This window comes from Cyprinodon tularosa, unplaced genomic scaffold (assembly GCF_016077235.1).
Source record: "Cyprinodon tularosa strain WSP-4 unplaced genomic scaffold, ASM1607723v1 ctg343, whole genome shotgun sequence".
NCBI lineage: Eukaryota > Metazoa > Chordata > Actinopteri > Cyprinodontiformes > Cyprinodontidae > Cyprinodon > Cyprinodon tularosa.
This window is the reverse complement of record NW_024039056.1, coordinates 326,378-398,466: the sequence shown is the minus strand read 5'-3', so window position 1 is coordinate 398,466 and position 72,089 is coordinate 326,378. Positions and strand designations below refer to the sequence as shown.

At 37.5% G+C, this 72,089-nt stretch overlaps 2 protein-coding genes across 3 annotated transcripts; both read right to left on the bottom strand.

Annotated features, from left to right (window-relative positions):
* Window positions 1–16,881: 16,881 nt before the first annotated feature.
* Window positions 16,882–24,072, bottom strand: npas4l (neuronal PAS domain protein 4 like). Its single transcript, XM_038294745.1, has 9 exons — window positions 23,845–24,072; window positions 22,120–22,283; window positions 21,789–21,934; window positions 21,604–21,703; window positions 20,614–20,869; window positions 20,400–20,509; window positions 20,166–20,301; window positions 18,866–20,082; window positions 16,882–17,826 (listed from the first exon to the last, which is right to left on the bottom strand). The coding sequence occupies exons 1-9, from the start codon at window positions 23,943–23,945 to the stop codon at window positions 17,798–17,800; spliced, it is 2,259 nt and encodes a 752-aa protein (XP_038150673.1). The 5' UTR covers window positions 23,946–24,072; the 3' UTR covers window positions 16,882–17,797.
* Window positions 24,073–33,776: 9,704 nt separating this feature from the next.
* klhdc3 (kelch domain containing 3) lies at window positions 33,777–71,867 on the bottom strand. Of its 2 annotated transcripts, none has more exons than XM_038294682.1 (11): window positions 71,714–71,867; window positions 70,012–70,254; window positions 68,079–68,255; window positions 67,748–67,863; window positions 67,592–67,663; window positions 64,778–64,991; window positions 62,970–63,056; window positions 60,453–60,561; window positions 40,476–40,549; window positions 39,673–39,751; window positions 33,777–36,999 (listed from the first exon to the last, which is right to left on the bottom strand). In XM_038294682.1, exons 2-11 carry the CDS (start codon window positions 70,163–70,165, stop codon window positions 36,933–36,935), a joined length of 1,149 nt encoding a protein of 382 aa, XP_038150610.1. In that variant the 5' UTR covers window positions 70,166–70,254; window positions 71,714–71,867; the 3' UTR covers window positions 33,777–36,932. The 2 variants fall into 2 exon arrangements, with proteins under 2 accessions (XP_038150610.1, XP_038150609.1); XM_038294681.1 differs by having other exon boundaries at window positions 70,012–70,288; window positions 71,714–71,866.
* Between the last annotated feature and the right edge of the window lie 222 nt (window positions 71,868–72,089).

The window sequence follows — 72,089 nt, the reverse complement described above, 5'->3', positions numbered from 1 at the left end:
ATGCAGAGATACATTACCCTAATGCCGTTGGCGCTTGCTCACTCTAGTGTGTCATTGAGGTAATTCTCGCAACAGAGCTACAATTACTAACATTAACACCAACAACTGCTTGTCTCTAATCACAGAGAGTGGCTTTTTCAATCAACATCTCCAGCAGCCTTTAGTGCTAGTTTGACAACAGAGTGCACTAAAGGTAGCTCTTATCTTATTGACCAAGAATAAAAAAGACTGAGAGTTTTTGTGTGTTGTGGTCCCAACAGGCAGACGCTGGTTTTGCTCTTTGGTAAGATTAAATATAATTTCACTCTTTTATTAGTTTTTTGCACGAAGGGATTTAATAAATTAAACTCTGTTAATAGTTTGACAGAAGTGTCTCTATGCACCTGATGCTATTTAAAACTCAAACCTGTCAGAAATAATAAGAAAAACAATGCTATTTAAATCGGCTCATCATATCTGGTGCAGAAATTCTCTTTAGGCTCAAAAAGGATTATCAACCACTATCGGGATGATTATTTGATGTATAAAACTTTATTACATCACAATGGTTTTTGGTCTTTTTTGTATTGGTACATAGCATGAATGTAATGGCATATATTATAACCCTGCCCCCTTAAAACAAACCCAAGACTCACTCTACAACTTAATGTAAGACTGACTTTTAGGGGCACAAAGGCTGCTCCACCCATTGCATGAGTGAACACATCATTATTATCCCTTAAGCTGCTGAGCATTGCTCTCATTGTCAACCCTCTCACCTCGTTTGAATTCCACGAGCAGGATTTTCCTATTAGGGAATGTTAATAACTTGCTAATACTCTGAAATTTCAACCTCAGCAAAAAGTGGGGCTGCTCAGCACTTTAAATGCACCCTGGGTGCACTCACCCATTTTTTTCTCTCTACATTCCACCATAATCTGCAAAGTTTGATTAACTGTAATTAATACGTGACTCTTGGTGCCAAGTAAAGGAGATGGTGTAATTCATTCAGCTTTAGATTAGGGTGTGAGTAAAAATGAAGCCTACTATGCTTTACCTAGGAATTCATACTCCTTGAACTATTCCAGATTTGCCTGATAACAAAAACAAACTGTGTAATTTGTGGGATTTGATAAAAACAAGGTAGTTTTTAGGATAGAGTAAAGAGTATTCAGGGGCTTTTTATGCAACATCTGAACATTTCTTTGTGTATTTCTACTCAATCTTGTTTGAAATAAGACTTCCAAATAGACTCTGCTTGTGTATATCTGTGTGTAAGATGAGAGAATATTAATGAACAAACAGTTCATTTTTCAGTTCATCAGTTTTGATGACTTTAGAATAAGATCACATTAAAAATGCAAACCAAAGGTTTGAACATCTTACAAAGCTCTCTTCAAATCTTCCTCTTAAGCAGCTCCAAACCACAATATCAGACCCATTGCTACTCTGGAGGACCTGCAGGGATCTACAGCTCAAATAAGAGATGCTGTTAACAACATGGTTATTCCCCCACAAAATATTTAAAAAAAGCTTCTTTTTTATTTTTCTTGTATGCTCATATTTTTCACATTTGTAGTATAATTACTGATAATAGAAAGACACAATCTCATGAATTAAGTTAGTTTGGTTAATCGTTTCATTTCCACTTTAAATCTCTATTTGGGTTGAGGCTAAGACATTATCCCAGGTTGATCAAACACTTCTTTCATAACTGCTCCCAGAAAAACCAGTCGAATCGATCCTGCCAACAACCTTATTTAACAAGAAATTCGTATTCAGTGTTTCTCGTTCAAGCCAGCATTTATTAAATACAATGCAAGGGAGGACAGATACAGTGTTGCTACTATTTGTATTTGTGCAGGTGCTGGTCACACGGGTTTTCCCAAACTACTTAAGAAGAACAGGGACAGACTCTAACAGACAAAATAGACAACTTCTCACAAACCAAAGGCTTTGTTTAAAATAACTTTGAGTCTAGGAGAGTCTAGGCTGTTACAAAAGCAGCTAAAACTGGAAAAAAAGCTTCTGAGCAGAGGTGTCAAGTAACGAAGTACAAATACTTTGTTACTGTGCTTAATTACACGTTTTAGGTTTCTATACTTTACTCCATTACTCATTTTTCTTCCTACTTCTGACTTCTACTCATTACATTTCCACATAAGTATCTGTACTTTCTATTCCTTATAATTTTAAAACAAACGTTGTTACTCTTGGCTTCGGTTTTATGCTATATAAATGTTATATAAATGTTTATTTCACGTCATGTGCGCCAACCAATGCAGATCATTGTCGCCATCCGCATAATGGGATGAGTCATACAACGCAAACACTCATTGGTTAGCTATTCGTCAAATTTGTGCTGACGCCAAAGGACATCATCATCAGCAAGCAGGTGTTCTTCAAACTGCAAAGGTGAATTGTCTATGCCATGCTACAATGTCGGATTCAGAAAAAGATGTTGAAAAGTCTGAAAGGTCGGACACAGGCGAGAGCGTATCGGGAGATGAAGACGGAGACCAACAAGACCTTCCTCACTCTTGGCCCTATCTCAAAGAATTTTTTTAAATAGTCGAAAAATTGAGCTTTAAATTCATATAGTGGAATCTGGCTGTTTTTTTTAAGGTTACTTCATACTTTTATATTTTAAGTACGGTAGTTTTTGGAGAACATACTTTTTCACTTTTACTTGAGTAAAGAGGTCAAGTTGATACTTCAACTTTTACCAGAGTGTTTTTAAACTGCAGTATCTATACTTCTACTTAAGAAACAAATTTGTGTACTTTAGACACCACTACTTCTGAGGCAGCAGTAAGATAAGACCTGTATATAGCCTTGTGTAGCAGGTGCTCTGCTTGAGTGAAATTAAATCACTGTAATATACATAAAGATCAGCAATCATAATTAACAAGAGAAGGGATGTGATAGTAAACTGATTTTTCACTGTTATGAATTATTTTTGGATTCCCTGCATTTTCTTTTGAAGGGGCTCCTTTTAAAAGGTAGTGAGGTTGTGTGAGACAATTCACATTCCTTTCTCACAGGCCCCAAAGTGGCGTATAAAGTACGGCAGTTGAACATCCAGCTTGTTGTGACCAGGCTTTTATGCATGTAGCTTGCTACTTCTCACTGCGCACAGGGACACTGGAAACGTGAAAAGAGCCTGTGACCTTTCCTGTGGACAGACATGGTCTAACCGCCTCTGATCAATAGTAGAGAAGAAAACCCAAAAGGGCTGTTGGCTGCGTCGCTGTTCGCTCAGGGTAACTCACACACATATTTACCACCCACTAAAACTGTCAGTCAGATCAACACTCTTCCAGTAATGGTGCTGAGACTGAAAGGCCACACGCCACAGGAGAGGTAGGCCAGTTTAGATTCATGATGTGAAGTCTAAATTAAGGTTGCAGCACCCTATATGAAATGATATCCAGGTAAAAGAATGCATGTGAACGTTTATTTTTTGGGTGGGAGGGGGGGATCATCAGTAAATAAAACTCAGATTGCATAATGTTTAAATAAAGTTGTATTATATTGTTTGAAGTAAATCTAATTATAGAGCTATTTCCTGCCATCAGTGGCATCGGTGTGAGGAATGATACTAAAGAGAAAGTCAGACTGTCACCTTTTTCCCCGTCATTTTGTCTTATACAGGTTTCTGTTTGATCTTAGTCAAAAGGTTTACTGTTGCCAAAATCTGACAGGTAGAAAGGAAAGAATGGAGGGGAGATTACAAGCTGTCGTGACCAAACTCAAAACAGCCTACTTTGTAGATACCTGCTTCCACAGATGAGTGTTTTTAGCATGAGTTGTCATTTTAATGCAGCATGTCCTGCATTAAAAGTATTACTCATATATTGCATAGAGAGATTAAGAAAAAAGCAGTCATTACATCTAATAAAAAGCAGGAAATTCCCACCAGATTTTCTGGAAAGAAATGCTCCAATTGAAGGACTAATTGAATGGGCGTAATACAAGAGGAAATTGAGAAGCAAAAATTTTGGATTCTATTGTGTTTGATGTTGAGTAGTTTGTCTATATTCAATTTAATTAATTTTATTCATCCATCCATTGTATATATATGTTTAACCTTGTAGGGTTAAACAGAGGCTGGTACCTATATTTAGCAGTCATTGGGTCAGAGGAAACACCATAGACAGGTCAGCATTGCAATAGAAGGAAACATAAAATACACAGCAGTGCATGCACAAATTCCGTACTAAGGGCAGTTTATAATAAAACATATTACTGCAGGAATCATGTTTTTAAACTTAGAAAGAACACAAAGAACCTATGCCTATGTATGTTAATTCATTGCAGAAATACCCTAGTTTTAAACTCAAAACAATATCGCCAACAGCAGCAACACACAGTTATTTATAGAGGGTCAATTCAAGAAAAATGTCAGCTAAAGGCGCTTTACTGGACAATATGGTGAAAATCAGGATTTTGAAAAGAGTACACAAAGAAGGAGCCCCTTTTGTAGCTTTGGATAATAAAGTAAGGTAAGGTAACTGAAAGGAAGGTAATTGCTTTGCCCCTGCTTCATAGAGGCGCTAAAAGAATTAGTTTCAATGGAAGTGAGATATTTTGGCGAGTTATCCAATCAGGGCTCTACTTTCTCGCTTCAGACCGAGACTCAAACCTCAACAGGGATTTCTAATTGAGGCTGACACGCAGCATCCTGCAGCTCCAGAGCAAAGGGCAAATCACGACAGAGAACAGGCTCAATAGCTGAATAATGCGCAACATACTCATAAAATATTTAATGCAGTTTAATGGCAACATTTATGAAGTTTTAAATGCATATTTTACCAATAATATGCTGAAATGTACAAGGGAGGTTTACCCTCCTTTTGAGATGCCGTAAAAATTCAAAAAATATCCACTGGACTTGGTTTTCAAGATTTGAAGACGTTTCGCCACCTCTCCAGGAAGCTTTCTCAATTCAAATGTCTGGATCCGCAGTGAGTTTGAGTCTTATATAGACAACGCCTTGTATCGCTTGGAAACATGCAATGGTAACCGATGAATGGGTCGTTTAGTTCCATCGTTAGCGATTCCTATAATCTGCAAGTTTCCTAAGCAATTTCTCGTACTCACGCGTTATTCCGAGGGTGTCTTTCCCAAAATGGAGTGCAATATGCTGATGAAGGTTCTCAGTCATCCAGGTCAAAGTCATTCCGTAAAAATTCAAAAAATATCCACTGGACTTGGTTTTCAAGATTTGAGATGTTCATACAACTTTTAACAAACTACTTCTAAAATACAGCTTATTATTTATGATTACCTAGCAAAATAGCTTTAGTGCTGCTGCTACTGTCAAACAAAATTTTTTTTAACACAACCAATTCTACAGTACGCAGCGATACCAGTGCCCAGATAATAGCAAACAAACAGTTTGCTTGTTCAGTATTTGAGTTTGCTGTGCCTCTGAGCCATTTGTGCTGAATTGACCATTTTACAAACCATTATGTTGGTAAGAGACCTAATCATGACCCTGAGTTTTATTTCTGAAGCTCTTGAAATCTGAAAGAGCTTGTGACACCATACTCTCTAACAAGACTCCCTTGAACTTTAGAAACGAAACAAGCCGACGGCACCAAAGATCCTCTACTTTGCTTCAAATGGGGGTTATGGTGCTTTTTCCATGTGTTCATACTTTGTTTACTCTAGATCCACTTGTTTGTGGCAGAGAAAAGTGTTTCTATAATCTAATCACATAATTTAGTTTCCCTTATTTACATATTAAATAACAGGAGAATATTATTGTGGATATATATTCAGTAAGCAACCTGTTGATTTGGTTAAAAAAAAAACATTTTTCTCTTTTACCTTTTTAACTTTTTAACCAAATCACTTTTTTGTTGTTATTCTTCTGCAATGAAAATTTTTAAAAGCTTCTATGAATGCCAAAACATGTGTGAGGCACTCTACTGTGTGTGAAAGACTTGCAAATGTGTTATTGGGTAAAAGTAAGCCCCAAATGTCTGAAGTATGAAAATTAGCATAGAAATAATGACAACATCATTTGACAGGGTCAGTACACTAATCTGCATGATAATTGTGGAAGCATTGCAACACAATAAAAATGATGCAGACCATCATTTACCGCAGTTGAAGTGGATTTTTCACTCTGATTGCTGCCTAATACTTCTAATTTGTGCTGAACTGTAAGGATACGACCGAATATTACGGCACCTTTGATTGAGGCTTAAAAATATGAGGTGAGGGGTGTTGCCACGTTTGGATTACTTGTTCGAGTAGGCTGAGTGACGGACCAATCACATCTCCTTCTCCATAATTAAGATTCTGTTGAGAAGCGGTATACATGATTGTGACGAAGGACAAAACAATAGTGTGACTGTATTCAGAGCTCTCTCCTGTTCTCTGAGTGCCTCATTAGCGGTGAGAGTCACCCCCGGAGGGGAAATCAAGTGAATGCAAATTAAATGTGCTGGAAGGCATCTCCCCAGAGAATACACACAGATTCCACATCCACTCATGACTATACTAGATATCACACCTGTGTCAAAGCAGGAATGCTTTATATTATGTTCAGGCTTTGACACAAGCTTGAACACTCCCACAAGGCAGAGCAGAGCATCCCAAATCCTACACCACAGATCACACGTGGAAAAAAGCAGGGAGGCACAATCACCTGCTCATGTGGAGCACACCGGGACCTTTGACTCTGATTTTCTGGTTATGGCTGTTTGAGGATTTCAAGTAAGCCTCTAGGAACTCATATTTGGTGAATAGAATTGAGCTTGCGGAGAACTTGGCAAAGCAGTTGCTTTTACACAGAAAATGGTTTGTTCAGTTTAAATCACCTGCTTTCTTGTCCAAAGATATCCTGTTTGATTAGCTCTGGGAAATCATTATCGATTTTTATTTGTGAGAGCAGAAAGTCATTTGGAGTGTTTATAAGAGTGTTTGGGTTAGAGAGGCTGAGAGTACTGTACATTTGGATGTGTGTACTATGGGTTTGGACAATAAAATACGAGCATTGTAGCAAATCTGTTCTCTTTTACTTTCTATGACATTTATTTTCTATTTGGCTACTAGCCCAGGTATTATCAGTCGAATTAATCTTTCTTTTTCTCCATAAAGCGGAGCTTTTCCAGCAGCTATGGGATGTAGGAAGGGGTGTACATAACCCAAGCCTGTTGGCATGGCAACCTTAAGACCACAGGTCATCAGGATCTGAGCCAGCACATTAATCTGAGTGAAGAATGGACATTGTAGATTAAATCAGTGAGCAGTTGTCACCAAATGCTGTGCTGTGTTCAAACCATCAGATGTGAGGGATGAACAGAACTGAACTTTACATTACACTTAATTTCACATTAATCAGTTTACATAAAATCTCATAAAAACTAAAACATATGTATATTAAAAACAAGAGCTAAGTCCCTTAGTTTGAATATATTGTGACTGCTGTTTATATAGAGTTAAGACCAATTAGACCAATTATGCATTAATGAAAGTAAAGAAAGTTGCTGTTTTGGAGCAGAAACAAACAAACCGTTTCCCCTAATTTCTGTGCAGATTTCTGCATCTTGTTAAGCAGGATATAATTCATACTCTCAGAAGCATTTCACTTTTCCACTTTAGTTAATTTAATAAAACTTTATCCTCCTCCTCAGAACACCTTGTGTAATCTATGATAATATTAACTTGGGTGCTTTCTTTTTTTACCTTTAGCTTTGACAAAATGAGTGCTGCACTGTTTCCATGGCAATTTTCTTCAAAGTTCTCAAAAGCAGGGACACTTCTGAGGCTGAAATCCTCTATCTTCAATGGATCTAATTTCAAAACAGAATGCTTTGCATATATTCACCAGAAAATATTTAACTTGCTATGTTCAAATATAAGTACAGCTCAGCCATCCACTCTAAAACCCTTAAAAAAAAAAAGCGAGAATGTTGAAGTCAGCAGTGGCTGAGAGGAGTTTTTCATGTTGAGTCTTTGTTTTACTTCTTCTCAGCAGTGTCTTACTTCACCCACACAGTGACCCCCACCGAGTAGAGTTCATTGTGCATTGCTGCGAGGCCACGACAGCTTTGTTTTGACGTCAGTGTTAACCAAAACTTCCCTCATGTTTGATCCAAAGTGTCTGGAAGAGCGAGCAGACACTGAGGTAAAAAGAGTTCATCTTCTGCTTCTTTAATTATCAGCCCAACTTTTTCATGTCACTCAGAGATGTTAATATTAGAAAAGCAGGAGCAGTAATCAGAACATTTCTTACCTTGCAAGAATTGCTTTCTTTACCCAACTGTCACTTTGTGAGATAAATCAAGCCCCAAAGATACGACTTTATCAAAGTGTTGAATATTTGATGATCACAGTTTTATTTATGAATCAAAGGTTCTTATAAAATTCCAAGCATTCAGAAAAAAGATAATTAAAACCAACACCTTTTTGGATGAAATGACTGACATGCACCATCAGCCTTACTGAGGAGCTCTGTAACTGCTAATTTGTTAAAAGAAAGTATCCAGTTCACATACAGATGACAAAACACTTTCATGCCTCTGCCAGTTGGTCAGATTGCATCCTAGTGAAACTTGTAGTATGCAAAGTTGGAGACGCAGGAGACACCAGAAGTTAAAAGTTCCATCACTCTGGAACTGTTATGCCTAGAGGTCTGAACTTTTCTGCAGTTGTGGTTGACATGATGCAGAATAAATGCAATGCAATGACACATGCCTATTGTCAAACATGTCTAGACTTATTATTTTCAAGAAGAAAAAACCCCAACTATAAATCATGTTTTAACTGCTGCAGGTTTGACTATGTTTTTATCATTTATATTTTTAAGAGACTAGAGGATATTAACCAAATGATGTATCACACATGTAATTTGGGCTTACAGTTCCTTAGTTATTTGCTTTTGTATTTGGGTATGCAAAAAGGTGAGGGTTCATTAAAATTAGATGGATGTTAAGATTAAGGACCTATTTATAGTTTGGATAATATAAATGGGATTTTAACAAATCTTTAAAATGTGTAATCTAAGTATAGGTTGCACATTGAACATATTTTATTCCAGGTTCTTATGTATATTTTCAAGTATGTGCAACTTTTATTCAAATCGCTGCGATATTACAGGTGTGTTTTGCACTTCAGGTTCAGTATTCAAATATTGTTCTGGGTCTTTGATTCCATCTGAACATCAGATTTAAACCTGAAGTTTAAAAAAAGATCTGTCAGATGTGTTGTTGTTTTAAAACTTTTTTCACAACACTTATTAATGCTAATTTTGATTTATGTCTTGCTTCCCTGTCCTTTTAAAACTGTTTTTCATCTTATCCCAATAATGGATGAATTATTTTCCTGTTTTAAATTCCTAATTATATTTCACATAATTAATCAACTTTCTGAATACATTTTCAATCCCCTGAGCGCTGCATTAGAAACTCTCCTTCTTGTTTATTTGTGTTGACCCTAGGGGTTTTGCAGAATCGGAGCGATAAACATGTTAATGATGCATGCCCTATATACGTGCCTCGTATGTATACACAGTGCATATGTCAAGAATAACTAACAGCTACTTTACTTTTTTAGGATTTTCTTCAGTTACTAACATCAGTGAGAACCTTGGAAATATAACTGGAACTTTCTGAGAGCAACATACAATCTACAGCATGAACATTATTTGAATACTGGAGAAGGGAAGTCTGGGAAGGAAATAGACGGTATACTGAGATGTTTTCTTGCTAAAACCCAGCACTGTTGGTTCTGCACAACAAAGAGGTTAAATGTAAACCCAGGAAAACCTGCTTGGGATTGTTGAAAAACACAATACAACATCTTGGCATGTATTCTTGACTCAGTAGCTACACAATCATTTCTTCTAACAAAGGATAACGTGTTATTGAAGTCTTTCCCACCGTGGGGATGCTTACATCCCCAGGGAGGACAGGTGCTTTGCTGTAAGTGGTTCCTTCGAGAAAAGGCATGAAAATAAATCAAACATTCATTTGCGAGAAGACTGCACAGTTAGGCTGCCATTTGTGTTCTCCTCCCTGGGTATCTGGCCTTTCTCTCGTGAATATCATCTGGATATGTTAAGCCTCGTGCCTTGGATCCAGTGCTGAATCAGAACTGTGTTTTCAGGCAGAGCAACTGGAGGAACAGGCTGCAGTCTATTTTGGGGGCTTTTTGTTTAACCCAATTAGAGTGTCACAGTATAATGACTGAACCAACACCAGTAAGGTGATGTGTTTCCTTTGAAAACTGGGGCAACAGCTATGCTATACAAATGGAAATGTGATATAAGCAGAAAGATGGCAGGCTGTTGTTACACTAAGATCGAGAGAAAAAACACACACAATGTGGAGGATTTTCTCATGAGATATGAGGAATCAAAAGCAAGGTTGGGGTTAATATGTAAGCACCGGCTGGGCTACCCTTTCTGTGACCTTGGCTGCTATCAGACTGTGATGCAGCATCCATCTGCCAAACAATCCCCGAGCACAAGAGATACATCTCATCCTTGGCTGGAAAGGTTTTATCCACTTCCTCATCTATCTGAAAATGAATGCACACCCATGGATAAGCTTTCAGAGGATGTCTCATTGCTGGCTGCAGCAACAGTGAAAGTGAGAAGCTGCTAAATAAACGAAGACGCGGCGAGGCCACCTGAGGCCCTCTTCTATGAAATCAAGCAGTTTCAATTTAGAAGGAGTCTTTTTTTTTTCTCTGTGAGTAAATTAGGTAATCATTTGTAAGGAGGTCACTGGTGAGGGTGAGATATTAAAAGCCGGCTGCTTCTGAAAGACCAAAAAGGAGAAATCAGGATTCCTTCAGGGTCCTAAACTACCTTACATTTAATCATCCTAGTTTCAGATCCTAGCCCCTTATTGTCTGGATTTATTTACAATTATACAACATGACAAAATAGTGTCTGTTTTTAAAGCTGAATCTGCCTTGAATTAGAGTTTTAATATATACAAAGAAAATCCAGAACAGCCATATATCATTAATAAGAATAATATTTAACAGAATTCAGTTTACTGATTCATTTTTAATGCATTTATTTTTTTATTTCTTTGATTTTCACTTATAACTAATAAGCTCAGACCATTTAAAATGCAATACAGATGCGTGGGTTTAATGCAATTATTAAGCTTTTTAATTTACTGTGAAAATGTATGTTTAAAAATGTTTCTTTTTTAAAAAGGTAGTTTTAATCTGACACATGGGCCTCTTCAAACCACATTCTAATCAACAGAAGGTTGCTGTTGATGTTTTAGGCATGAACATTGGCAAAATAAGGCATATTTGTGCAGCAGCTAAAGGTTGCCTCCATTATGATTCCTTGTATGTGTTGAAAATGCATCATCAGGTATTGGAGGTATGCAAAAGTTATCTTGTTGTGGGAAATATTTATGATAATGTCTATGAGGTTAAAACAATTTCTGCACATCTTAAATTATAATTAGGTATGTTCATTTATTGTGTTCATTTATTACTACTTTAGTTCTATATTTTTACACAATAAGATTATTTTCCTCATGTTGTTTGGTTTTAGGCACAGTTCTGTTTTTATCATGCAGATGATTATTGAAAGGTGATATTTTTGCAAAGTCAAATTAAAAGGTGATACTATTCAAATATAAAGATTAATGAGACATTGTGGTGCATTGTTTCTGTTGATTTCTGAGAGTTATAGCTTACATATAAAGATAAATTAAACTCCTGTACTAAAAATTATAATATTACATTAATATTTTTGCACATAAATTTAACTTCATTAAAGATTGCTGAATTGACAGTAGCATGTCTCACAACCACTGACCCCCCCTGCATAAGGAGGGTTGGCCTCAAAATATAATTAATAAAGAACCCGGCTGTTCACTGAAACGAATACAAGCACATAATGGAAAGTTTAACGGAAGGGAAACTTATTTTAAAAAAGAGCTGAACAAGCAACAGAAACCTTGAGGAAATTGTAAAGCAAAACTAATTCAAGACTTTAGGTGTGAGTCAGCGCTTCATTACTCTTCCCATACAGTTGTATTCAAGACATATACTAAAACTATTTTGCCCCTTCTGAATCAGAGAAATCCTTTGAGGTATGTGAACAATGGAATGAATGGAAGGATGAGAGGCTGATTTCACTTACTGACAGGACATGACTTCTTCCCAAATTGCCAAGACAACCATTACCATTACCATTGTTTAATGACGGTGGAATCACTGTGCTTGATTGATAAAGTGTTGTCAAAAAGAAGATGTAACGACACAAGGTTCCTATTATAGATACCTTGGTTCTTTCATTACCTAACACTCCCACAGCCTAGTCACCTCCAGTTTCAAAAAGCAATCTGCATTATAGTAGCATTCTATGTTGAGGGAAAAGGGTCCCAACTAAGTATAGAATCCATGTATTGCACCATACATGGACCTACTTTTGAGTATAAAGGTCTGTGATTAGCTGTAAAGTGTAATAAACGAAATTCAAAGACACAAAGACTTAAAATAAACCACTATCTATAACAGTAAACTTTCAAATGCTTAAGTTTCACTTTTTGAACTGATTTAATTACTTAAATTATTCTGGATGAATTTATAAGGTGTGCAATTGACTTTTAATTCATTTGTTTGTAAACCTTGCAGAAACCCCGGAAATAAATATTTGATGTCGTTTCAGGTGCGCCGATGCACCTTTTCCTCATCATCCGCCTTCCAGCCATCCACCTCAGGAAGCATCATAGGAGCTATTGAAGTAGGGTAGGTAAGAGCTTTTCCTCTGTTTCTGTTTTGTCAATCCTTCAACCACTTTGGGATCCCAGATATGAATCACAGCAGTTACTAAACGCTTTTCATCTTCTCGTATGTCGCCTCTCTTGTGAGCTGTTGGGTTGTTACCACAATCTAACATCACCCTCCTATTGTAAAAATGAGATAAGAAGGGTCCCGATTGACTAAGTGGTTCATCGAACCATGTCTGTTTGCAGCTTCTGATATACAGTGTAATTATACTCATGATAAGACTCCCAAACTCTCTGTTCAGGAAGTCTGAAGGTTTTCGTAAAGGTCAGAGAAATAGAAAGGTGATCTTTTTTCTGTCCCCTTGGTGTGGACACAACCTCAGTGTCACTGGGCTTGTGGGAAATCATTATTGTTGCAGGTATCGCTGAGTGAAGCAGGAAGACTGTAACACAGCAGATGTGGGGAATTGTTAGGAACTTTATATGCCATTGTACCCTTCAAGACACATCACTCCTAATTAGGTCTCCATGGATAACTACAGGCATCTGGACTCCTTTCTATGAATGGAGACCAACCCCTCCAACACACACACACACACACACACACACAGTTGTGTCACAATATCCTTGTGGGGACCTTCCATTGACTTCCATTCATTTCCCACTAATTTATATGGCCTAACCATGACCCTTGCCCTAACCCTAACCATTACCGACACATACCTATCCCTAAACCTAACCTAAACTCAATTCACACCTTAGTCCTAAACCTAACCCCCACCCCAAGAAGAGAAACTTTCCTTATGGGGACCAGTTGTTGGTCCCCACAAGTACCTATGAGTCCCCAAAATTTAGCATATTCCTAGGAAATTGTCCCCACCAGGTATTAAAGACATGGCCACATTACACACACACACACACACACACACACACACACACGTTGTGCCACACCATCCTTGTGCAGACTTTGCATTGAATTCCATTCATCTTTATGGTCGAACCCAGACTCTTACCTTTATCCAATCATTACCAACACATACATAACACTAAACTTAACCTAAGCTCAATTCACATTCTTAGACCTAAACCTAACCACGTTCCAATGAAGAGAATTTCTCATGGAGTTTTGCAAAATGTGGCATAATTCTGGAAAATTGTTCCCACAAGCTGATAAAAACATGATCATTCACACAAACACACAATCCACCTCATTCCAACCTTGTTTGAATATCATTGTCATGTGTTGTCTGACTGAAGCAGTTGAAGCTATTGCTCCATCTAGTGGTTGTTTTGACCAGCAGTAAGCGTCCCCTGCATGTTTTTTTCACTCTGCTTTCATGCATATAAACCGGGTGTGCTTGTGTTACGTCCTATTGCAGCCTATATGGATCTATCACTCACGTTGGCATTCAGTTGGGACACTTATCTAAATATTCATTCATGGATGCATTGATTTTTTTGCAGATTTGGTCAGCCATGGATTGATCTTCTGTGTATAGTTTATGTGACCTGCCAGAGGATGTAAAAATCAATCTGAGACGGAAGAGATATACAAACCCTCTTTTGATTATCTAAAGATATTCAGGGTTTCCACAAAGTCTGAAAAAGTCTGGAATTTAATTTAAGACTTATCCAGGGCTGGATGAGAATGGAATACGTTTTCTCTAACTTTATCCTCAACATCTAAATGTCATTTTCCTTAATTTTTCACTCTTCCTGCTTTTTTTCCTCACTTTGAGGAAAAATTAAAGCTTTTTAGGGGAACTTTCTAAACCAAAGTACATGCTATTGTTACAAATGGTGGCAGAAACATCATGCCATCGGCTCATTTTGCTGCTGTGGGTGCTGTATGATTACATCATGTGGAAAAGTAAAATGAAGAAGTCTTTAAAAATCACAGCAAGGACAACAATCCCAAACATAAAGGAAAATAGTTTTGGAATCAGTAAGTCACTCAGGTTGAGTTTCACTCTGACCTTTAATATTATGTTTTAAAACTATGCTTAGGAAACCAGCTACAATTAATGAATGTTGAAAGCTGCTAACTCTGGCAAGATGGGAAGACAAATATCAAGCTTGAATTATATTAGAAGTTTATGGGTGGCCTAAAGATTAATGTGTAGTTGAGCTGCTGCTTCAAATAATATCCACATTTTAAGAATGTTGCACCATGTTTTTTTTTTCTCTTACTATGTTTACATTTGATCACTGCTGCACTTTAAGAAAATGGAAATGTCACACAAAATGACAATACATGTATTCTAAGTCTAAGTGATGTAAATAAAATTATCTATCTCTTATTTATGTTTTTGAAAATTATCAAAGTTTTATGATGTATTATTATTGAATCCTGTAACGCTGTCAAAAAAAAAAAAAAAAAAAAGCCTGAATCTAATGTGACCTTCATGCTGATGATGATTGTTATAGAGCTCAGTCTAATCATGTAAATCCAAGGATTTTACTCCAGGGTATGAACCCACAGGGAATAATTTTTTCCTCAGCTTTTGCTTTGCAGCTTCATTCTCATTTCTCACCCGACAAACCCATCAGCTACAAATTGCACATAAGACAGAATCTAGCAGGTGATCCCAGCTTTTAGTAGATGAAGACGTGCAATGATCGACTCTGACAGTAAACTAGCAATGACCAAAATATGAATTCCAATCCAATTTTATTTGCACTTATAACACAACTACAGTGGAACAAAGTGCTGTACAGAAAAATAAATAAAACATAAAACAGCACAGATGAAAGACTAAACAGTTAAAACATGGATAAAAGTAACATTCATATAATCAAAGCAATACAATTTGGCAAAGGATAAAAGGAATAAAAGTATAAAATAAAGCCCACTGTCTTGCTAAGTGTCAAAAGTCAAAGTGAAGAGGTGGGTTTTGACAAGATATTTAAAAACAGTCAGAGAAGAGGCCTGTCCGATGTGCTGAAGCAGGTCATTCCAGAGTGTTGGAGCTGCAGTGGGGAAAGTGTGGTCCTCTCTAAGCTTAGTTTTAAGCTCTCTCAGGAGCAGCTGATTAGCTGCCCTTAGAGAGCGAGTAGGTGTATAAGGATGAAGAAGCTCAGAGAGGTACGGTGGGGCAAGACTCTTCAGGAATTCAAAAGCCAATAAAATCATTTTAAAATGAATTCTAAAATAAATGGGCAGCCAGTGGAGTGTGCCGGTTAAAAAGGGGTACTGTATTTTGAACCATCTGGAGATGGAGGAGGCACTGACCTTCACATACAGATCATTGCAATAATCCAGCCAAGTGGCAACAAAGGCGTGGATTACCATTTTAAACTGTTGCCTTGAAAGAACTGGCTTTATTTCTGCCAGCTTTGAATGATAAAAACTTGATTTAACAACTGCCCTGATCCGGCTGTCAAACTTAATCCACTTTTACTCCTAGGTCAGTGACGATTGGTGTGATATGCTGGGCCACAAAGCCCAGATCTGTCCAGTGGTGTCACCAAAAACCATCACTTAAGGCTTTTTTTAAATTTAAAATAAAAATAAAAAAAAGTTTAGAAAGTCTTTTTTTTTTCCATTAAAATTAAAAAAAGTTTAGAGACATCCAGGCCTTTATGTCATCAGAACTAGAGCTGCAATTAACGATTATTTTGCAAATTGAATAATCTGTTGCTAATTTTTGCGATTAATCAATTAACAATCGGATAGCAAAGGGCTCAATAGGGGAAACTAAAACTTTTCCACTTGAGGAGTTCTGGATAGAGCATATTGACAGATGAAGATACAAAACTTTCTTCTTTTTTTTTTTTTACAAATTTCAAATAATTACTGCTCTAAGTTGGTCACTCTGTAAGCCACAGGTATGTTTTAATCTCTCTGCATTTAATAAACGATCAATTACTAAATGAGTTATTTCAACGATCGATTAATCACAATTAATCGGATTAACAGTTTCTGCCCTAATCAGGACACTTTATTAAGGCAGTGATAAAAAGAGCATTTTCTTTAACTGGAGACATAATTAAGAGAAATAATAAACCAACATCTTCATTTTTCCATCTCAGTATGCATTGCTTTGACAGTTAACTGTTTAACTGTTAAGTTAAACCATTTTTTTTTTTATGAAAAAAGGGGCAAAATCAAAGTTTTTTCTTTTAGAATACCCCCTAGCTTTGTGCTGTGAGTTAAATTTTAATGGTCTAGTTTGAAATATTTTAAACAATTTATCAAAAAAGTCTCAGAAAAAGTCTACTAATGTCTTCTCCATTTGATTTATTTACATTTTAAAAAATAAAAATGCATAAATGACACATCGTGGAAAATAACAGAAACCTACAGGGTTGCAGTACCATGGGAAAAATACAATAAAACACAGGAAAAAAACAGTACAACTGTAGATAAATAAAACAGAGGAAAGTGTGAAACAGTCAGTGTTCAAAACAGAATAAATACAATAAATGACAAGATCTGACTTGGAATGTGTTGAGCTGTTGAGGTAGAAGCTGAATTTACAATCATTTCTGTCCTGCTGCTGGTTACCTCCATCCCTGACAGTATAAAGCATTAATGTCACTTCCAGAAGTAAATCAATAAATCATCAATTTACCAAACTACATCTTTAATAACAGTTTTAAGGCACCTGAAAAGTACATATAGCTGGTTTGTTTATAATAAGGAATGATTAATGTGTTAAAGCTTATCCTGGTTAAATCAAGGTACCGGTTCCTGTCTTCTCTTTTATGAAATTCTTGCGTCGGTGACTTTGATAAAGTGCTTAATGTAAACTGTGGTCACTTAGTATTAAATGAAAAATATACCTCCATTTCAGTGTGTAGCTCATGTCACAGATATTATTACAAAGTACCTTTTATTTCTTAGGATAAAAGACATCAGCAAATCATAAAACACACCAGAGAGCAGTGCTTTGAGGAGCTACAACAGAGCTGCAGCGTACAGACATACAGAATAAAACTATTTATCTCTGTTTAATTTGGGTACAGTAATCAGCATTTAACTGCAGACGTCCCTCATCAATCTCCCACTTTGAAATCCTCTTTGAATGCATCCTAGGAGGGCTGCCCTGACAATATGTCATACAGGTGGTAGCACGGTAAGTCACAGACTTATTTCAGTACAAGGTTTCCTCAGCAAGTCCATCTGCAAGGAGACAAACAGTACCATGAGTGGAAGGTAGTTATATAGTAAATCAACAGATCTGAAGAAGTATTTGCCCTCTTACAGATTTGTTTGTTTTGTTTATGAAATTAATTCCAATTTCAGACATAGATAACAGAATAAAATATAATTTCTTCATAGAATTTCATTTTTTAAAAGATGCTATCCAAACTAAACATGCTTTTGTGTCAAAGCAATTGCCCCCTTGTTAAATCAGTTTTACAATCCAAACTCTGCCTGACTACTGCAAAACCTTAACAATCAAAAATCATTTTGAAATGGCTTAAAAAAGTAGTTTTAAAGACATAAAAACTAAGAAAAGATCCATTAAAGTAAATAAATTGAAGAACAAATCAGAGTCAGTGAAATCTATCAGTCTAGAATAGGTTTAAAGAAATGTTTGGGACTCTAGTGAACAACATCAAGCCGACAGTCAGAGGTGGTGTGATCATCTGTAGCTGCATTGCTGCTTTGGGGCATCAATAACCACCTTTGATTAACACCATGAATTCTGCTGTTAGGAGGAATGTTGCTCATCACTTAGCGGCCTTAAGCTAAACCAAACTTTGGGTTATGCAGCAGGGCAGTGACCCAAAGCAAAACAAGCAGCTCCACCTCTGAAGGGTTAATCAAACCAAACTAAATTAAACATTTAAAGCGACCCTAATCATAGTTAGAATGAATAGGCATGCTGCGGCGTGACTTTAAGCATACCATTCATGCAGAAAAAAAACCTTCATTTTAGCTTAATCAAAACAATTATCAAGGAAGAATGGTCCAAAATTTCCTCCACGAGGTGAAAGTCACTTCAACCACTTGATGGCAGAGGGTGCAACTAGTTTTTTGGTTTAGGGGACAATAATATATTTTGAATATGGTGAGATTGTTTGGATAGCTTTCTTTTATCTAGAAAAGGTTATTTAAAAATATTTTTCAGGAACAGGAATCTGTAAGGGGATAAACACTTTTTCTCAATATAATATTTATGCATAAAAATATTTAGGCTGTTGAAAATATTTACCTTGCTGGAAGCTACTCTGCATGTAGTGATTGAGTTGATGCAACCCAACGTTTTGGTCATGGCTTCCCAGCTGCACACCGAAGGGATCTAAGGCAATGCTACTTTTGCTGAGCTGCTCTGCAGGCAATGAGTTCCCTGAAGCGGGGCCCTGCTGGTAGCTGTAGGACATGTCAGGGCTAGGTGCACTACTTTTTCTTGAGACCATATTCAGGTCCTTGAGGATGCTGTCCAGCGTGCAGTCATCATAAACTGGTTCGTGCTTAGGGTGCAGAGTTAAAGGAAGAGGAGAGGCCTGAAGCAAATCACAGTCTGCATTTGCCGCTGGGGCCACATTTTGGAGGGGATTCTGGCCGTGGTGCATGTCGAAGCTGCTGAAAAGGGAGGAAATCTGCTGGGCTAGTATACTGATCTCCTCCTGCTCCCTCTCATCATACAGATACAGCTCTGGTGCTACAGGGGACTGGATGGGAGTCAGAATACTGGAGTGCATGAGAAGTTCTTGATGGGGCATTTGAAGAGGAGGAACAAGACTGCCCCATGTTGGGTCATCAAGAAGGTTAAAATCATCTGGATGCAGGGATGCACACTCCACTTGGCTTTCGCACATTTCCGACATGGAGAAACTGTCTGGAACTAATCGAGAGTTGGCTGAACAAGCCTGGAAATCATAGTTCTGGGACAATGTTACTGGGGAGGTTGAGGAGGAAGAAGAGGAGAACATGTCAAAGTCTCTGCGCTCAAAATCTTGTTCATTCATCTGTAAAGAGTCGGCAGGTGATTGGTGACAGGAGAGTCCTACGTTTTGGTAGGAGTAGTACGAAGGAGAGGCCTCAGGGGAGGACTGCAGTGGATCTTTGCATCCATATGCATCCATCAGGAGGTCAGGGTTGAGCTCCTCCTGCTGCAGAGGGGAGCTGGATGAGGCCGGGCTGTAGGGAGGTGTAAATAGTGCAGGGTTCTCCTCCAGGGGAACAGGAGAGCTGCTACCTTGTGAAGAGGGACACAACGCACAGAAAACATCTTGCTCCGACTCCCTTCTTGTTTTGGCTTCAAGCTCCTCGCTTTGGCTGCTACACATCCTTCGCCTCTTAAAACATTTAGCGCTGATGCTTTGACTCTGAGGCACCTCTTGAGCAGAACAGAGGAAATTTGGCACAGACAACGGCTTGAATGCAGAGACACTGATTTTCTTCTGCAGAAATATGGCCTCAGTTTCACTGTGAGATTAAAAGAGATGTGTTAAGAGAGTTTTGAAACAGAAACGTTGTCAGATCAGGGTTGCATGAGAGGTTCATCATACCTGATGATGTAGTTAGTGCAGCTGATGCTCTGGCACTCTGGGTCCTTGTTAGCTCGAATATAAATCCAGGTCCATGACAGATCTCTGCACTGGAGCCTCAGGATCATCTCTACCTGGAAGCCCTCTTCTGCCTGCACTGAAGAAAGACAACTATGCTTATTATAGAGGATAAAAACAAGTGATTTACCGCTAGAAAACATGGCAATAATATTTAAAAGTATAAAGAAAACTTACTTAAACTTTTATGAGAAGCTGCAGCTAATGACAGATCTCCAGGATGCAAGAGGTTGTACCATGATCGATTGATCATTTCTTCCGCTGAATACCCCACATAGTATAAAACACTGAAAGATAAAAAAAAATTTATGTTAAAAAAAAAAAAAAAAGGAGTAACAGAAAAATATAACTCAGGCTTGTCTTTCTCTGAGTTGTGGAGTTTTTAGTTTACCTTTCTGAGACCTGGGTGAAACTCATGTCCAGTCTGTGTGTGCTGCTGAAGCTGGGACAGAAGTGAGAGTCAGCGCCTGTCAGTCGATTTACTGTGGGGGTGCAGAGGGCAACAAACAAGGGCTCGGCGTTGGGGGAGGCTGTAGAAGAGGGCTGAGGGAGGAACTGGAAGCTTCCTCTGACCAACATGGAGCAGCAGCTTCCATGCTGCAGCTTAAAGGCCTTCGTGGTCTGCATGCAACATACGAAGCTCCTCTCTGACAAAAAAGTACATAAGAATTTTAGTCTTAATGGATAATAAACTACAAACTTTGCAATCAAGACATCAAATTCCATGTTAAGACGTTGCATTACATGTGATATTACAATGCAAGCCACAACTGATGCCATCTGTTGGTGTCTACTGGAAAACTGACTCTAAAAATATGGCCAAACACATATTCCAGTTTTAACTTGCTTTATTCTGATACTTTGATTTCTTTGCTATTTTTAAACTCCTGGATTTCTAAGCAAGAAAAATTTCTCCAGTTTGATTTGCATGTTTAAAACCAATTAAACTGCTCATTGCTATAGTTAGTAACTAAGCGGTATAAAGGGCGGTTTGTCTTTTTCTCCTTAATTATCTCTTTTAGTACATCTGAAATATCATCATTATATCCTTGCACTTATTTAATCTGGATCACTTCAAACTGACAAATCCTTTAAAACATCTAAAAATGTAATCTGTTTGCAGAACATAAAGTTGCAAACTGATTAATCCATGACTAAAAAACAAGAAGCCCAAAAAAATAAATCCAAAAGCAATCATTAAAATATCATCTTAAGTTAAAATGTAGATCTTTTTATTTCGTTTACTCCATATATAGTTGATTTTTTTTCCAATAATCTAGACGTGAAAAATAATTTTTTTTCAAACTGTGCAGAAATCCTGCAAAACATAAGAATAAACCCACACAGGAAAGATTAATTAAATAAAAAAAGCTGTTATTACCTGAAAACAAGTTGCTTCCCATGTTCAGGTTTGACTTAACAATGTCCACATCTGAATGTTCTACTAAGTCATAAAACGAGTCTCCTTGTAGAACATCTACCTGGAAAAATATAACATGCGGGGATATTAACAAACCAACGCATATTTTGAAGAAAAACAGCTAAAAGTGATGCTTAAGGACTCACCATAGACAGACCAATGTATTTAGCCACATTTTCTGACACATAAACCAGCCTGCCTTGAGCTGTGGTGACGAGGATGAAGCCGTGCAGGGCTTCCAGAAAGGCCTCATACTGCAGTGAGCACAGGGATCGTTCCCCAGCCGGCAGCCCTTCAGGATGAAAAGAAGAGTTCAGCCTTTGTTTCATCGGTTGGATCTCTGCAGATTGTCACATCTGGTATTTTTTGATGTTGTTCCTAAAGCTCTTTTAAACTGAACCTCATAGTGCTCTCCGCCATGTAGCATGAATGTAAATTAGGTGTTCAAAGACATAAGAGAGGTTTAAAGAAACTTACCCTGAAAGAGTACAGACTTTCGGATGTAGGTGCAAATGGCGGCCATGGAGTGAAGGTAAGAAAGGCGTTCCTGGTCCTCCTGGGTGATGGGAAGAAGAGAGCGCATATTCCTGATTTCACGGTTGATATGGTCTCTCCGAGCTTTGGAGGCTCCTTTGGTGGACCTGTGGGAGACCATGTTGGCTGGCATGAGAGGTGGAGGTGTAGAAATCTGCAGCTTTTGAAAAAGTTGAGCTGGTATCATAATATTTGAAAACAAAATAAAAGATTTGGCCTGAGCTGATCCAGCCTTCCTCTCCCTACGAGTTAAGGCCCACTTTAAATATCAAGGGGTTCCTATGGAAACGGCTTACATGAGAGGCTGAGTGGAGAGATGAGGGCTCTCGACACACTTAGTCTGCATGATCAGTGTCTGTCTGGGTCCATCCTCAAAGAGCCTTGGGTTTTTATAGCTGCGTGGGCTCGCACACAGAAAAGGAGGGGCGGCTGGGCTTCTCATGCTCCCTTCATTGCCTTATAAAGTGGGCGTCCTTGGAGCAGGAGTGCCCCACGTCACACCACACAGAGTGCCACAAAAGGACATTGGGATCATTCTGTATCCAACCATAACTAAAGCCAAAATCATCATTAAATAGAATTTTTCTGCATAATTTAATCTAAGTTAAAAATGCATTTACGAATAGAGCTTAATATTTAAACAGCAATAAATCATTTAATTAATTTGACCAGTTTTCACTTCTTTTATTATGCTTTTCATTTTTCTGTCAGAGTTTTGCTAAAAAGTAGCCCTAGACTTTCCAGAATCAAATTCCAATGTTTTGAAGGTAACAGAATCAACTTTGTTTAAAAAAGAAAAGCACCATTGGGTCTATAGTTTGTAAATGAGAAGGAGGACTCAGAGTTCCACTTTAGGTTTTGCAAACCATGAAGTGCAAAATGTCAGGTTTAATTAAGTCAGAATCTCCAAGTTTTGATTAACTCACTACGGTGAAGAACCTTAATTTACCTTCGAGCATTTTTATGATCAGCCTACAAAAACTAGTGAGTAAAACTTAAGCAGAAAACAATATAATTTGCAGTTTACAATTTTCTTTTGCAAAGATGAAGCTGGGAAGTGTGGCGTGCATTTATTTTTCAAGTTAGAGGCAATGCTAGGTGGAAAGATAAGATTCAAACCAGTTCAGTCCATCATTTTAATGTGAAAAAGACTAATACTTGGGCATCCATCAACTCACTAAGACAAGCAGGTAAGACGCCTGTGATTGCTCTGGAGGAGCAACAAAGATCCAAAGCTCAGGTGGGAGATTCTTTGTGGCAACTATTAATGATCTGCTCCACAAATGTAACGTTTATGAATATGAAGAAAGAAAAAGTAACCATTCACCAAGAAACAAATAGAGAACAAACTGCTGAAAGAAGGTCAGAGGAGATTAAATATTCTAGAGCTGGGAAACATTCGCAGACCCCCATAAATGTGGTGGCAGCATCATACTGAGAAGATGGTGAAGCTGGTATATCATGTAAAATACCTTTAAAATCTATCATCTATTCATACAGTGAAATAATTTTCCTCAGAGAATGTTAAATCAGTAATCCAGATTTAACAAACCTACTAAAAATGAAAAACATATCTGGCTGAAAGAATCAGTTCAATAAGTTTGAAGAAAAGTCTTTGAGCCGCACGCAGCGTGCAGCTGGAGGGCGCGGATGAGAGGAAGGACTGACCTGGACCTACTGTTGGCTGCGCGCCGCGCGTCTCCGGACAGATGGTGAGATGTGCACGGAGAGCTGACGACACATTTGCAGGCGTTGCACCAAAGAGCCATTGTGGGGAAGATCTCTACAAGTTGTTTCCTTGGTGAGAAAAAGCTCTTAACTTTTGATGAACCGCTTAATGAACGTAAAGAGCGTCAAAACCGCAACCTCTGCATCTCCTTCCTCCGCAGCCTGCGGTTCATGCGCCTCAGCCACTTGTTCTCGCCCCTCCTTTTATAGCCCCCCAGCGCAAACCCGACACCTCTCATCCCGCCGAGAGAAAACTCCGCGATAATCTTAAATGTGACGCGATGACAGCCAACCATAGAGAGTTATATTTAGTTTAACAAGTCCTAATAATAACCGGACTGACTGGACGCACGGAGCGTCATAATAACTCAGAGCTATTCCTGACTTTTTGAATTAAAAATGCTTCTTTCAACTTGGAAACAAATTACCGTGGATTTTATTTTAAGTTTCTTTTCATAAAAAGAAACAGAAACAAGCTATGGAAGTTCTTATGATCTGGAAATATTTAGTGGACGCTAATTATTATTTTTTTATATAGGGATAAAAAAAAACTCTTGATCTTGATCAGATCAGAAGGATATGAAGAAGTTCTTTTTTCTGAACCAACATATTATTTTCTATTTTATATATATCATTATTTTCCAGGCAGAACCAGAATTAATGTTTCTCTTTTAATTAAGGAAAGTCAAATGTTGAACTAGGAGGACATTTAGATACTTTATGTGTCTAAAGTCGTGCTTTTATTGCCTTAATTAGGTTTTTATTACTTTTAGCAAGCCTTCAAATTGCGCCATAGGGTCACAAAACGATTGGAGGTGAAAGCTAAATGTTTGAATGCCTAGTAATTATGGGTTACTATTAAAATAATTATCAAATACTTGATATATCTGGAGAGATATAACAGAGAAAATGCACTGTAAAAAAAAATAGGCTAAATATGAAAAACAGTTAAGTTTAGAGAAACACAATTGTATCTACTGTTGCTGCAGTAAGATCTATTGGAAAAAAATAACCTAAAACATAGATAATCTGGAAATTTTTAAATTTCTGATTTTGCAGTTAAATAATAAAAGCATTATTCAAATAAAATTCAAAATATATAATTAGGGCAACACAAAATTCAATATTAATAAGCAATAAAGTAGTGGTAGATTATGTTGTGGACAACCCCAATCACCAAATATGAAGAAATATAAGGGAAGCCAGATTAGAGCTTGAAAAATAAATATAAGTCCATTGCTACTAACAAATTTTCTGTTGCTTATTTTGCATGTCAGAAAAAGAATAAAGAGGGTTGTGCACATAAAAAAAAACTGTCTGAATTTCACCTTGTAGATGGCGGATGGCTAATGAATCATACTTTCAGGCTCATCTTCTATCTCCTATATGTTTGGCCATGTTCAACCTATTACACTGGATTATTAGAAATCCATAATATTAGTCAATAAGATAACATAATTATGACATTACAAACATTTACGACACAGTAAAATGTTTACTACTGTGTAGAATGGCTGGAGGAGGAGGAGGAGGAAGAACTGTTGCCCAGGACCTCATTCTGGCACAAATCACTGCTGTGAAGTGCAACTCTTTACAAGCAAAAGGATTTATTAATGCCTCTTATAATATATATGCAACAATATCAGCTTAAGGTTTTCTTGCGGCTGAAAAACAACACTGCCTTTATCTGAGAGCAAAGCCGTGCTTGAGGGAGATGTTTTCCTGCCAGATTTATGCTGAAATTCTCTTGGTTGAAAAAAACAAAATCAGAAAAACGATGAGAATTAAAAAAGAATGAAAAAAAAAAGACAACAGTTTAAGGACTATACTTTTAAAACATCACAACAAAAGCACCAAGTTGATTACCTCAGGTTTAACAAAGATACATGCAGGTAAACATGCTTTATTGGGATGTATGAACCAGTCAAATCACTTTGTCTGCAGACTAATGGCTCTAAAAAAAAAAGTTAGTAGAATGTTGATCACGATAAAAACTAGAAGTCATCTGTAAAAGCAGGAAGCCATCAGCGGCAATAATGGAACAAGTAGCATTGGGCAGACATCAGTCAGCTGAGTTAAAAGGTCCATGAAGTTCCAAACTGATCTGATCCATCCCCCTCATCTCAGCAAGGCTGTCACTTCTGTCATAATAGCAACAGACTAAATAAAAAGTCTGCTTGAATTATTACAACTGAATATTTCTATTGATTGATTGGCTGCTGTCAAAACTGTATGTTACGCACTTAAAAAATATAAACATGCAAACTCCTGTTCAAATCAACATCTGTCATCTGGTAACTAGACTTAAACCATCGTGTTTCTGCAACAATTTGCTTTGTAACAGGAGCTGAGTGCATGTGTGTTAACAGCTTAGTCATTAGTATTTTCTTCCTCACCTAGTTTGTACATTTAATCTAATTATTTTAATTCACAGATCTTACCGAATTAGTTTTTTCTTTGGCCTTTTTTTTTCTTCAACAGCAGTTGTTTAAAATGTACCCATCACTTACCTGTAATTATTCTAAACACCGGTGTCTGCAATAATCACATTAGCAAACAATTGCATTATCAGGCCTCTTTTCCAGTTGATATGGATCATTTCATTATCATGGTCACTTCCAGATCATACGATTGGGAAAGGGGCTGATGCTTATCATTATTTGATAATGCTGGGTGACAAACTGGTTTCCAGTAACCCTGAATTAAAAGTGTTTTAATTAGTGTTGAATAGTTTGGTACTCTTACAACAGGATCTACAAGAAAAAGTCTCACTGAGATCAATTTAGTCTGAAAATGTCAAATATTGAGCATCACAACCTTGAATTATTGGATGGATGAGGACTGAAGGCCAATCATATGGCTATGTTTCAGGTGAAACGGTTTGTTTTTCATCTAATCTTTCAAATAATTAACACTGAAACTAAGCTAATATTGTGTTAGTTGTTTTTTTATGAACTAATATATCATGTAATGATTAAACTGATTTAAAGAACAGCAGGCCTATGTATAGCACTGTTCTTATTGGAACAGATCACCTATTTAACATCTGCTGGAGCCGAGGTTGGTCTATTCAAAATTTGTTAAACTCTCTGACTGACTTAATTGGATTTAGGGTCTAGTCGGTCCTGGGGCATTAGAATAGCCCAGGAACAGAGGATGAATCCCCCTCTAAAACTGTCTCGTATTAAGCTCTAGTTTTCTTTTATCCTTTAATTCCATCCCTTATACAGAAAATGATCCCCACAGCATGTTGCTGCCACTACTATGTTTCCCTGTGGGCATGGAGGGCGTCTTTTTCAATTGGATGTGTGAATCTCTGGTTGGAACAATAAAGTAGTGGAACATCCAAAGAATCATTGCGCCATGGTTATAATTATATATGTTTAACTGGCTGGCTTAGCAATGATCTAACTAGGTTTTACTGTAAAAAATAAATCTATATATATACAGGTGCTGGTCATAAAATTAGAATATCATGAAAAAGTAGATTGATTTCAGTAATTCCATTTAAAAAGTGAAACTTGTATATTATATTCATACATTACATACAAACTCATATATTTCAGATGTTTATTTTGTTTAATTTTGATGATTACAAATGACAACAAATGAAAATCTCAAATTCATCATATCAGAAAATTAGAATATTGTGAAAAGGTTCAAAATTGATGGCCCCTGGTGCCACACTCTAATCAGCTAATTAACTCAAACCACCTGCAAAAGCCTTTAAATGGTCTTTCAGTCTAGTTCTATAGGCTACACAATCATGGGGAAGACTGCTGACTTGACAGTTGTCCAAAAGACGACCATCGACACCTTGCACAAGGAGGGCAAGACACAAAAGGTCATCGCTAAAGAGGCTGGCTGTTCACAGAGCTCAGTGTCCAAGCACATTAATAGAGAGGCGAAGGGAAGGAAAAGATGTGGTCGAAAGAAGTGTACAAGCAAGAGAGATAACCGCACCCTGTAGAGGATTGTGAAACAAAACCCATTCAAAAATGTGGGGGAGATTCACAAAGAGTGGACTGCAGCTGGAGTGAGTGCTTCAAGAACCACCACACACAGACGTATGAAAGACATGGGTTTCTGCTGTCGCATTCCTTGTGTCAAGCCACTCTTGAACCACAGACAGCGTCAGAAGCGTCTTGCCTGGGCTAAAGAGAAACAGGACTGGACTGCTGGTGAGTGGTCCAAAGTCATGTTCTCTGATGAAAGTAAATTTTGCATTTCCTTTGGAAATCAAGGTCCCAGAGTCTGGAGGAAAAGAAGAGAGGCACTTCATCCACGTTGCTTGAAGTCCAGTGTAAAGTTTCCACAGTCAGTGATGGTTTGGGGTGCCATGTCATCTGCTGGTGTTGGTCCATTGTGTTTTCTGAGGTCCAGGGTCAACGCAGCCACATACCAGGAAGTTTTAGAGCACTTCATGCTTCCTGCAGCTGACCAACTTTTTGGAGATGCAGATTTCATTTTCCAACAGGACTTGGCACCTGCACACAGTGCCAAAGCTACCAGTACCTGGTTGAAGGACCATGGTATCCCTGTTCTTAATTGGCCAGCAAACTCTCCTGACCTTAACCCCATAGAAAATCTATGGGGTATTGTGAAGAAGAAGATGCAATACACCAGACCCAACAATTCAGAAGAGCTAAAAGCCACTATTAGAGCAACCTGGGCTATCATAACACCTGAGCAGTGCCACAGACTGATCGACTCCATGCCACACCGCATTGCTGCAGTAATACAGGCCAAAGGAGGCCCAACTAAATACTGAGTGCTGTACATGCTCATACTTTTCATGTTCATACTTTTCAGTTGGCCAACATTTCTATAAATCCTTTGTTTTTATTGGTCTTCAGTAATATTCTAATTTTCTGATATGATGAATTTGAGATTTTCATTTGTTGTCATTTGTAATCATCAAAATTAAACAAAATAAACATCTGAAATATATGAGTTTGTATGTAATGTATGAATATAATATACAAGTTTCACTTTTTAAATGGAATTACTGAAATCAATCTACTTTTTCATGATATTCTAATTTTATGACCAGCACCTGTATATGTATTTATTTTTTTAAACAAGTTGAACTAAAATATACATATATTTTTTATATTTCAATCTTTAATGGACTAGAACTACAGTAATTTAAAGTCTAATCCTGCAAAACATTCAGTGTTGTAAATGTTTCCCCCTCACATCTTAATCAGTTTTGCTTTTTTTTGTCACATTTAAATGTTTTAGATCCTTCAACAAGTTTTCAATTAATGTACCGAACACATCAGGGAAAACAAACGATCCAAACTAGAATTGGTCTATGTGAAAAATTATGTAGCTCTTTTTTTAAACCATGAATTAAATGAATTGAATTTGTCTGACAAAACAAGGCAGGTCAGGAGATTTAAAAAGGAACAGAACCTGTACTGATCCAAATAAATTCAAGAGCAATCTCTGTAACCTATTTCAGACTGGTAGATGTCAAAGCCGTGTTTAAGGCTTTAGGGCTCCAGGAAAGTCAAGTGAGAACCATTATTCACAAAGGAGAAAACGCGGAACAGCGCTTAACCTTAAATAAGGAGCCATCAATTTTACTCTCTTGTGACCTTAAGCTCAGGTTAATCGATCAGAACAATGATCTGAAACACCAGCAAAATCCATCTGAAGGGCTGAAGCAACAAAAGTAAAGGTTTGGGAGAGGCCTGATCAAAGCCAGGATTTACATATGACTGAGATGGTAGGAGGGTTGATTTTAAATGGCTTGTTTAAATAACCCTCTAATGTCACCGAATTCTCAAAACTTTTCAAAGTAAAAAAAAAGATAGGAAACCTATTCCTCTGTGCATATGCACTGAATAAAAGTCCCAGTTGTTGCGACTGACGGTTGCAAAACCCTTTTATAAAGAAAACCATTGCTTTTCAAAATTTTCTGCAATCAAAAATCAGTTTCATTTAAAAAAATTATTTTTCTTTCCTATTTAAATTGCTTATTTTTTATGTCAAAGTTGCATTTAAATAACAAAAAAATCTGCAGGAGGAAAATCCTTTTCACAGCACTGTATTGTTTGTATTGTGGTTATATGAAATAAAACATCCATTCAGTAAGTAACCAAGTGAAATATAGCAACAAAAAAAAGAATGTTAGTTTTTTTTTTTAAGGTATTAAGAAAAGAAAGAAAAGCCCTCCTCTGTCTCCATACTTAAACTTTGGAGTCAACATCACTCAGATCTTCCAGAAAATAACTATTTGCTGCATCGCTGCTTAGTTTATCAAGGAGCTTTTTGAGGCAGTGAGCTTTGGGAGTTTGTTTTCCAAAAACTTCAGCTGTGCTCGCATTAGTCACCCAATTAAACCCCTGCTGGAGGAGAATTAAGCTACAGGTCTGTAATCATGACGCATTGAGGCTGAGCAACACTGTCGCTTGCACTAAATTTGATCCTTTCGCAGATGAATAGATTATGGGTTTCATACAATATGAAAACAAAGTTGGCATTTTATAAAAAAAATCTGTCACTCATCCAAAAAGAGTTATATTTGTGAATATGACATCTAAAGGGAAGGCAGCTTTTCCCCAGTTTTGCTTACTAAAAATAGCTTCTAACAGCTTTCTTTCCCTTGTTATCTTGAGTTTAATGTAAATTGCTGGTAATTATACATTCTCCTTCACTACCTCTGTTGTGAAATTCCCAATTTGGTGACCCACACAGTGCTGGGAGCAGAGAACTAGAACTTGAGTGAAGGAACTGGACAGTGATATGGGTGGACAAGACAAAACAAATCACTCAGGACAAATCCTTAGCCGTACTCTCAAGTGCCGGTGGGATCATTTGAGTCCTGGGGGGAAATTAGAGAGTAATTTGCCCGAGTGTCTCCCCACATTAGCGCCTGTGTTTTTGGGCTGAGCAAGGCTCCGAGGCCAGACGAGGGGGACCCGGCGCAGCGGGACCAGGCGGGACAGGGTGTCTCGGCTGCCTCACTTTAAGCTGACCCTCCGTCTGTGGCTTGCACTTAACGCAGCAGATAACGCTGGCTTTATAGCACACGGCTGGTGACAGACAGGATCAAACTGCCAGGCCACCGCTGAATGCTGGGGTTCAGGGTTAGACATGATGAGGCCTCTATCTAAGCAGCCGCTCGCACATCATTAATGACCAGTTAGGGGGTGGGTGACACCATGACCACATGAAGTACCCACAGAAGTAGACGGTTGGGGCTATCAGACAGACTGGCTGCTGGAGTAGATGTTGCTGCTTCTCAGCAGGGAGGAGAATTTCTGCTTGAAAAGGGTTTAAAGGTGCTTTTGTTCTGAAACAGAAAGATGCAGTCTATCTAACAGCAGATTTAACTAAGTTAAGAAGAAACAGAACAGGATTTATCAAGTTTGTATTTGCAGTTAAATTTCTCTAAGAACTTAGAGGAGGGGTTTCTGTGTTTAATATTTCTAAAAATGGCTGTATAATTTATGTTTTATCCTTTCCTTAAGATATTTTTGCCTCATTTCTAAAGATCTATGGGAAGAGATCTAATTGCACTTGAACTGTGGGTGTGAAAATAAGACATTTGTTGTTGTAAAGGTAATATAACTTAAAAAATAAAACTAGGGTGGTGATTTTCTTTCTACTCACTGTATCTGAACATTTTAGTCAGTAAATTAAATATTTAATCAAAAAGTAAGAGCTGGTGTAACTAGACCTTTGTCTGAAATAAATTCATTTCCATACAGCTTTTCCTGATCTACCAGTCCTGACAACCTGTAGGAAATTTTGCCCCAGCTGCTACTTTCAGATGGGAAACTTTAGTGACCTTTCTTGCACCTGCGGCCAACTTTAAGTCATCTTAAACCATCTCAGTAGAACTCTCAACATGACCCAGATTATGTCATCCATCACCTTTTTTATTTGTTATACTTGAAACTCTTCTGGCTTTGCATCAATTATTTTTCCTTTTCTTTTGAATAATAAGAAAAAAATCCATAAAGAGGTTTTTGCATCAACAAACCTGACTTGGATAAATACATTCTGAATTACTTCATTCTCAGCCAGAGATTGCACTGTGTTTGTTAAAAATGCACAGGTCCTTTTTGAATATTTGAAGAATAAAATGAATCAAACCTGAACCATTTTTAAAAGGGTAAAATTCTTAATTCCTTTTACCTATTTTGTCTTTGTATTTTTCATCTTGTCTTTTATACATTTCTGGAAGTCTTTTTGAAGTCCTGTGTTGAATTTTCCAGCTTAATCACCATCAGTTATTTTTTAGACCTTGAAAAATGCACAAAAACTTCAACTGCATAGAAAGGTGGAAGGAAACAGACATATGCTTTAAAAATTTTTTTTTTTTTTTTTATAAAACGGAAGCCTGAAAAATGTGCTTTTGTATTTAGGCTAGTTTATTCTGTTGTCCCAAAATAAAATCGAGTTCAACCAATTTCTTTCATAAGTCGTCAAAAAAGGGAACAGAGTTTGCCTCTATTAAATAGATCCAGCTGTTCTGTGAAGGCTGCAGAAGTTGTTTCTTACAAAACATTGGTGAATAAAACACTAAGGATGATGAAACACAGCAGCCTGCAGATGGAGTTTTAAGCTTGGTTAGGTTATAGACCCATAATCTAAACTCTGAACTTCCCAAAGCCTCTTTTCACTTTATGAGTATGGAATAATTTGAATGGATGTACATGTAAAATCCCAGTTGAACCATTGAAGTGTTTTGTTATGGCAAACTTATTCTCCTGCTAAACATTGTCAACCTATACAGAAAAAATATTTAAACATTACATACTTACTAGGGCTGCAACTAAGGATTATTTTGCAAATCGATTAATCTGTCAAGCCAAATGTTTAAGGTTCCTTAAAGAAACATTTTTGCTAATTTTTTACATGTGAAACTAACTTTTTGACTTGAGGAGTTCTGGATAGTACGGAAGAGGATTAGGGCCACTGAAAAAAAAAAAGTTGACTGATTTTTAAATTTTATTTCAGTTTAATATGGGAAAAAAGACAGAATTCTGACTTTTTTTCTCAGAAGTCTGACTTCAATCTCAGAATTTTGGATCTTAATGTAGATGGGCACCATGAAGGAAGAGATGTGGGAGCACTCCGCTTCAATCACAAAGATGTGAGTTCTTTGAGAGGGCCAGTGACACATTGGTGGAAGATGAAGGAATTAGGCAACTTTTTATGTGCCCGAGGGGTCCCCTCATTAATGGAGGAGCAGAAGGTCATTAAAACAAGAGAGCTAGTCTCTAAAACAGACATGGCTATGGCTTGATGCTAACATGTTTGTTTTCTGTCAGAATTCTGAGAAAAAAGTCAGAATTCTGAGATTAAAGTCAGAATTCTGAGAAAAAAAGTCAGAATTCTGAGAAAAAAAGTCAGAATTCTGAGAAAAAAAAGTCAGAATTCTGAGATTAAAGTCAGAATTCTGAGATTAAAGTCAGAATTCTGAGAATAAAGTCAGAATTCTGAGATTTAAGTCAGAATTCTGACTTTTTTTCCCATGTTAAACTGAAATAAAAATAAAAAAATCAGTTAACTTTTTTTTTTTCAGTGGCCCTAATCCTCTTCCGTAGGATAGAGTATATTGTCAAGACGAAAACATTTTTTTTTCCTAATCTTAAATAGAAAATGTGTACCGGTAGATATTTTTTTTTTTACAATTTTGGTATAAGTATTGCTCTAAGTAAGTTTCTCTGTCAGCTAAAGTAATGTTTTAGAGTCTACATACTCCAGTAAACGATTCATCGATTACTAAATTAGTTGACATTTATTTCAATAATGGATTAATTGATTTAGCCCTAATACTGACCTTTTCAGTCCAAACTTGTGCTCATGGTGAACAAACATAATAAAAAAAATCCTCATTACAACAAAAATAATCACCTTTAAGTGTTTTCAATTTATTATTGATACACTTATAAAGCATATTGCACAGGAGGTCCTGCCGACCCTTTTCACACAAAGAATCCCCTTTGAAAAAAACAATTGTGAAAAATAAAAACAGAATAAAGAGCCAATGCAGTTGTAAAAAGAACACAAACACCCCATACTTTGTTCGTTTTTCCCAGACCATGTTAAAGAACACACTAGCTGTCAGATATACCCCCCACCCCCCAACCCTTAAGCTTGTCATAATGTTTAAAAAAAAAAAAGCACAACAGGAGAATCATAAACTGCAATTTTTGCATTACAAGTGTAACCACAGCATATGTCTGAGCATTACTGGAGACATCCCAGGTACTTCTTTTGCCTCTGCTTTCTTTTAGTGTGTACTTCTTCTAAAGAACAAATATCCCCGTCATTCAGAATCTTCAAAAGGCAACAAGTCTTCATATTTTAACTTTCATACTATTTTAGACAAAAATGGATATCTCTGTTTTGCTAGCAGTCATACGATGTCATAAAAGGAGATTTACTTTCTTTATGCAAACAAAATAGGCTTACATGTGATTTCACTGCTTCATTATTTCTATAATCCTCTAAGTAAATGTATTAAGTGTACATGTTTGTAGTGCAAGAAGCATAGGACTCGCTGGGTCACATTGGCACTGCTGGTCTGTAAATAAAGTGTGAACTGGTACGTGTGTAGGCTCACATCTCAAAATCTGAAGTCTACCTTGGCAAAAAGCAGCATCAATATGTCTCATCTGTGTAAGATCAGAAATGCCACAGTTGGCTATAGTGCAGTTATCTGGTGACTCCAAGCCTCAGCTTACAGATTGTTTAGGACTGCGTCTGTTTTGTAAACATTTAAACGATGGCTGTCAGAGGTGTTAAATCTTCATGTTCAGGAGTCAAGAGCCTTTCCGATTTCCCTTCCATGCACCAAGTTATGCAACCGGCACTCATGATTATGTGATGCAAAATGCTTTAAAATTAACAATAGCATAAATAACTGGTAGATCACATACTGAAAACTCTGTTAATACTTTAACATACTTTTTATCAACATAACAGCATTTGGAGCAGAAAGGAATCTCCAATCATCCCTCTGAACAGTCTCTTCTGATCATCGGTTTTCTGTAAGCATTTTAGTTCTCAGACTAAGATTGTCTTTATGTCTTGTAAATCATTTCTCTCTTAATTTCCTCACCTGTTATAATACATTATTAACCTAAAAGACCAGGTGATCACCTAATTTCACTTTTTCGTAGAAACAGATTTTCCTATAAAATGACCTGCTCCATATAAGAGTCCAGGATGCCGTGCATTATATAAGGACTCATGTGGCATTTTTAAGAGAATCCTATAAACTTAAGAGATTAAAATCAAATATGATTTAGTAAGAATTATTATGCCACCAGGGATTTTGGTTAAATCAATTATTCCTTAAAACATTATTTTATTTTTTTGTTCCTGCTGAATACATGGACTCATATTAAAGTATGAATCTTTCTAAAAAGTGTAAGAATTTGCAGCTGCTATTTTAGGGCATAAATTCAAGTGGCCTCACTGTAGGAGCAAACTGATGCATGTCAAGACAGAAAGCAAAGCTTCTCTTGGTCCCTAAGGTAGGGTGGATGATGCAGCCATGTGGCCTGAGACTGGATCTATCTAAAGTTTAGAGGCTATCAAATCAAGTCAGTCTACACGACTGGATTTGATACTGAAGTTGGAGAAAAAAATGGAGGAAAAGGGAATAACTCTTCTAGATCTTCTAGCCAGTTAATCCTCACATTCAAATAATACAGAATGGCTCTCTATTTTCAGAGCTTTAGGACAGATGTGACTTTCTGCGTCTTCTGATCACAGATCAAAAGCAAATAGAGAAATGATTCAGTATAAGACAAACTGTACACTGTCCTGCTTCCACATACTCAATGCGGTTTACTAAACAACATTCAGGAGGAAAGAAACAGCTACAGCAAGGCAGGAAGAATGGCATTGCACAGTTTGTTTTTGTCTTTTTTCTGGGATGTCAACAAAAACTATTAAATTGGTGTATTCAGCCTCATTTTTTAAATGAACAAACAGTTCCATTCTAAGCTTCTTTAACATTTTCTTCCTTTGCTTTCGCTCTGTTTGATAGATTAAGCATTCTGAGGGTGCCTCTCTGAAAACTGTAGGATTGTCTACAAAAAAGAACTTGTGTCAGTATATAAGTGATGATCTCCTTAAAAGATGTTTTTCAACCTTTACGCACACACACAAAAAATGTGTATATCTGCACTTCTGAATGATCTCATCTGCATTTGATATTGAAATCCTCTAAAGTTAAAGAGGTTAGGCAGCAGGTTCATTACAATATCTTTGCAACTTCAGTGTAAAGAGTTTCTTTTTTTCCTGTGGGGACTAGCAGGTGTCGAATGTATAGGTGTTAAAGACCCAATGAGAAATACTTTAGAGGGAGGTAGATGTCCTTGATTATTTTACAGCTTTCTTTAGCCGTCTTGTAAATCATTTAGGTGCCACTTTAAAGCAGCAAAGAGGCTTTCATGTTGTAGAGAAATAACCCAACCAGAAAGAAGAGAAAGAAAAAGGAACAACAGACGTTCTGCAAGCAAAGCACTCCTGGATTATAGTCCTGAATATTCTTTGTCCTTCTCTGAATGTGAGAATGTTTATTGATTGAGCTTAAAGCTCATTATCACTCATTATCAGTCTTTTTTTATCTGTAACAGGTTGTTTCTTGAAGGAGCTTGACATCTTCATGACATCTTCAAAAGAAGTTATTTCTCAACACCTTTGGTTGAAATATTTGTCAATTCCTGTGCTTCAGTTTGGGGGTTGCATGTCTATGATTATCATAGGCTGATTGGGCTCCTAGAAGGGCTAGAAAGAAGAGGGAAATCTGAATAAGCATCATCTTCCACAACCAGAGTGTCAAGGATTAAAACATATCCTTAGGCAGGGCAAGGCCCATGTGTCCACTGAAGTCTAACGCCCAGGACAGCTTAGTCAGCAATGAGTTTCCATTTAAAGAATGCAGAAAATAAATCAGATGCAGTCTTTGAAGTTTTAGTCAACGAGGAAGATTCAAAAAGGTCCAGCTTTTCCGAAACAGAGTCCTGGTTTCCGTTTCATTTGCAGCTGCATCAACCATGCGAGGAGAAGATGGGTCTGCTGATGTTGCTGTTGGTCGTCATGGCCGCCAGCTCCCATCTGAGGTAAAGACAGGAGAAAGATTTGCTTGTGTTTTTACAAAATGTGATTTCTGCTGAAAAAGAGAAACTGGTTTTTATTTCGGTTGTAATCACAACTTCCTGTGAAGGACGTTTAGCATCTTCACATACCCCACCATTATAATGGAACACGGATTGATTTTTACACAAATAATGAAATTAAATAATTTTCCACATCCCTACAGCTCTGGGCATTATTTAATTTAATCTTCTATTCTGGAATTTGTTTTGTTTTCTCTTACAATTTTGAACAAAAAACATATTCTAAAATATAGAAAAAGTTGCAAACCTACTGCTGTGCCACCCTCATCACCTCCTCTAATTCATCTAAATAAAGAGGCAGGCGTTTGGAACAAACCGACTGTAACATGAGCACTAGGAGCAGAAGCTGAAAACAGGGTCTAGCGTTGACCTGATGACAGGTCAGAGGTTGAGCTGCAGATTGTTATCACTGGCTCTGGTTTCACACTCACTCCCTCTCAACTGCTTTGTTCGTTTTTTTGTTGTGAGCACGTGTGTTTAAGAGAGGAGATTGGCACTGGAGTTGGGGATGCCACTGAGAGGCAAAAGGGAGTTAACTAAAGTCTTGTGACCCCAACTGGAAACCCCTCTAAGGGTTAGAAACACAAATGCAAACACCAAAGCTGGGAGCATGCAAGGTGGTAGTGATGATGCAAGAGAAATGAAAGGTTAAGAGGCGTAATTAGTATCAAGTTCCGCTGGACAAACGTGAAAAAAAAAAGAGAGAGCAGACGGTCGCAGTTTTAGACACACTTGCTTCAAAAAGTGCAAGCTACAATTAGGCTAAGATAATTAATCTCTAGTTAATTTCAACATATTTCTCAGTTTAATTCTTGTTCATGTTATTACATCTTCAAATTTCAACTTTGTAGATAGATTAGATAGAAAGGTGGAAAGATGGATAGATAGATTAAATGTTTTATTCTTAATATTTTTGAAAATACTTTAATCTCTGCATAAGAGCCCCCAAAACACAAAAACGACTTTAAAATTATACTAACCAATTACCATATATACACCTCTCCATAATTGTAGGTGACCGCAGACAGGAGGCCTCTGATTGGTCAAATCTACATCCGCTCTACACTATGCGTATTTCCTGCTTGGTACCTTACCAGTTTGTTTTTTACTGTATGACCGTCATGGAAAGCGACTCGTGAAGTTGGACCAGCTAGAAGGGTGAGGTGAGCAAGAACGCTAGGACCCTTTTTCCACCCTGATCCCTGCTCTTTTTCGCCCTTATGTCCCTCCATTGTCGCACAAACTTGCCCCCACTTCCTCAATGCCTCGGGAGTATCTAGACACACAGCTAGTTCGTGATTGTCTCTCTTGCATTGTGGCGTGGAATAACATAGCGCAGACCACGCTTCAATATTGTGCATAAATCTAAAATATCTGTGACCATTTCACCGCAACAGACTTCTGAGGGAGTAAAACCAGCCCTTTAGTCCTCGAGGTGGCCAACCCATTTTCAAATCCAGCCTGTGGTCCTTTGCTGCATTTCTCTCCCCCTTTCTCGTACCTACTTTCCTGTCAGACTACAATGACTACAAACACCAGTTGCGGTTATGCGTTTGGATGATCTGAGTATGACTGTATGGTTCTATTGGAACAGATTTGAAGTGGATCCATTTGTCCTTTGAAGATTCAATAAATATTTATTTTCCTGTATAAATGCTGCATAAATAACTGAATACAAATTAAATGTAGATATACAGGATGTTGTGTCATTTGTAGCAGAGCATTGCCAGACAGCTGGCTGAAAGAAAATTTATGTGCATTAACATTGTAGAATTAATTGTAAGATCTACCTAAGAAAATGGGCCAAATGATCTCGATATATAATATTATATATATATTTAATAATATAATACACATACTGAGGGAGCAGAATGACAAACATAATATTCTGTTTAATAACCAAGTGAAGACTAAAACTAATTTTGATTTAGCAACACAGAGTAAAATAAAAATTGTAACACATTGTTTTTTTTTTTTTTTGAGTTAGGTGAAACTATAGAGACACCATAAAGCTGTTTTGTTCTAACAAAAGGTTGTTTTGTAAAAAAACTCAGGCGTAAACGCAGACCTTTCCTGTCTTTCATTACTGGGTGAACTGATTAATCCAGGTGTGTCTGATTAATCCAGGCACCCCTGGATTAATCAATTCATTCAGTAGGGAAAAAAAAGGAAAGAAAAGAAATTCAAGAAGTAGCAGAGTTGTGCCTGGAGCCCATTATTTCCTTTTCCTTGCTGCCACTATGTTCTAATACGTTTACATTTTTATACGTTGACCGTTTTTTTATCTTTATTCTTCCATACAATGAAGAATCATCTGCATGATGCAAAAAGGTACAAGGCTCACACTAAATACGTCACAGCCTGCATTACTGTTTCTTTATGATTATTTGATTCCTTTAAAAAACAAACTTCTGTTATTAGCTGAGGTATAATTCTGCGTAAAATGTACATTAGTACGCCGCAATGTGAATGAAGGATAATGAGCTATAATTTCCCTTTCTGATAAATTACCTCATTACTGAGAGTGACAAGCATAATACAAACAAAAGGACCAAAAATGTATCGATTCAGTGAAAAAACAGAACTAACGAGAGGAGGATGCATCTCTGACCTGATATCATGTGGGAGTCCTGACTGCTCCAGACTGTACTGAATAACAGCTATTTTGCATAATGTCTTCAAATTGGGGCCTGTAAAAAAAGAGAGAAAGTGAGTCAGAGCTGCTAATTATACTCACACTAGATTTCAGCTGCGGGAAATCAATCTGATACTGTGTTATACACATTTAAAAATCATATATTTCTTCTCTATGGAGTACAATAGATAGAAAACCGGAAACAGAAACAAACAACAAGGTTTACATATGAGGGGAATGACGCAAATGTGAACTCATCTTGTTACAAATCTGCCTTCTAAATTTACCTACAAACTTCCTCTTAGTATCCTCGTCATGGCTGTTTCACCATATGCTCACTGGTGAACAGAGTGAGGACACACGTGACTGGCACTGGGACGTGTATGGCACAGGGGATGCCACTGGGTACAGCCGGTCCCTGTGCAAGCCCACCTACACAAAGCCAAACTGTGACCAGAAAGCCCTACAAGCTAGTCCTATGCAGGCAGGATATATGACTATATTTGGCTGTCCATTAGACGGATGTGCCTGCTGTGAAAGCACAAAGCGAGGCCAAGGCCAAGGAGTCTGGTGAGAAATGAAGCTGTGCCATAAGAGGGCAAAGTATCAGAATTAACTATTTTCAGTCTAGTTTTGCTTTTTTTTAAACTAATTTTCAGCTTCTAAAATAACCATTATTAATGTTAAGGACATCTGAATGTGTTTGATAGAACAGGTTTTTAACCAACAGAATACAAGCGGAAGGAAGAAAAAAACAAAAATACAACAAGGATACTCACTGAAGTCTAAAATGTACAAGTCTGAATGATCCATGAGATTAAATTCATCCCCCATTCCTTGCTCTGGGCAGGGGCTGTAAAGAGAAAAAAACAAAACAATTTCAGTGGGGTTAGAGAGACCCTTTCTTCCTGCTCTCACAGGCATGACCCAAACTTTTGTTCCAGAATGTATTTACAACTTAACTCTTTGACAGAAACAATTGTAGGACCGGAAACACAAAATTACCAGCAGTGTTTCACCTGCTGTCTTGTTTAATCTGCAGCTTCTTTAAATGGGGACTCCCAGATTATTTCCAATGAGCACCAGTGGTCACACTGTTCTCCTTATCATGAATGGGCATGATTTAAGCCCACAGGAAGTGGAGCGCCGCAGTGAGACGGCAGGCTGGCCACTGCTGATAGACTCCCAGACCTGTGCAGTCGATGATATCACTGCACATCTGTTTCCTGCCACAGCTAAGAGCGCGCACACATACACACACCTGTGACCCACCTGAACTGCTGCAGTCCAACTCTATTTAGGTGTTAGTTTGAAAAAATTAAGATAATGAAAAACCTGACCATGTGTAACGATACATAAAACTAAATATATCTGTAACAAATAGCCTTGAGCCTAAGGGAGTTGATTTATTTTCTAAAGGCAATATTTTATGTGTAGTAGATCTCCCCTCATAACCATTTTACAGATACAATAACAATATACGGAGACCCATCTAAATAAGATGAAAGTTCACTTGACACTTTCACACAACCCGGAGGAGACATTCACCCAGACCTGTGCCATCACTGAGCATTTAAGAGGCCATAAATGTATATCACACAGAAAAACACAGCCAAGAAAAAGTCTCAACCGAAGCTTTACAATTCCTTGGAAAAGCTTTTAGTTTCACATTTCTTCAACACCACAAGCTCAACTATATTTGATGAGGATCTTATGTGATAGACACGAAAAATGCACAGTTGACATGAATTTAAAAGGTAAAGTTTAAAATTTAAGTTTCATTACTTTATTTTGCTTTTTATTTTGTAATGCATCAAGAGAATAATAAGGGACTAATCAGAGACCCTTAGAGGCACCACTCCAAACACATTTTACCACATGTTCAGTGTAATTGTATTTTTCTAACAGGTCCTTGTCCCACATCTCCTTCATTATCTTTTTGCCAATCAATCTCTATTCTCTTCTGCTGTCCTCCCCGTCGCATCTCCCTTTCGCTGCGTGTTCAGGATGTTGTAAGGGTTTTACGTTGCTAATCTTCCTTAAACAAACAAGGTAGTGGACTTAAAGCAGCTAGGAGAGGTGCTGAGCACGAGCACGGTCGTCCCAGGGGGCCAGATGGGGAAGTCATTACGGCCCCCCCGCCCTCAGGAGGTGACCCTCTGCACATTATAAGAACACCCTCTGCTTCTAGAGATAGTTGCAACATCACTCATTTAAGTATGGTTTCTGTTGGTGTGCTTTTGCAAAAAACAAAGAAAAAAAGCAATAAATTGGAGAAGCGAATGTCACAAAAACACATCTAGGCATCAATAATCTGAGAGTGGTGACAAAAAAAAAGTTATTACGGTTCCAACATGAAACAATAAATGTTCTTGCTGGCCAATCTTTAGAAGCTGACAGGTTGTCAAGCCTACACACAGACTTGACAATGCATTGACATTCACCCCTAAAGGCATTTTAGAAAAATGAACTTGAATGGATGTGGACAGTGAGAGGAAGCGGACTGAGATGCTTGAAGAGGATACATGGCTTTAAAATGTATTTTTCCAAATAAAAAACTTAAAAGGTTTAGCAATGATTGGACTCTGTTGCAAAGATGCCAATCTCTTGGGCTATGTCTCTACCAGCTTTGAAACCAAGGGTCTAAAACTGGAGATATTTTTTAATAAAATTGTTCAATCTGTAGGAGGGTTGCATCAGGTGTGCAGCATTTTCCAAGTCCTAGTCTAAATGCACATCAATACTTATGTCTCTTTGACTGGGAAATTAAAACAGATGAATAGGCATTGATTGGAACCATTCTATAGCGGCTCCTACAATAGGTTTAGGTTTATCCTCCAGCTGAAAGCTAAACCTCTGCCCCAGTCCCCGATCTTAGCATCCTCTAGCAGATTCTCCAGGACTGCTTTATATTTAGCTCTATTTGGAAGCTCATTGGAATAGAAAGGACACTATAGAAACTCGGGTGAGCTTTCTTGTTACTGCTATATAAAAACACACAAACATAGGATGAAGCTGTCACTATCTTGTTTCACCATGTGGATGGTGAGGTTATGGGAGTGTGCAATGTTGGTTTTCTGTTAAACAAAAGGCTATGTATGGATGCTTCTGTTCTCACCTGATCAGAAGACATTACATCATACTTTCAAAGACCGAACATTACTTCATCAGATGGACGTTCACATTGAGCCTGGTTCTGCTATTCGAGGTTTTTCCTCTCCACTTTCACTGCATGCATGATGTGATGGGTTACTGTAATCATAGCCAAAATGCAAGCGAATATCTACAGTTTCCAAGTGGTCATCCAAGAGGAGTGCATCCTGCAAGTCAATGCCTCTGTGCAATCAACAGGTTTCCTTTAGACAGAAAACTTTTTTCAGTCTTTGTTTTGATTGAATTGTCTCTGTAAAACGCACCCAGGTGACATGTGATCTCAAGTGGCAGTATATAAATAACCTGAATTGAAATAGATTTTCTATTTTTTTGTGGACAAACCCTACTTTAATGTTCTCCTAAACTTACTCCTTGAAATGTCTTTGGAGCTCCTTGTTTTTTATTGAACTGTTTATTCTTTAATACACTCTTACCAACATCTATAGCCTTCAGAGAAAAGCTGGATTTTTTTTTTTTTTTTTTACCAACATTTAATTTTACAGAACTAGATTTAGGAATCACTGGGGGGGTGGGTAAGTTAAATAGATTTAAATAAACAATTCTTTGTGCAGTTAATCAAAACACCAAGTGTTTGAAAAGTTTTTCTTTGGAAGCCCTTTACAAGATGTGCACATATTGATATTGCAATAGTGACTGCAAATTAATAAAATGTCAGGTTCTAGAGGTAAAACAAATTAACATCTATATGTGAAAAGCACACCACAGTAGTTGCGAACTACTGTGCAGACTCATTTGGAAGAGACGTTACGGTCTATAGATGCTGACATGTGAAAGAGTGCAGATAAGAGGATGTTTTAATAGTAGTAATAGTGTTAACAAGCCAGATGAAGACTACATCCTCTAGGATAAAGGTTTCTCACTTGCTCATGGATAATGTCATCTGGGGTGTGAAATTCAGCAGCGTATTGGGGGGATTTATACTTTATTGGTTGCCACAAAAAGGAAGAGAATTGATTAAACTCCAAAGGCGGAAGAAAGCGAGGGGGTGATGGTGGATGCCTGATAGACTGGTGGCACTAAGAAGCGGGAAAGTCACAGTGTACGACTTTATGTGACATCCTGGTGTTTGATGGGCCACTTTGTTACTTGATCAGCAAAGTATCACTATGTGTGAAAGTGCTCCTCCCCCTGCAGCGGCACTGGTTCCCAGTCTGAAAGAGGCCTGGGTGATGCTGCTCCCCCCGCTAAAACAACACTGGTTGCTATTTCAAACAACACTCACTAAGGGCGTCTAATCACCTAATGGCCAGCTCTTGCATTGCCTGCTCCACCTAATTATCTTCCAGACCAAAACCAATGCCTCGGGACTGTAGAAGAGAGTGTGAAACTGCTACCCTAAAATGGATGAGGAAATGTCTCAGAGTCTGTCAAGGAAAAGAAACAATAATCATTCAAACTAAAATAGACTTTCAGAGAGAAGAAATGAAGAAAAGTTACCAAGAAAAGACTGGAATCTCAGTTTTTTCTATGTACTCTTCAAATGATAACCCTGTCTCTTTTATAATAATGTTTTTACTATCTTCATTGGCCATATCCTCATTCTTAGACTGATATGATCTGCATCCTTTTCCTTTCTCTCCTTTCTTTAAAAACTATTATTTTTCTGAACCCCCAAACCCACAGGAACTCATCACACACAACAACTTCCTGCAAAGGACCTTATCAGGACAGCCAGATGTGCCTTCAAATTATTTCAAAGACCCTATAGAGGTTCTGTAAATTCCTGCAAGTGCTCAAAAAGGTTGGAGTAAGGCAGAATAAGACGTCGGAAAAGAATTCATTCAGTGTGTTCAGTCGCCTGCCAAGCTGCTTTCCCTCCTTTCTGGAGATTTTTCTTTTCTTCTAGTCCATCAACCAGGACACAGGGGGTCATTTGGAAAACCACATGACTATCAGTATTTATCAACACAGGGGGCTCCTATCCTACCATGCAGGACAAGTAAAACATTAGAGATAAAGTTTTAAATGACAGAATCTATAATAATGTCACCCTAATGGAAGGACTTTTTAAACATCTGCAATAATTTCCACTAAACAGGAGAACGACCTGGGCTTTAAATGTTCCAGACTGAATCCAACATAAGTTATCTGAAATTGATAGATTAATCCCTCGTGTCTTTCAGGGCTATCAGTGCCCCCTCCTGGGTCGTGGCTGGACAGTGGATTAGAGCCTTTAGCTGTCAAGACCTAAACCCCATGCAGAGGTTGAGACACAAACTACATCAGTCCTGCAGGGAGAGACGCCTGACTTTAGATTAGACAAAGAGGATACCAGCCCAAAACAAGCACTTATCTCGAATTTCAGCCACTGTGGATGAAGGCGGCTGGTGAAGCTGAATCAGAGAACTGGGGCTCCAGAAGGAAAAGAAGACCCTTCAGTCACAAATTTCCCAATAGCCTTTAAACAGTCCATACTTGGACATTAGGGAGATTAAGGGGAGATGAACACAAATGCTCACCATGTTTGCATATTTTTTTTTTTTTGTTAACCAATAAAAAAATCATATGTTGTTTTGCTTTGCATGTCTTTTTGTTTGTAAATCAGATAAATCTCAATACATTTTGCTAAAGTATGTGTGACAGCATTGAAATCTTAAACCCTTCTTGGAGTGTAAATACTTCTACAAAGACACTGGCTGGTACTAACCCTTTATATGAGGACCTCAGATGATTCAGAAATGGTCACTCGTTTATTTAACATAGTGGGGATACATTATTACTAGTTGGAAATAAAATTACTAGGGCTGAAACAATCGGCTTAACTGATTGCTGAAATAATCGTCAACTACTTTAGTAATTGATTAATCGTTAACTGGAGTGTAGAGACTGTAAAATATGCCTTTAACTGACAGAGGAACCCTTTAGAGCAGTACTTATATCAAAATTGAAAAAAAATAAATATATTAACATTTTGCATTTAAGATAAAGTGTCACCTGGTTTACTTTCGTCAAAAATCATCCTTAAGGAATCTTTAGCTATCGAATTATTAATCGAATTGCAAAATAATCATTAGTGGCAGCCCTAAAAATAACCATGAGAAGACGTGGCATTTAAAGTTCTTTGATTGGTCCTGGTGGTCTGATGCAAAGCAACAAGAGAGATGAAAAGGTGGCCGGCATATTTAAGCTAAAGAGCACAAAGTGTCACATGAAGCTGATCTCTGGACATTACAACTCCATAAGGAAGACTATTTGAGGTGCAGAGGGAAACTGCAGAAGCGGCCATCATCTCCAGCTGTTAGTGATGCCAAGTAGGAATTAATAAACATCAGGTTGCTTGTTTTCATTAGAGATCCAGTTTGAATGATTGCCAGGTCACCAAACTGTCTGATATATCAGACTTCTATTTAGACTGTTGACAGACAGAAGGTTGGTGAATGCAGAAATAACTGATGAATATTACAAAACATATTGCTAATAAAAATAATTATGATAACTTTGAGGCTAAAGATAAGTTGATACTAGACAAATTTTGGAAAAATAAGCAGCATGAAAAATATACTGATAATTATTGGATATATTTTTAAGCATTAGTGAACCTGTGCTGTTATTAGGCTTTTATAGTTTTTTTTTTCATTAAGTTTTAAGTAAGACAAAACTGTATGAAAAACAGTGTACATCATGCCTTAAGAATGGAAATATGTACTTCAATAATTTTAATTTAGTGTAAGTTATTGTGTTATGTGATTGACACAAGTTGGCAAAAACTGTGAAAAATGATTGGTATAAGGTTAGGAATGTCCTTTTTTTTTTTTTTTTAGATGTGCTAGATTTATTTTAAAGCCAAGAAATATGCCTTTGTGATGTATAATTACTGCCGATCCGGACCTGGAGGTGAAAGTTCAACATGGTTAAACTTTGTTAGAAAATTCAAAAGGAAATTGTGAGCTTTTATGAGCTCCATTAGGCCTTTATTTTTAGGAATTAATACTTAGACCAGAGACGTCTCAGCCTCTGCAAAACAAACCAAGTTCAAAGTACTCAAAAGACCACAAATAATTTTTATCTAAAAATGCAAACATATTTTAAGGTTATTTGGAAAATTGCCATAAACCAATTCAGTATTCAATCTCATCCTTATTAAGTTTACCCTTAAAAAACATTCATGAAATCTGAAGCTGTTCTGCAAGAAAACTATTTTTGGTCACAAACATATATATTCATGCAGCTTCAATAAGATGAGAAGACACGTTTCATAGCAGCTGTTTTCTAAGATATATGGAGATAAAAATGCACAGCAAATCCAGAGAAACTGGAACAGATTTAGTTAAAACTGCATAGAAATAAGAAAACTTTAAGAGTTTTAAGAGTACATAATGATAAGAAAGGATTAAACCAAAGCTGGAAAAGCTGTTTACAATGTTAACTTTATAAAGATCACTAATTAATCTCGCTTTGTTTTATACAGGTCATATATTCTAAGGAGCAAATAAAAGCATCCAAAAGAAACAACCTAAACACAGTTGGAGCAGAATTAAAAACAGCCTGATTGTTTAATCAAAGAGGGGCTCTAACATCTCAGCAATGACTGTTGAGAAGAAAGAGATTCTTCAGATCATTTGTTTCCCTAATTTACCCTGCATCCTGGTTTATTATGCAGTGAAGATGGTAAGCAAAACAAAAGAAGTATACTTCTCTTGATGTGATTTTATGTTTACAAATCAAATTTAAATCTTAATAGTGATTTTATTTTTTTAAATGAATAAATAATATCAAGCTGGGGAAGGTTTGCTTTTACCAAACAGAATTGTATCCTCTCATTCATTGACCTCACCAAATTTATTTATTTTATTTTATTTAACCTTTATTTTACCAGGAAGTCCCTTGAGATAAAATCTTGTTTTCGAGGGAGACCTGGCCAAGGGGCAGCAGTACAATAAGACATATAAAAATACATAAAAACAACATAATAAAATCAATCATAAACTAGACTTTAGAATAACAGTTATAATTCTCTGTGCAAGCGGTTTTCAATAGTGATTTAAAATGCTGTAGCGGAATAAGAGTCCGTAATTGCAGGGAGTTTTGAATATTGTGCCACGACCATGGTGCTGCATAGGAAAATGATGTTTTGCCAAGGTTTGTGTTGATCCTGGGAATAGTGAAAAGAACACGACTTGAAGAGCGTGAGTTGTAACCACTGTTAGCTACAGACATGAGGTGACACAGGTATGGAAGGAGTTTACCCAGGATGGCCTTGTAAATAAAAGTAAGCCAATGATGTTGTCTTCTGAGGCTTAGAGAGGGCCATGAATAAATAAATAATAATAAAATAAATAAAACCCTTTTAAAGAGAGATTACAGCTACCCCTTTCTTGTGGCTATATATGAGCACAAAAAGAAAATAAATTTTCAGACCAAGAATATAGATAAGAATGGACCGAAAATAAGTTAGGCTACAGTCCCCCTTTCTTTTAACCAGGCAACATCTGATTTTTCTGAGTTTCTGATCATTTATTTCAAAGATTCCCCAATTTCCTAGAAAAGGTGTTTCTATTATTTATTCATCAATTTTCTACAAGATGTTTTTTTTGAGTAGGTGAAAACAAAAATCTTACACAATGAAATGAATTAAGCATTGTACTTTAATTCTGAAGGGCTAAACCTCAATTTGCTGTGTTTCGCCCTCCAAGCAAAACGTTTGGACACGACTATTGGAGACAAAGACCTAAATCGTCTATAGATTGCTTTGGCAGCAGTTATTCAAGAAAGAGAGCAGATCTTCCTTAAACAAACCGATTTACAACAGCATCAGAAAGATTCACTATTTATGGTGTTTATCGGAGCTGCTGTCTAACACTCAATCCTAAGAAACCCTAATAAACACAGCCTGTTAGCAGGTTAAGGAGGGTTAAGATGCAGATGGAATACTATCATGAGCTTGTCTTTGAAGAGTAAATCACAGTGTTGCTTCGCCGCCCCAGGGTCTTGTCCCGCCACGCGCGGAGTGCCCTACATCCTGCTGGGGTCACCTTCACTGTTTGACAGGTTTTATCTCAGACATGCTAACACGCACAGGCAACACACACAGACAATTAATAAAAAGGAAACTTCTGGAGCCCACCCTTTGACACTTAAGCCAAAAAAATGGCAGTTAGTGTGGGTTTGAAATGGATGGTGTGTTGACAAGCATGTCTCTGTGGAGCCAAGAAGACCTCCAGAAGTAGCCTGAAGATATAAGACGCTGACCCCATTCAGTAATTAGCTCTCGAGTTTAAGAGCAATAAAAATAGAAGATACATTTTTTTAACAGCAATATTTGGCAAACTGAAACCTGTGCCACAATTCTGTTTTCTATTTAGAATAACACTTTTATTGATTACTTTTACAGCGATATTAGCCCACACCTCACAAAGAGGAACAGCTGCCTCCTGATAAAACACAATCTGTCCTTATGAGAGATACCAAAGTGCAAAGATTCTGACCTTTACCAACTACTGAACAAAATGTATGCACTCAGAGGACATTCCCTCCTCAACAGCTTTCTGTTTTGAAATGACCACTTAAATTCCCCTCAGATTAAATATCATAGTGAGATTTCTGTGGTTTAAACTGGGCAGAGATGTTTTGGCTGGAAGTGAGATTACCAGCTGTGTGGTCTCTCAGTTCTTAAGCCTTCAGGGTAGAAACACACTAACTGCCTGATTGCAGTGCAAATAAAAATCTGCTCACTTCTGGAGAAGTTTTGCAGTCATGAAGTTATTCACAACATTTTTTAACTGTTCATTTTACAGCTTTAAAAGGAACCGTAAACAATGCAGTTTTTTTAAAGACATTGTTTACCCAAGTGTGCTGCAATTAAAGTACCAAGTCATTAATGGCATCTCTGTAGTTGCTTTAAGGATCCATGAGATTTTTTTATCTATCCTTTATCTATCCTATGTTGTTATTATTATTGTTGTGTGTTTGCTTGTCTGTACTGTATATATTTGACCTTTTGCACGGGAGCTGCAATGGAAATTTCGTTGAATTCTGTTCAGTGACAATAAATGCTATCTATCTATCTATCTATCTATCTATCTATCTATTCATTCCAAATGCAGCTTTCGCTCATTTAGAATGAATACAGAGCATTTCTGAACATCAATGTTTAGCAGATTCTTAAAATGATATGGGTCTGTACTTAATGGTTTGTCTTTTGCAGGCTCTTAATCAGTTTTCAGCAATAAATCTGGTTCATCCATCTTTCCATTAAGTGTTATTATTCCAGCAGCTTTCCAACAGCAGAATACAACTACCACCATAAATCACAATGAAACAAAGGGACGGCAGAGCTCAAAAGAAAAACATTGGAAATCCTAATATCAATCTTCTATTTGGGGGATTTTACAAAGGGTTGTAAAGCAAAGAGGCCTGAATTGAAATACACACATATTTTTCTCTAAGATTTTTAATTGTGAAAAACCCCCAAAACCATTTGGCAGATATTCTGAAATCTATGCATCATCTTTAATCCACTTCACAGTCATTTGTCAAATCTACTGAAATTTAATAATGGACTTCAGGAACATGTGTTGTAATGCAAAACTTTATAAACAGACTAGGGATGGAACGGTTTATGAAAACCGTCCGAACTGTTCGGTTCGACTGTCTCGGTTCGGTTCGCGTGTGTTGCGTTCGGTTCATGCGCTGCTCCTTTTTTTCATAAGCAAAGCGTTTACACTCCAGAGCAGAAGGAGGCGGTACTGCGACCAAAGCCAACCACCAGTAGTACACAAGAAGAAGAAGAAGCGAAGCAGCGTAGCTGGGTGTAGCAGAAAAAAAATCAGTTGTTGTGGAGATTTGTGTGGGTATGGCGAGTGGGAAAGAACAGGAGTTGGAAGACGCGCCAGCAGCACTTTATAGGTCTGCTGTATGGGACCACTTTGCATTTAGAGTGACCTACGATGACGGTGGAAAGAAAGTTGTGGATAAAAGTGCAACAGTGTGCAAGCATTGTGCAACACGTTTTGTTTATGCTAACAGCAACACGACCAACATGTCATGCTAACCCCGAAATCCCACACACTCCGTCAGTGCTCAACTACGCTCCGCTGCGCTCCAGACCGCCTGCACAAAGCAAAGCCTACAGCCTCCGCTGTGGCTCCCGTCCGCTCTGAGTTCCTTGGAGATCTTAGAGGGCATGCACGAAATGATTAAATTCAAAGCAGCAGAACATGCGGAAATGATCCAGGGTTTCAGCGGATCATTAAAAATAATTACAATGCATTATTTTTTGGGGATTTTTTTAATAAATTTTTATGGGATTTCAGTGTAACAATCAACATATTCCGAACTAACCGAAAACCGTGAACCTAACCGAATTGTGGATTTTGTGAACCGTTCCACCCCTAAAACAGACCAGTTTGTGCTCTTCAACATGGCCTTGAAAGTTACAGCCAAGAATACACTAGCATGTTAATAAAGATGTAAGCTATACCTGTGGAATGGGAATCCTGTCTTTCCCTCTGAACACCTTAAATCTAGTGAAGTCTGGCCAGGAGTACCATTTTTTTGTGTTTGAAAATGAAAAAATCCCAATAAAGTACACAAAACTTAACTGGTTGTAAACTAAGAAACTGAATAAGTTCTAAGGGGTATGACTACTTTTGGGAACCCTGTGGCTCCACTGCAAATGGAGAGGATATTCATCGAAATAGTCTAGCAGGGTGACTCAAGATGAGAAAGAAACATTAAAAAGATAGTATATAATTGATATGTCTAAAGTTAGAAGTCCCATCAGCAGGCTTTTGATGTCAGCCGGTGCCTGCCTAATGTAAAAAGGAAGAAATGCAGTAAGATTGGCACAGGAAACCAAGCATGTGGGTGTGTATGTGCACCCTGCTGACGTAGGTTTAAAGAGGGGAGCTATGAGTCATTCGGTCATGTGAGTGGATCAAGGAAAAAAAAAAAAAATCCTATTTTACCAAAATTCAGAGACAATGATTAAGTAGAGCTGTCAGAATTGTGGTTGTGGATAAAAAAAGGATAAAAATTTACAGATTTCACAAATGTTTTAAACAAATCAATACTGAATAGAATTCAGCGGAGGAGGAATCTTACATTTGATATGCAGGACATTCAGTCGTGATGAATTGATAAACTTGCAGCAATCATACAGTTTATTTACTAGATAGCCTTTATAAAATATCTAAAACAAACATCTTAGAGCAGACCTGTTTACATATATTTGGACTGAGCATACAGTCTTATAAAATGGCTTAATGTGTTATACTGTTTTAAGCTTTCACTGACAGTAGCTACGTTTACATGTGCAAAATTTCCCCGATCCGATCCAAACCTTGGTTGATCGGAAATTCAAAATCTCCGTTTACATGGACACTAAATGAAATGATCCGATCATGACGTGTGTATACATGTACCAAGCGTTGGATCAGCTTAAATCTTTTAAACATGCGCAGAACTTCCTGCCAAACTTGGCAGTTCTGTCTGCGTCTGGTTTTTGGGAGGCCTGACAAACGATGCGCTCGGAGCGAGCGGAAAGAAAAAGGGAGAGAGGAGGAAAAAAGCGCTTGGCAGCGAAATGTACGAGAGAAAATGTAGAGAATGAGCGATTGAACCGGCGTGGGAGAGCGAGTGGGCTGTGGAGAGAGAAAAGAGGAAGAGGAGGAGGATAAATTCCTGCTTCCTGCAGCTTTAAATGAACTTGATTGTATAAGTCGGCGTTCCTAGACTCCCCCCGCCATGTTGTTCACAGCGAGAGCGAGAGCGACCGGTGGTTTCCTGTTGTTGACAAGGCGGAAAAACGTCATGCTGACGTCGCACACATGCGCAGTGAAGATTATTTTACTCTTAAGATCCGAATGGGTGTTTACATGGACGCCAATCGGAATGGCGATCGGCAAAAACCACCTCTCTCTTTCGGAATTAAATTTAGATCCGATCGGACCGAATCGGATTAGAATTTTCAGTCTGACATGTTTACATGAAACATTTTTGATCTGATCAGGCCTTCAATCCGATTAGTTGTGTCCATGTAAACGTAGCTAGTGTAGAAGCTGCTTTCATCTCTCATTTATTCTTTCAACAGAAAGTACCCCTGGCTCAGTGCTTCCCTGTTGGGCCGGATACCTCTTTTGAATCGAGTTCCTGTTTGTGGTACAGCTGTGATTAACTTTGGGTACTCTTTTTCTCTAACAGAAAGTAGCCCCGCGTCAGTGCTTGACTTTTTATTTTACTGAGAAAAAAAAACTGAAATTCTTACTATTAACTTTGTGTTATTTTTATCTTCTTCATAGAAAGTATTCATGGCCCACTGATTCTTTGACTAAAATGAGAACTGTTCAATAGTTGTTGCCATCTTCCTTGTTGTGTTTTCTCCAGCGTCACACAGCTTTGTCGTCACATCCTCAAAACCCCGCCCGCTTTGCATCCAGAAATAGAAAAAACACATCTCTGCGTTGTGATTGGCCCACCAGTTCTAGGGCCTGGGGCATTGAACGAGGCTAGACCACACTCGCAGGCAAAAATTATTTTGGCCACTAGCGGGTGGGGCTAGTTTATTAGGCTAGAAAAAGCAGTAACCCTGGAATAAAGCATCTACATGCGTTTTCAAAGGGTGGACTGGAATTGAAACACAGAAGTCGTCTACAGAAAGCAGATGGAGAAAACTATTTTTTCTACTAGTGGCCATATTTGTTTTTCTTCAATTTTTTTGAGGAACTGGTGTCGCAAAACTAAAGCTAACATGAAAAAAAAAAAATCCTGACTTAACAGGTCCTGTTTTCGCCAAAGACTTCACAGAGACCAATCCTTAAGGACCACTAAGGAATTGATATAAGTGAGATTACAGACCCCTGCTGCCAGAAGTGAAATGTGTTAATAAATGACCATTTACTACCATTTTGACCATTTACTACCTCCATATAGGTAGTAAATGGATAAAAAGGCACAACTTCACATTCAGCTGGAATTGGTTCGACATTTGGCAAAAGATGTCAATCATAAGGTAACGTTTTAGAACAATTGTTGCAGGTTTTAAAATATGCACAAAAAAACTAATTATAGAAACATAATTCACGAAGATCACTAAAAAAGAAATCTAACAGCAAAATCGTTGACAGATCTGTGGCAAATTCCCCTTCACACATTCTGAGCTGTCTGCTCCCAGCATGCCAATCTGTCATGTCCTTGTTCACATCCTGTCCCTCATAGGATGCCCTGTTCCTACGCCTAAACTGCTTCCTGATTTAGCCCAAACTGGGATTATCAACAATTAAACGAAACATGATCAACGCCAAACATGACACCATAGGTCCAGCAAGAGACCCACAATCTACGTGCAACTCACAGCTGTTTATGTATGAAATACAACAAAACCCCACAAGTTTTACATGTGCATGGTGTGTGTGCTCAGTTGAAGGTCAGTGCAGGTGGAGTTGGTCATGCATGGGGTCGTCCTTCGTGGGGGAGTGAGCAGGTCTCAGTAAATGAGTGCAACAGAGACATTGAGGGCATATCAAATTGCCCCTGGTGAGAAGAACAGTCCCTAAGGTCATAAATCAGAGATGGGGCAAAATTTCACGCCTTTCTGTAGCTCAGCAGGCCTGTTTAGACTGACGAAAGTGGCACTAAGAGGACTGCTACTAATGCTCAACCTGTCACTGACACAGAAATGTCAGCTCAGTTACTCTGGAAGAACCTATGGATAGAGAAATACTACGACTATCAAAATCTATTTAGCTGAAAATTAAAACCAATTACTTTGTGATTCAACAAAAACTTTCTAAGAACCAGTATACAGTATTAAAGATTTAGCTTATTTGGTTTATTTCAATTTGTATAAATATGTAGCATTTTCTAACAAGCTGAAACTAAAAGCAATGTTGTACTTAGTAGTTTTATTGACGCAAACTAAAGTAATAAATTACATCGGACCAAATTCCTGCAAGTAAAACAAATATCATTAAGTGGGAACAAATATCAACAGAAGGGGTTCTGCTCTGGATCAGTCTGAAAGGACAACCAAGCAGGAAAACAAGATGAAGACAATAAATTTCAACACAATTTCCTTAGACAACCTACCAAAATAGGGGAGGCCTAGAAAAAACACAAGGAAAGCGTCCAGAAGATAATTCATGATGGCTAGTGAAAGCATTTGTCAAGGGTGCTGAGACAAACTTTTTACCCCACTTGACTGCACTCGTGCAAAAATAAACAGAGCAAACTGAAAAAGGGTAATTATAAAGCCAGTATTTTCTCTAAGGAAGCGGTTAGTTGGTCTTTATTGATGTAAATCATCCCAGGACTTAAAAATCTAATGAAGCATAATAGGACAACATTCCAAGTAAAGCGAGCAAATGAGTCCAATGAGAAGCTGTTTGGGGTTTGTTTGTGTGTCTAGCTGTGCATGTGCTTATGGGAGTTCCTGTGTGTAAGAGGCTTAAGTGTGCTAACATAAACAAATGTGCAATTCAAGGTGAAATAACTTGTGTGGTCAGCTTTCTTAGGGGCTTGGAGGATAATACACTAATTTGTACAGTAACAGATAACTACATCTTGGCAGCAGTAAAAAACCCTAACATTTGCTTGGCAACAAAATCCTGCTATTACGAAATACTGCAGACAAAAAAGATTTCTTGAAAGGATAAAAGTGTGGAATGTTTACATATATTAACCTATGGTCTTATTCTGCTTGGGATTTTAAACAGGATGTTAAGAGATATTTTGTGATGTCTGATTTCTTCCTCTCCACACTTCATCAGCTCAAAGACACTCCCTTCACCAGACTCCTCGCTATCTGCTCTCAACAGGAAATCATGACTCCTTAAAACTCAGACTAATCCCAGAGGAAAACCAAAACAATAGAGAAGTCTTCAAATTAGTTTTTTTATCCTTTTCTCTTATATTGTTTTCCATCTCAGAACCACGTAAAAACCCAGAACACTAGTTTGTCATTTTTATAATTTTGCGAAGAATTTACTGTTGGACATTGTTAATATCCACACAATTTATGATAAATGACCCATACTTGTGTAGAGCTTTATCAAATCTAAAGATCCCAAAATGCTTTACACATTCTCCCATTAACTAGCTGATGGTGGTAAGGAGTGGTGGACTAGTAGTTGGGGCATAAAGCTTGGAATTCTGAGGTTCTGAGTTCGAACCCCACTCCCACAGACTGCCACTCTGGCTCTCTAAGCAAGACCCTTAACCCCTGATTGTTCCCCAGGCGCTGCACAATGGCAGCCCAGTGCTCCCAAAGGGGATGAGTTGAATGCAAAGGTAAATTTCTCCAATGTAAGATCAATAAAGTTCTATCATTATAGAATTGGTGCCACCTGGCCTCCTGACCCCTAACAGCAGGCAATGCAGGTGAAGTGTCTTACTCAACACAAACTGACTAAGAAGGACAGGGTGAACACCTACCTTCTGAGCCACCATATTTGCAAATACAGCACAAGGTTAATACACACTTATGCAAACGATGAGTGTGTTGGTCGATACTGTAGCGCAGGAGCGGAGAACCTACAACCTCTGGGCCATATACAGCCCTCTGTACCATTTTGTCCAGGCCACCTCGCATTTTCAAGAAAATGAATGAAACTATTAAAGCTTGGTAAAAAATAAATAAAAAGAAATTAAAAAGAAAAACAATATAAGAAATGACATGTCTGATATATAACTGTCAGTAATGCACATGTCTGACTGAAGCAGATCAGATTCTGTGAGCACAGCATAATTAGTTATCTGTCAGCACAAGATGAGTAGATTGGACAGGTGATGATCATGGTTTTATTTTATTTTGTTGTCACAGGCATTAGCAGTGATTAGACAGTCATAGCTGGAAAGACATTACTGGAGTAGGCATGTTAAAATAGAGGAAATGAGACAGCAACCACAAACTGATACAATTAACTTTGTCAGTTTGGATGCACAACAATGGGGGCGACGAAGACAGTACTTGAAACGCTAATTTTGTTGTGAGAGCATTCTTAGCTAAGAAGCTAAAACCTTGCTGCATTTTGAGAAATTAACTGTGAGTGGAACAGACATGTCTTCCAGCAGATATTAACCATCACATTGAGTGTGTTTAATGTAGCAATTGTTAAACCAAACACCATGATTTGCTTGTTCTCTCCACGCACATGTAGGTTTTCTGCCATCCCCCAAAAAGTCTCGAAACATTAAAAAGTGTTTTTTTTTTATAGTCAGTGAAGGTTCTCAGTTATCCAAGTCATAGTCATTCCAAAAAAAAGAAAATTAAAAAGAATCCGCTGTACTTTGTTTCCAAGTTTGCAGACGTTTCACTTCCCATCCAGGAAGAAAAAGCTTCCTGGATGAGAAGTGACACATCTTCAAACTTGGAAACAAAATCAAGTGGATTGCTTTTTAATTTTCTTTTTTGGGGATTTTTTTAAATTGTCATTACTGTGTGTGCATGGCTGTTTGTCTTGTGTGTCTCTGTGGCATCCTGTGATGAACTGGAAACCTGTCCAGGGTGCACTCTGCCTTTGCCGTGGCACCATCCCCCAAAAACCTTGCAAGAACAAGCTCTAAAGAGACAATGGGGGAATAGATTAAATAGCAAAAGTATTCATTTGTACTGTGCCCCCCTCCCCCCATTTGTTACTTTGTAAAAGCATCTTTAATGATATTACATCTGCAAATATTTCTAGTATGACTATCTCTCTTCAGATCGAAAGACTGAAACTTTAGTCGTTCTTTCAAAGCAGCTCAAACTCAGTCAGATCTGGTTAGGCAGAGGCCTGTAAACAGATTCTCATTTGTATTCTTATTTGCTCTAGATATGCACCGGCTCCAACACACCTTCTGTTCACCTTAGCCTGTCAACAATCCTACAGGTGTATGCTCCCAACAAGGGCTTCCAAACATGCTTATATTTACATGTTTTATCTGCTCAGTGCTTTTGTAAATCAGTGCCTTTATTTGCGGTTTTACTTGCTATTTGCAGTTTTTACCTACTCCTGCAAATGTTTTGCATTTTAAAAGCTTTTATTCCACGTTTTTCTTTCCTTTGCTGCAAACGGGCTGCTGTTTTCATTGTATTCTATCAGTGCCATTTTCTAAGTGCACAGTGTTGCGTTATTGAACTGTGAGTGTTTAACATCTTTGTAGGACAATCTATTCAAACCTTTTGCTGTTTATGTTCTTTGTGTGCCTTTAAACTTTAATGTCAATTAGTTTTGCCACTGGCACACCTGAATTTCCCATATTTCGACAAAAAAAATTATATTTCTTTTTTGTTCAGGGTGGTTTTCCAAGTTCATTTTCTGCCATACATACTGTATAGATTTATGTCAGAAAGGTCAACATCTTTTTCCCTTGTAATGAGCATATTCATCCATATGCATGCTGTTTCATCCTCTACATGGTTAATATACTGTAACGGGTGTCCTAATTGTTTTTCTCCTTTCATAGAAGCCACAATTGTAAAGAGTGTTGAAAAAAAATCATATTTCAACAGATTTAGAACCACAGTTTAAAGCATCTCATCAAAAGTTAATATTGAGATTTTGGACTGGATATAAATATATATTTTTAAAATCTTAACAGTACAAAAATTAACTTTGCACCATTACTTCTACTATGCAACTATGCACTAATTTGAGTTGATCTACCAGATTAAATCTGAATAAATACACTCAAGCTTTTGGCTATAACATGAGAAAATTCTACATTTTTAAGGGGTACTAATACCTCTTGCTAGGCACCATCCACGATGGATTATAAAGCTTTAAAAAAAAAGAAAAAAAGACTTTTGAACAGTTTCAAATTCCTACCAGACTTCAGTGCCTGTAGACATAGTGGAGCTACGAAAACCTTATCCAACGGCTCTCTGAAACATTGTCAGGTTGTCCCTGTGGGGTCTGTCTGATAACAGTAGTCTTGTTGATAACACTATCCCAGGACTCAGACAACTTTAGACCATGCCAACACCGTAAGCTGCCTCATTAATCTGCTGGCTACTGGCCTATCACAAGTCCGTCACCAGCCCAGCGGCACCTAACCAGCTTCAAACCACTGCCTATCACTACTGTCTTACAGGCAACAAGGGGAATAATCAGCCTGCTGTCTACAGGCTGCAGACCCTCCACTTTGTTTGTTTGAAAAAAAGGCAGACCTTTTTAAGGTAAATATTTAAGATGAAATACTTTTTGCTTTGTGAGCCAATTTTAGAAGAATTCTATGCAATCAGTTAGCTAGAAAATAAATTTATGCAATAAAAATACACAAAACACGAAACTTAATTTTAAAATTTCAAGTTTAGTTTAATCAGTTTACAGCAAAAATCACTTCTTTCAGTCATTCATTGCTTCTTTCACTTATTTCAGTCTTGATAACAGATACAACAATGAAATTCAATGCTGCATCTCTATAGCCAGCAATATAAAAGTGCATTAGGGGTTTTTTCACACCAAGTTTGTTTACTTTAGTCGAATCAGTTAATAAGTTTGTTAACTTGTGCATTTGTTTGCAGTTGGGATATTTTTTTCCATACAGATAAAACTTTAGGGGGAAAAAACATCTGCCTGAAAAAAAAAAAAACAAGAAAGATGGTTTTGTCTGTTTATTGGTGAATATACAAAGAGAAGACGATCTGTTTTGATCATACCGTTTCTATGCCAAGTTATCTGAGAGGCATTTCTAATTACTTTTGAGAACGTGCTTTAAAAGTTGCATCAGGCTTTATGCTTTACAAAGAATGTAGTATAATTTACTAGCTTTTTTGCTTTAAAGCATCCCACAATGCAACACACACCTGTCTTAAAGAAGATTGAGAGAAAGAGCAAAGATAAAAGTTTGATAGTGTTTAAACTCCTTCTGAAACAGATGAACTGTAAAACTATCAAAAACCAAAAAAGAAGACTTAACGCTCAAGATAAATCATAAACAATGGACTTAAGATGATATGAAAAAGTAGACAATATATAATTTGGTAGCACCTTTAAAAAGCCCAGAAAATTGTCAAAACGCATTCAGAATTACTATAAAGCCCCATGTCCTTAAACAAAGTCTAAACATATGACAAATAAATTCAAATAATGAGTATAAAATCATCCCTTGAATTTTGTATGCAGGGATATATATATATATATATATATATATATATATATATATATATATATATATATATATATATATATATAAACGAACAGATTAAAATTGAAAGGATGTCTCAATTTACCATTCGTTCATGTTTTAAGAAATCAAAAGGAGGAAATATATCTTTTTATTTTTAGGATGAAACACAAATAAGAGAGGATAATAATGTTTTACCTGTTGGCATTACAATATGAATCTGACTGCTGAATGTTCTAATTAACATTAAAGTGAAATGTACAATCTGGACTAGACTGGATTGATTTAATCATATTTAAGAAAACAACTGAAACCTTTCTTATAAAGTGCATAAAAATAGCCTGTTTTGAATTGTTTCAAAACTAAAAAAAACTCTTAACATGAATATATATATATTTTTTACTGTAAATGTATATCACTGCATATATATTCGACAATATGTTCCTAAGTAAATTAATCAATGAGGATATCTATTTTAATTATCATTATAATTTTTTAGGAGAAAAAAACAAAAAGCTGACAGGTATATATTGTCTTACCTGGTGCCTCCAAAGAGGACGATGCGATCTCCAACCATACAACAGCACTGCCGCCTCCGTGGACATGGGCCTTTCCCCTTTGGCTCTACCTTTTTCCACGTGAATGCCTCTGTTGTGTATAAATACAAAAGAATTGAACCTTAATATAGTTTAATACAGTACCTATTTTCCTAAGATTTCTCACAGTATAAATTGTGTTTAATAATCTCAACAAAATCATTGAGCTGCCCATTAAATGAGGATTTGTTAAAGCTACATAATTTATTCTCAATTACTTTAGGTTACATAACCTAATACGGTTTTCTTTATTGATCCTGCAGCTCACCAGCTTCCTTCATTAACAACAGCCTTAGATTTTAAATAACAATTAGAGAGAAAACAACATCTAATCTTATTGTTAATTTCCTTTAAAACATGCTGCATGAAGCAGCTAATTAAAATAATAAAATAATTCCTTGAAAACTTTGTTTCCCTCCAGTGTCTTCTTTTGTATTAATATAAAGCCAAAATCCTGGAAAGTAGCTCATGTCTAACATCCTGCGCTAATGTATCTCTTTTAGTTACAGGAATGTATTGAAATCCAGTGATTTGTCTAGATTCCAGCCATCTATGAATGACAGCCTTCCTATTTTCACCACAGCTCCTTTTTGCTGCTCTGCATCAGAGAATGAGTGACGTTGATGCTTCCTTGTTTTGGTCCATATAAGGCTTAATCACAGCCTCACAGTCTCCTTCTCAATCATTACTATATCTCTATAGCAACTAGTCATTCAAGCTTGGAGCACCACAATTAAGGTGCTGCCATCTAGTGGACAGCAAATCTTTTGTATAAATAGGTAAATAGTTGAGGTCTGGTTCACAGAGTTCAATCCACAATTCTGGGTTTCACAAAAAACTTTGAAAACGACTGTATGAATTTTAATTCAGGCCCTTTACTCTAAAAAATTAAGTTTAAAAAATTGCAACAAATTCCAGTCATGACACACTTAATAGGAAAAAAACAAAAAGAATTTTTGATATTCCACCTAAGAAAAAGGAACACAGCAGACAAGTCCAAATATTTCTTTTAAGCAGGGTTAGGTTCTTAAACAATAAGCACAGTTTCCAACATATCTGGTAATTTTGGTCATAAATTCATCTAATAAACAAAGATTAAGGTCTGTCTAACTACTGTTAGATCTTAAAAAGTTCGAATTTTGTAAAAAGGTTGATGATTTTGGTCACTTTCAGTTTTGGAAAGCGAAACTACAGTTTTTTAGAAGATTAATTACACAGAGGGAAATGTTTACGTCTTTTTTCCTTTAAGTTTAGTGATTCTGGTTTAAAGATGAAAACTTGAACTGCTATGACCTGAAACCAATAGACCAGTTGTTCCCAACCTTTTTTGACATGTGTACCCCCTTTGGGCATTTTGTTTTCCATACTATAAATTTGTAGTTATAAAACTAAAGCTCTTCTCAGTAACTCCCTGCAATCACAATTAAACTTGAAGAAACTGTCACCAAAATGCTGAGCATAAATGATTTGTTATATATTTTGTTTTCATCATTCATGACACCTGAGCTTGCTTTGATCAGGTGTGGAAAACCGCTAACCCCAGGCTGTTCTCTACATCCAGTCTGTTCCTCTGATTGGTTTTGATGTATGTCAAAGCTGAAGGTGAACTCAAACATATAAAAGTAGAACAGATCCCGGCCCTATCTTATTTCATTACCTAAGAAATAAAGTATTTTCATGTACCCCCTGCAATGCACACCACTGAGGGTACGAGTACCCCCTGTTGGGAACCACTGTAATAGACAATCTGTGGAGTATCTTCAAGAAAAAGATGAGAGACACAGGACTCAAAAATGCAGAGAGGCTAGAGGCAGATATCAGAACTGCATAGGCCTCCATCACACCTCAGCAGAACCACAGCATGATTGCCTCCAATCCACAATGCACTGGGGCAGTAAGTAATGCAAGAAGATACGCAACCAAGTACTGAGTAAAGAAAAATGAACATTAGTTTAAAAAGCCTGACATCTTTGCTTGTATGTGCAAGTTTTTACCATCACCCAAAAAAGGAATACAATCCAAATATCACAGGTGTATTTCTTTAGCTATAGCAGGAATGTCTTTGTTGCCACAAGAACACATTTTATTCCCCCAAGAGAAAGCAATTAAAGTGACATGAGAGCTGACATTTGTCACTTCTCTGGGGCAGAACTGCTGACAGGTTTTCATCTGAGTAGTTCTAGCCCAACAGATATAGCATCTGGGTAACAATGCGCAATAAAAAGAGAGCAGCTAGACAACATTGTGAAACTGGCAATAATGTTGTAGGGGTGGAAGGACTGTCTGCAGATAAAAGGGGAAAAGTGGGTCAGTGCAAATAGGCGCTGCAAAAGCTGCATTTCTCCTACAGATATAAACAGAGAACGCATGAAGGAAGAAGGGCTTCTTAGAAGGATACAACAACAGCAAACAATAACATAACACTTTTGCCCAGATAGAATCAAGGAGGAAAGAAATCACCTGGATTAAATTTCCAAAGATCATTGAAGTGCCGGTCCAAGCGGGCATTGTAACCTCCAAATATGTAGAGCTCCCCATTGTAGCAAACTGAAGACAAACGAAAGGTTTTATGGCACATCACAACAATAAACACTTAAATAAATGTGTGAGTTAAAAAAAAATTTGAAACTCATATTTATTTGGTTCTTTTTTTATCCATTGTGGAAATATCATGCCAACAATTTTTATTCATTTCCAAAACACGTACTCTTCACAGGCTGAAAATGTATCATAGATGGGGTTTTTTTCCATTTTAAAACAGCCATTAAAGCATTTGTGTAGGTCCTCTGACAAGTTCTACTTAAACTGCATGCTTTCCATTGCCATCAACAGACTTAAGTATAATTTTGCTGTGTTTTTAGCCACTTCTTCAGAGTTTTTCTTAACGTATAATTTGCCTACTTTGAAGGATCTGAAACCAGTTTTAATGTTCAAATTTTCAGACAGAAGAATTTGCTGAACATAATGCCAGCACGTTGTTAAAGCTAGGAAAAAGACTGAGAAATCTTCTCTGGAACTTGCATAGAGATGTTCATCCAAATATTGGTTGTTGTGCTTATATATATTTCAACATATAAGCTCATTTTTTTTACCATGTCTGGATGAAGAAGAAAACCCCCAAATAAAAGTAATTGTGCATCTAAATCTGGATTAGTATTAGTAGATGCGTATAATTACATGTGCCACGAGAAAACATTGTGCACATGCATTATGAAAAGTCCAAAAACGAATGTGACATACATGCACGATATGAATATATGCATTCTTTTCAGCATCTTTTCATCACATGAATCTCAGAATAATATTAAAATCGTAAGGAAATGGTCTTTCCAACCGTTGCATTTCCGAATTCTCCCGAGTGGTGCACGACTTTACACAAGTGAATAAAGTGAATGTGATTGGTTGATTATCAAGGGGACGGGATTGTTGTGGCTGAAGATTTGCAACCAAGCTTGATTGTGGCCGGTCTATCAGAATCATCTTGCTAACCAGTTAGCAACTTAGTGCTATATGGTCCCAATGGGAAATTACATTGGGACCAAGTAGGACTACATTGGTGACTTAGAAACGACACTGTCAAGGAATGCTATGGACAGCGGAAACATGCAAGAGGAGGAGAGTTTAGTGTCGGAGGTCATGGATGAGTCTCCTCTGACATACATTTTTTATTTAGAGGAGGAAAGCGGGGACGAAGTTGTTGTGGAAGAGGACGCCAGGGCGGCAGAAGCTTGGTTTGGTGTAGAAGGCTTACAGCCGTACATGTTTGAGCCCTTGCCTCGCAAGGCTGCTTGTTCTATTAGCTCTACGCCTGCTGAAGACACAGACGTCCATCCCTGTGAACACTGGGACGGAACTCAATGGGAAAGGAAATTATTCTAATTTCTTATTTCAACCGTTGCGTTTATCAGCTACGACACATGAATCAAGATGCTATGACCGAAAAAAAATTAGATTGACAGATGACCGTTGCTATATGTGATCGGCCGAATTTAGGTGTACAAGCTGTTGTATAACTAACTGGCCTGCATAAGATAACCAAAAAAAAAGATTTTAAGACAGGATTTTTTTTTTTTTTTTTTTATAGAAATGTTCTAAATTTTGGCACAATATCGTCTGATAAAGAGTACACTAATATACATGTTTAGGCCAGAATGATTTGACATTTAAATATGATTTCCCTACGACTTTAAAAAACTTATCGTTTTACAATGAACAACTAAAATACAGAACTAAACATTTCCGTGTGTTTGTGTGTGTTCACGTCTCACAGGCTGAATGACTCCTGCGTCCCTCTGGCGATAGCTGTGTTGAGGGCGTGCTCAGCCAGCAGTTGGTCTCTGTGTCAAACACTTTGATCTTGTTGCAGTAGATCTCGTTGTTGGAGTGAAAGGGGCCGAAACGGTCTGCCCTCCCTCCAAACACAAACATTTTTGTCCCAATGATGGTGGCAGAGTGGAAGTCTCTCCATCGTGCTGGATTTCCCTTTACAGAGAGCAAAAACATTACTGATAAGATTACTGTTGCAAAACTGTGTAAAGGGTAAAGCAGTCTGCAAACAAACGTTTGTGTAAAACCGCTGCAGCAAATCAGGATGTTACCGATTATCATAATCTGTCAACAACTACATCTATAGACGTCACTATTCTTCTGAATTTACCTTTATTTTGAATTTGTAACCTTGCAAATTTCGCAATACTAATTGCATGATTTTTATATTTGCAGCAAAATTATTTGATACCTCAAGAGGCAGCGTATGCTTGGACTTTTACAAGCACACAAAGCTCTGTGAATTTTACACCTTTATAAGGAATATATGGTCCAAATAGCATCTGTCTGACAACATGAACAAGGATGAAATATGGAATAGTGTTAAACAGCCTACAGAAATTATTCCAAGATTGCCTCTATGATTTAAACAAGAGAACAAAACAAGAACAGAGAAAATCTATAGCCCTGAAAGCCTCACTTGCCTTAGTTAAAGGAAAGCATTGGCCTCTATGGGAGAGTTCAAAGGCCGAACCACCGCTGTGTTCTGTTGCATCTGGTGTACAAGTAAAGGCATTTCAGAGACAGAGTGATCAGACAGCGTTATAGGCCTCTGCTTATCTCATAAATGGGGGAGACAGACACAGCGGACGCAGGGGTATATGATATAAGCCCTTTCAGTTAGTTTTGTTTAAACTGACTTCAATAGAAGCAGGTTATCAAAGCAACAGACACCTGTTTGTGTCTGCATTGCTGTTTCTGCAGGCGCTTCCATTAGGGATTTTTCACAGTTCGGATCCTCCAGTAGCTTACAACGTCATGCAATTAAAAGGTTTTCTAAACTATTTTATGTCGTTTTTGGTGAGTGAGATAGAAGAAGCACTGTAATAACATTTAAATGCTAAATTTAGATTCTGTCTTATCTGTTCGATCAGTAGCTGGGAAAATGTCCAAAGGAAGGAATCACATTGAGATGAAGAGTGTTTTTCATCAAAGAAGACCTGGGCAAATAAAGTCAAGTTTGATTGAACCAAATTGGACCTGAACATGAATGGGTCTGAAATCTTGCCTTTATTTCAAATATTCATTTTTGGGAGAGATTGGAAATTTACATAAATTCTGAAAATCTGTCTGACCGGAGGGGATGATCAAAGTTCTTTGGGTAAAAAACAGGGAGATAAGGAAAGGTTAGTTTAATCCTCAATTTTAAATATTAGGAAGCAGTCACTACAATAGCTGATGATTGGCATGTCGTCAATCAAATGTAGTGATACTAGCATGATGGTCTGGGGTTGCCTTGCTTTATCAGTACTTTAAAGACTTTCTGTAATTAATGGAATCTTTTTTTTTTAACTACCAGAAACCTTTGAAGAAGAAGGTCTGACCATCTGTTTGTGAACTTAAGGTCTTTGCTTATGCAGCAGAACAATGACTGAAAGCACAGCTTCATGTTCGTCAGAATCTCTCAGACAATAAATAATGATTTTAAGTGGCCTAGTTAAAGTGTGAACATAAATCAAATTGAGTATCTGTGGTATGGCCTGAAACTGGGTGGTAATGTTTACAAAAAACTGCCCTTTTGCCAGAATTCAGACAATTCAGAAAAGAATAGTTGGCCCAGAATCCCACAGGTTGATGTAGTCGAATCAGTCATTAAAACAAGCTGTTGCCAAAGAAGGCACAGACACGGATGAAAAAAATAATAATAATAATGTTTTTTAATATGGCATGCGGTATTTTGGCAACCAAGGAAAAACTAAAACTACTGAAATTGTATGTCTAACAAGCAAAATAATTTGAAGTTCTGAGGAGTCCATATATAACAAATTATTAGAAATTTATCGTTTTTTATTTTACTGGGCACTATTAGCACAAATACTGAGCAATTTAATATTACGATAAAAAAAATAGACAATTATCTAGGCTTAAACAAAACATTTAAGATCAAATACTGTTTTAAAGGCTTTTCTCACACTGACAAAAAGACCAACAGCACCATCTAGTGGCACTAATGACTGATTGCAAAATAAAAACCAAAATCCTACTTTGCAGACTAAACTGTTATAACGGGGATGGAGTGTATTGGTATAATCCGGCTCTCTGTTGTTGCGAAAGAACAAACATACAAATGCTAAATGGACTTTGTTTCTAATTAATAGCACTTTGCAAAACAAAAAGAAAAAACCTCTGCTCCCTGCACATTTAGCTGGCCTGGAGCCATGCTAAAGCCTTTCACATGCCTGCACTTCCAGAATGCGCAGGTGTTTTTTTTCTCCTGCTATTATGCAAGAAGAGCGCAACACTAAATGTAATTTGAGGATTCATACCAATACAGCTCAGCTCAGAAAAAGAAAACTAAAATTATTCATTACTTATTATACATTTAATAAATAAAGTATTAATCCACAAAGGATTCAGTCTTTAAACTCAACATTTCATCTTTTTGTAATCAAATTTCCTCAGCGTGAAACTAAGCTTTTTTTTTTAACACTGTGGTAAAATAATTCATTTTAAAGTCCTGGCAGTGTTTGCATACTTTTCCACTGCTTTAGGTGAACTAAGTGAATCTAAAAACCAAGACTTGCTTTTACACTCACTCTGGCATTAATTAATGACCAAACCATGGTGGTTGTATCCAGCCGGTGGATGTCATTAGAGAAGCAGTCAGCCTAAAATGGTAAAACGGGAAATACATTAAACATCCAATGCTTTTCTAAAAAAACACTTAAAAAGTAAAGAATACACATACTCACCAGCTGCTCATATCCTCCAAATATATACATTGTCTTTCCTAGCACACAGGCTGAGTGTCCATCCCTCGCACCAGGAACTGTCCCTGATATTTTGGGCGTGAACCACCTATGAGTATCTAAGAAGCACAAACTGGTTAGAAAATTGTGACATTTAAGTCACATGCTACATCATAAAACCCACCACACACATCTGCAGGTGTTACAGCTTCAAACTTAAACAGTTTTTTCACCTCTCTGCTAAATGAACACCGACATCAAACATTTGCACCTAGGAGGAAGCACAGCGTATAACATTCACTCGAAAGCATGAACGAGACAAGGGTCTACTTACTAACATCAAAGGCATAGAGCACATTGCAGGCCCCCTCTGTGTCGTTACGCCCGCCCCAGAGGTAGATGGTATCATCCAACAGCACAGCTGTGTGGCCATAACGCATGTAAGGTACTTCGCGGGCACGTTCATTCCCCCCTGTCCTCACTGGGGGCAACTTCATCCAGCGCAGAGACACTGCAACACAGAACATGTCAAATACAGTTACTTCAATTCATTTTAATTCTTATTATTTAATATATGCTCAATAAACATAGATTAAAGAGTCAAAAACTGTAAAGACAATAACTACCCAAATCATCAAATATATTGTAAAAACTGATGAAGAATTTAAAAGGCTGAGAAATACAAATTGCTGTAAGTTACATCATGCTGAAAATAAATTAACTGGATTGTTTAAAATCAGCTGCAGAGCTAGTTCTACACAATCTTTCTAGGCTACAGCAACAGAAGGTAAGATCAAGCTGCATGAGCAACTGAAAGCCTAAAGCAGCTGGCTGACCTGACAGAGGAAAAACAGTAGTATATGGGTCAGGAGGGTGTAACGGAGAAAGTTGTATATGAATCCTGGTAAAACGCTTAAGGATTACAGCTGTGTTTCTGAGTCAGTAACCGAAAACAAATAACATAAACAACAATACAAACCACAATGGAAATCTTGGGAGTTTAACTGTTAACCACAGTTAAACAGGTGGAGCTTAATCATACTGAAACAAGATTTTCAGCCAGAAGATAAAATGTGGAAACTTACTTGTTGGTTCCCAAATAGTAATAAACCTGGTAAAAGTATTGCAGTATATAGAGATGTTAAATAGTTACAGCCTCAAAACACAAAACCTAACCACACCTCGAGCCCCGGAGGGTCACTGGAGATTACTGGCCAAAATTAACCAGATTCTGATGGAGGTTTGTTCCTGATTCAAGGGCCTTGTTCCTTTCCACTAAGAGAGATGTATAGCTAAGGTTTGTAGCTTAACTTTTACAACAAATGGACTGACTAGAAAACATAGATTTCTGTGTATGAATTAGGGTTGAATCAATTAATCAGATTAATTGCAATTAATTGATTTTTTCAATAATTGTCAACTAATTTAGTAATCGATTAATCATTAACTGGAGTGTAGAGACTAAAACATGCCTTTAGCTGACAAAGCAAACCAACCTAAAGTAGTAATTATGTAAACATTTAAGATAAAAAATATTTTCTCCTCTTTCAATATGCTCTATCCAAAACTCCTCCACATGGTTTAATTTTGCAAAAAAATCTTCTTTAAACAATCTTTTTCTAACTGATTATTAATCGAATAATCGGAAAATTAATCTACACATTAATCGATTTACAAAATAATGGTTAGTTGCAGCCCTTATATGAATATATTCTATTTGTCAGGCAAAGTGTCATAGGCAGACATTTGCTGTAATATTGAAATATATAATAAAACCGACATAAATTTCTTAATAAAAAGGTGGGGTTTTTATGTTTATACATTCCTATGCATAACCTAAATAATCACTACATAAAAAAATTTCTATCATTATTAAAAAGTTTTTTTACCCATCTTGACACCAACATAAATTAATGATTTGTTGTATGTAAAAAAACTGCTTTTATAACAAAATTATTGTTTAGTTGCTTCCAATCTATGTATAAGTGCTGGTGATAACGTAGCATTGTTACTTATCTCTTGATAACCTCATACCAGCCTAAGCATAGTTTGCTTCTGTTTCACAAAGTAAAAATGACAGATTTTTGAGTCCTACTACAATAGGCCAAATATTCCATAGATATCAATGACAGCTTCAATAATCCATGTACTACTTTAGTATTAGTTGCTACATCAAAATTGTACTTTTTTCCCTAAACTATTGGAAAAGTTAACAAACTAGAGCACAAACACTCCACCTGTACCATCAAATTCCTCTCAACAATTACCTGAGTTGAAGACATGCACATCAATCTGACGTAGTGTCTCGTAGTCCTCCCCAGAGCAGTAGCCTCCAAAGGAGTAAACCTTGTGCCCCACTGCCACAGCAGCATGGTTGACTCTCCGCGGCCCTCCTTCTAGGTGCACCGACCAGCGCAACATGCCAGGCGCAAGCACCTCTTGTGACTGCGAGTCTTTAAACCATCACTTTGTTACCAGCTTGGACTCCGATAAGTCCATACAGTTGATTCCTGTTGCCAAAACAGCAGGAGTTACAACAACACTCTGCAAGACAGGACAAAAAGAAAGCCCAAAGTGTGACTACGCTCTTGGATAGCTGAGCTCCGAAGTCGCTGAAAGGCTTCACAAGCCCCTGTATCTGAGCTGGGAGAGTATTTTAAGAGGTGATTAGACCTACACCTACCAACCCTCATTCTTTCTGTTCACTCCCCCTTTCAGGGACCTCCCAGCGTTCTCAAATGGGCTCTCATAAATACATATACCTCCACATATAAAGTTGAGAACTGCATCAATGTTTAGGTTGTATTTCAGGAGTTTTGCATGAAATAAGCAATCATCCTTTAAAGTAAGGTAAATTCTATTTAGGTATTTTTAATGCCAGTAGTTGGCTGTTCATGAATACTTAGTGGTAAACTTCCTTCCATGTCTAAAATTGACAAAGAACAGCTTTCTGTTAAGAATGATACAAGAAAAATCAGAGTAACCATAATCATACACAATGTACTTCCTGATTGTATTTGTCTCAATGACCTGATTACTCCCTGACCTTCAACCTTTTGTATGCTCTTAAAAATAAAATCCCCAGATGACTATTAAACATAGATGTCTATTTTAAACCAACATACTTCGGAGGATCAACATAACTCACGCCCGCATCTAAGAGGAAATCGGTGTCAGCTTAAAAAAATATTTTGTTTATCACTTCATCTTTGTTTTGTAACAAGCTGTTACCAACAATGTGCCACGTACCTTCTAGGCACAACATGGGTCAAACTGACAGGTTATGCAAAGCTTAGAGTGGCTGTTCCTGTAAAGTGATCTGAACATGTAACCAAAAAAAAGACATCCATCTCAAATTATGACATTTATATTATCTTATATGTGCCCAAAATACAGTTAAACAATGATGCACATCCTGACCTACTGCTCTGCAAAATAACTAATATAACATAAGATGCTAGGACACAGTAACAACTATCAGATAAGACTACATTTTAATAATTCAAGTTGAATCACGTATAACGAAGCAATTTTAAAAACAATTTCACAATTAGCCTAGATGCATTTACTTTGAGGTCTGTCAGATAAAGCCGAGATAACGACCCACAGCAGCTACCATGGCTGGCTAACGTTATCAGCCAAAGGAAAACAGGGTGTTAATAAACAAAGCAGCGACAGAGCAAGGTCACTTGTTTTTTTTTTTTTTTTCACCATGACCATTTTCGGAGCGTCCAGAGGGTATAGCCTATCAAACGCACACAAACAGCGATTCGATACCCTGCTGTTAAGCAGAAGCTAAGCTAAAGCTAATCAACTGAAGCTAATTGCCTGACTTAGCTGCTAGCTTGCTACCACTACTGCATAAAATGAACCAGTAATAACAAAAACAATTGCTTTCATTCACTACAATCTTAAAGGTTAAAAATTTCCCATTTCAAACATTGTAAAACGAGCATGGAGTTTATCTACCTTTGGGTTGAGGAGCTGGTCGTTAACTGGTGTTTATACAGGCTAAACCATCCAGTAAGAAGAGCCCTTAGCGTGATGTCATGACAGGGGAGCGAATGACAGCCAGCGCCCCCCGTCGGTGGACATGTAGGTTTTCACCCTGAGCGGAGCAGATCTTTTTAAAAAGATTTCTTCACCTTTATCTGTACTTCTTATGTAAAATAACGATTAGGAGGCTTTGTGCGTCTACACATTTTTGTTCAGATTCCTGACATTACTGACAACTATGGGAAAGTTTTAAGCAGCGTGACCGGATGAACTTGTTGTGTTACTGCAGGAAGCAGATCAGTATCAATTAGTCGGTTAAACGTCTGGAAGGCAGACATAAAAACCACAT

What these genes read in the sequence shown, in the direction of transcription:
- klhdc3 (XM_038294682.1), bottom strand. Translation starts at nt 70,165, where the DNA reads ATGTTGCGCTGGTCGGTGCACCTAGAAGGAGGGCCGCGGAGAGTCAAC. An exon ending in GCTCTATGCCTTTGATGTTA is followed by an intron (nt 67,864 to 68,078) that starts GTAAGTAGACCC and finishes TGTGCTTCTTAG; the next exon opens with ATACTCATAGGTGGTTCACG. An exon ending in GGACTCCCACATGATATCAG is followed by an intron (nt 37,000 to 39,672) that starts GTCAGAGATGCA and finishes TCTTTACCTCAG; the next exon opens with ATGGGAGCTGGCGGCCATGA.
- npas4l (XM_038294745.1), bottom strand. Translation starts at nt 23,945, where the DNA reads ATGGCTCTTTGGTGCAACGCCTGCAAATGTGTCGTCAGCTCTCCGTGC. An exon ending in AATACATTGGTCTGTCTATG is followed by an intron (nt 21,704 to 21,788) that starts GTGAGTCCTTAA and finishes ATATTTTTCCAG; the next exon opens with GTAGATGTTCTACAAGGAGA. An exon ending in TTCACCCAGGTCTCAGAAAG is followed by an intron (nt 20,510 to 20,613) that starts GTAAACTAAAAA and finishes TTTATCTTTCAG; the next exon opens with TGTTTTATACTATGTGGGGT.